The sequence below is a fragment of the Zalophus californianus genome, chromosome 3 (genome assembly GCF_009762305.2).
Source record: "Zalophus californianus isolate mZalCal1 chromosome 3, mZalCal1.pri.v2, whole genome shotgun sequence".
NCBI lineage: Eukaryota > Metazoa > Chordata > Mammalia > Carnivora > Otariidae > Zalophus > Zalophus californianus.
The window spans coordinates 144,977,796-145,049,884 of NC_045597.1; the positions used below are offsets into that span (position 1 = coordinate 144,977,796).

The following is a 72,089-nucleotide window of genomic DNA, read 5'->3' on the forward strand; positions in this document are numbered from 1 at the left end:
TTCAGGGGTACAGGTCTGTGATTCATCAGTCTTACACTATTCACAGTGCTCACCATAGCACATACCCTCCCCAATGTCCATCACCCAGCCAGCCCATCCCTCCCACCCCCCACCACTCCAGCAACCCTCAGTTTGTTTCCTGAGATTAAGAGTCTCTTATTGTTTTGTCTCCCTCCCCGGTTTCGCCTTGTTTCACGTTTCCCTCCCTTTCCCTGTGATCCTCTGTCTTGTTTCTCAAATTCCTCATATCAGTGAGATCATATGATAATTGTCTTTCTCTGATTGACTTATTTCGCTTAGTATAATACCCTCTAATTCCATCCACATTGCAAATGGCAAGATTTCACTTTTTTGATGGCTGCAGACCCAGCAATTGCACTATTGGGTATTTTCCACATAACTTTTTTTAACACTACAAACTGTAGTGTCAAAATAATTGGGTTATAGGGAAATAAGCATAAAAGATAGGTCAGCTACAGCTAAAAGTTGACCTGTTTATTGGAGATGAAATATGAAATTATAATTATCACAGAGATATAAGCAACCACAAAGTCAACTAAATTCAACACATATATCAAATACCAATTCCGTTAGTAGATGCTGTAAGTGATTTTAAGACATCAACTATTTTGTCCTTACAAATTTGATCTGATCTAATAAGCTATTAAAATTTACCCCCCCAAATCAAGCACTTGTGACAGGTGATTATGTTGTTATGAAAAATTATATGAAAATAACACCTTATTTAGCTTAAATCAGTGCTATCAGAAATACTTGAATTACTTGATTGAGGTGTTCCTTGTAGGTTCCAGATCTAGACTGCCCAGGCTGGAATCCAAATTCTACCACTTCCTAACTGTGTAACGTTGTTAAGTATTTAGCTTCAGTTTTTCCATCTGTAAAAATAATATGATAATTGCACTTGACTCACAGAGTGGTTATGACAATTAAATGTGTTAATACAAGTAAAGTGCTTGATAGAGTGCCTGGGACATATAAAGCACATCTAAGTTTTAGTTATTATGATTATCATTATCATTTCGTACTGGCTAGGAAAATAGGAGACATAGGTTATATTCTCATTTCATCCATTTACATTTCAGTGTCTTTCAGCAAGTCACTCATCAACTTTCTTGGGCCTCAGTTTCCTCCTCTATGAATTTAAAGAATGAACTCCATGACCTCAAAGATTTTACCTGGTTCTGAAATTCGAAACTTATTAGGCATTGTCTTTTGAAATTCAGAAACACCCCTATTGCACTCTGATTCTATTCTGAGCGCTTGAGCCCATTGATTCCTTATGGAACATATTGTTTTACCACTCATTTGACATTTATTTTATTATGTTTCTACATGGGAATATGTGTTCTTCATGTTCCTCCCCCCAGGCCAGGTAATAATGACTTTAGGAACAAAGGGCCATTCTTTCCTCTTTGCACATGATAAATATTGATTCTTCACTCCATCATAATGCATGTCCTGAATAGGTGCCAGGCACTGTTCTAGCTAGACACTGAGGAAAAAAGTAAATAAAATCTGATTCCTGATCTCAAAGAATTCATTATAGTAGACCAACCAATGAAACTTAATACTATATGATATAATAAATGCAATAATAAAGGATGAAATGCTCAAATATGCTTGAACGGCTCACAGAAAATTATTTTTCAGAAGAAACATGAGCTGATCTTGGATAAGTAGCAATGCCCCAGAGGGAATAAAAAAAACACAAAATAGTCCTTGTTATAACATATTTCATGCATGATAGAACTATTGTATCAAGTTTTAATTTATTATACTGAGGCTGGTAAGGCTTTGGTTTCCATGAAGCAAGTGGACATCCCTGATGTCAATGATATGAAGTAGAAACGTGTCTCCACGTATCTTTCTCTTCCCCACCATGACCAGTTTATCACCAAATTCTCTCTATATATTACCTCTTACTTTTTTCTTCAATCTATTCATTCCTCTACACTTGCACTAACTCCACCATAGTCCAAGCCATCATCTATCACCTGGGCCACTGCAATGTCTCCTAGCCAGTTTTCCTATACTTACTATTGTCCTCCTAGAATACATCCTTCAAACTGTAGCTAAAATGGTTATTAAAAACAATCATGGCCCTTTCCCACCCTGAATTCAAACCAAAAGCCATCAGGTCAGACAGGCACAATGTCAGCGCCAAAGCAAGGTGAGGAGAGTGTCCATATTGGGTGGGGGTAGTGAGGTGGGGGTGTGAGTTCCTGCATAATGGAGCCCTTTCAGGGTGTCCTGTAGGGAGGGCAGCTGGCACAGGCTGGAACCTGAGTGAAGAAACAGGGCACCTAGAGTGGCCCAATATACTGTGTGGGAACCCAAGCACAATGAGGAGGGCAAATGCACAGGACAGGGGCCAACATCAGCAATGGGGGATTGCTTACGTACAGCAGAAAAATACATATTAAGTACATATATATCAAGGATAATGGGAACCATGTTTCTCATTTTCAGGGAATAGAGTTACTCGCATGAAAAAGAGAAAACTAGAACAACTGGAATGATTCCTGTAACATTGCATTGGCATTGGAGGTATTAGTCTGAACTCATAGTTATATATATATATATATATATATATATATATATATATATATGTAAATGTGAACATGTGTGTGTGTGTATGTACATGTATTCCTTACTTCTGTCCACTAAGAAGGCCTGGGAGTAACAGAATCCCAAAAGCTTGGAACAGATCTAGCACCTAAATCTTCCTATCTAAATATCATTCTTCAGAAGAAACGGAATCATAGAAATGGTTGATATCAGGATTGAGGCAGGAAAAGTACTGAATGAGTCTGGAACATCTTATTGTGCAGTAAAATAAGCACAGTCAAAAAGTGATAGGGCTGGGGTGACTGGGTGGCTCAGTTAAGTGTCTGCCTTCGGCTCAAGTCATGATCCCAGGATCCCGGGATCGAGCCCCGCATCGGGCTCCCTGCTCTGCAGGAAGCCTGCTTCTCCCTCTCCCACTCCCCCTGCTTGTGTTCCCTCTCTAGCTGTCTCTCTCTCTCTCTCTCTCTCTCTCTCTCTGTCAAATAAATAAATAAATAAATCTTTAAAAAAAAAAGTGATGGGGATTGTCAAAAGGACACAGAAGCCAGTATGAAAGTATCAATTCCCCATTATTCATTCTCACAGCACTGAAGTATTTTCCCTTCATAATTATAGATTTGTCTTTATAACTGATTGATGTGGCCCCCCCCCCCCATTATACTGCTTCTTCAGGACAGAGCGATGTCTTTGCTCACCATAATATGCCAGGGATCTGGCCCAGTGGACAATAAACAATTTATTGAATAAATGAACTGTTTAATCCATCCACCTCTGTCTCTGACTCTGTCCCCCTCTCCTTTATCTGTAGCCATTCTCTCCCACCCTCCCTCCCTCCTTCCCTTCTTCCTCCATCTCTCTTTCTCCCTCTCCCCCTCTCTTGGCTTCTAATCAGCATTTAAACATATTCAAGCATTTCCAGGCCTAAAGCATTTCATCTCTTGAAACCACATCCCCCTCAAGTTGTAGTACAATTTCCCTGCTTCTCTTCTCATCCAAACTTTCAAATGAGTCCTATATACTTTCTCTTTCCAGCTCCCCAATTCCCATTTGATCTTCAGTCCACTGCAACTTGACTTCCACCCATACCATCCACCAAATTTGTGCTTTCTGTGGTAGTTATAACCTAACTGCCAGGCCCAGTTAACAAGTTTTAGTGTCTCACCTGAATCACTTTTTTAAAAAATTTTATTATGTTATGGTAGTCACCATACATTACATTAGTTTTTGATGTAGTGTTCCATGATTCGTTGTTTGCGTATAACACCCAGTGCTCCATGCAGTACGTGCCCTCTTTAATACCCATCAGCAGGCTAACCCATCCCCCCACCCCCCTCCCCTCTAGAACCCTCAGTTTGTTTCTCAGAGTCCATAGTCTCTCATGGTTCATCTCCCCCTCCAGTTTACCCCCTTCGTTTTACCCTTCCTACTATCGTCTTTTTTTAAAACATATAATGTATTATTTGTTTCAGAGGTACAGGTCTGTGATTCAACAGTCTTACACAGTTCACAGCGCTCACCATAGCACAAACCCTTCCCAGTGTCTGTCACCCAGTCACCCCATCCCTCCCACCCCCCACCACTCCAGCAACCCTCAGTTTGTTTCCTGAGATTAAGAATTCCTCATATCAGTGAGGTCATATAATACATGTCTTTCTCTGATTGACTTATTTTACTCAGCATAATACCCTCCAGTTCCATCCACGTTGTCGCAAATGGCAAGATTTCATTCCTTTTGATGGCTGCATAATATTCCATTATATTATACCATGCCTTCTTTATCCATTCACCTGTTGATGGACAGCTTGGCTCTTTCCATAGTTTGGCTATTGTGGACATTGCTGCTATAAACATTGAGGTGCACGTACCCCTTCGGATCACTACATTTTTATCTTTGGGGTAAATACCCAGTAGTGCAATTGCTGGATCATAGGGTAGCTCTATTTTCAACTTTTTGAGGTACCTCCATACTGTTTTCCAGAGTGGCTGCAGCAGCTTGCATTCCCACCAACAGTGTAAGAGGGTTCCCCTTTCTCCACATCCCCACCAACATCTGTCATTTCCTGACTTGTTAATTTTAGCCATTCTGACTGGTGTGAGGTGGTATCTCATTGAGGTTTTGATTTGGATTTTCCTGATGCCGAGCGATGTTGAGCACTTCTTCATGTGTCTGTTCATGGCCATTTGGATGTCTTCTTTGGAAAAATGTCTGTTCATGTCTTCTGCCATTTCTTGATTGGATTATTTGTTCTTCGGGTGTTGAGTTTGGTAAGTTCTTTATAGATTTTGGATACTAGCCCTTTATCTGATGTCATTTGCAAGTATCTTCTCCTATTCTGTCTCACCTGAATCACTCGTAATAACTTCCTTGACGTTTAGTTCTTTTTGTACATCGCTGATCAACTCTTTTTTGACTCCTTTATGAGCTCTTCTTTTTCAGTCCAGCTCTCAAATTAATTTGTTTCACTTAAGAAATATTTATTTAGTACCCACCATGTGCCAGGAGCAACTAGGGATACAACAGTAATTCAAACAAACAAAAATTCCTGTCTTCATAGAGCTAACATTCTTTTTTTTAATTTGTAAATTTTTATTAAGGTATAATTGACATTATATTGGTTTCAGATATACAATATAATGATTTGATATTTGTCTATATGGTGAAATGATCACCACAATAATTCTAATTAACATCTCTCCCATAAATAGTTATACAATTTTTTCTTGTGATGAGAAGTTTCAGCATCTACTCTCTTAGTAACTTTCAAATATGCAATACAGTATTATTAACTATAGTCACTGTGCTGTACATTATATCCCCAGCACTCATATATTTTATAACTGGAAAACTGTACCTTTTGGCTTTCTCCATCCATCTCACCCACCCCCCACTTCCAGTCTCTGGCAACCAACAATCTGTCCTCTATAGGTTTGGTGGTGTGATGTGGTGTGTGTGTGTGTGTGTGTGTGTGTGTGTGTGTGTGTGTGTGTGTGTTTTAGATTCTGTATATAAGATCATACAGTATTTGTCTTTTTCTGTATGTCCTTTTTCACTTAGCATAATGCCCTCAAAACCCATCCATGTTGTCACAAATGACAAGATTTCATTCTTTTTTATGGCTGCATAATATTCCATTTTACATATATACCACATTTTCTTCAGCTGTTCATCTGTCATTCAATAGTTAGGTTGTTTCCATATCTTGGCTATTGTGAATAATGCTGTGATAAACATGAGGGTGCATATATCTTTTCTAATTAGTGTTTTCACTTTCTTAGGATAAACACCCAGAAGTAGAATTGCTGGATCATATGGTAGTTCTATTTTTAATTTTTTGAGGAACCTCCATACTGTTTTCCATAGTGGCTGCACCAGTTTGCATTCCCACCAACAGTATGAGGGTTCCCTTTCCCCCACATCCTTGCCAACACTTATTTTTTTGCTTTTTGATATTATGACTAATATCTGACTGGTGTGAGGTGATATCCCATTGTGGTTTTGATTTGCATTTCCTTGATGATTAATGACGCTGAGCACCTTTTCATATGCTTGTTGACCACCTGTATGTCTTCTCTGAAAAAGTGTCTATTCAGATCATCTGCCCATTTTTTAATTGAATTGTTTGGGGTTTTTTTGCTATTGAGTTGTATAAGCTCTTTATATATTTTGGATATTAACCCTTTATTAGATATATGATCTGCAAATATTTTCTCCTATGCCATAGGCTGTCTTTTCATTTTGTTGATGGTTTCCTTTGCCGTGCAACATTCCTGATATTAGAATTCCCCAAGATTTTATCCTTGGCTCACAGCTTTTATTCTGCTACTTTCTCTGGGTAATCTTATTTATACTCATGGCTCCGACTACCACAGATTAGTTGATAATTCCCTTTTTCTTTCTTCAGTCTAGACACTTTCCATGAGTTTTAGGCTAGATGTATTTATTTTGGACATAATGTAGGAATTTTGAAATAGATATATCCAAATGAGAACGCTTTGTTTTTCCCTGAGATTCTCATTTAGGGGATGTACTCAGTTACCTAAACCAGAAGTAACCTTAGATCCTTCCTCTCTTTTATTTCCCATATCCAGCCAATCACCATTTCCTACCAAATTTACTTTCTCTAGCATTCTCCTTAAAGCTCTTCCTTTCTCTTCTGGTTTCCTTTGGATTCACTTTCCAATAGCTTCAAATACAATCTCAGTCCCTTACTTAAAAGCTTTAAGTAGCTTTTTCATCACGAAAAAGATAAAGTCTGTGTTTTCATCATAGCATAAAACCCACTATGATCTGGTCCCTGCTTGATTCTCCAGTTTTGTTTTGCTTTCCACCTTACTCTAACGATTTTGTTTGTCAACTGTTCTATGTTGTTGGGGATCAAAAATGCAGTTTTTGTACCATATCATTTAAATTTAAGGTGAGAGAGAGAGAAGTATGGATAACTCCCTAGTTTCCAGCTTGGACGACTAGGAAACCAGACAATACTGTAGAATGCTCAAATGTTTGTTCTCACACACACACACAAATATTCTTATTTCTCCCAAGTTTCCTCTTCAGCCTGTAATCAGTGTCACTTTGACCAAGTTACCCTTTTTCCACAAAATTTCCCCTCTCTGCCACACCCACCCACCAAGCGGAGAATGCTCCATAACTCTGCCTTCCCTTTAAGAACAGGGCCACACGGAAATTGAACGCCCAAACGTGCCCTCCGGGTTTCCCCGTCACCATAGCAACTGGAGCAGGAAGGGGCGGACTCCCTCGTCCTACGTCTAGCTCGCCGCGTGCGCCAGTCGCTTTAGCGCCGGGGCGCAGGCGTCTAGGGTTGAGCAGGATTCTGAGCTCGGGCTTGGAGCCGGAGCCGGAGCCGGAGCCGGATTCCGCGCGGACGGCCACGTCAACCTAAACCTACACCGCCCTCTCCACCCTGCTGCCGCCGCGCTCGCTGAGCCTGCCGCAGGTCCTCCCAGGCCGCGTCCTCCACGCCTTTCCCACAGTGCCCCGCGCCAGGCCCCGCCCCGGTTCACCGTGGGGACCGGGGCGCGAGGAGCCGACTGGAGCCGCTACGCTCGTTGCTGCCGGTGCGGCTCGACCTCCCCCATCCCGAGCGCGGCGGCCCGGCGGTCGGGGACGGCGTGCTTCGTTCGCGCGCGCACAGCTTGCGCTCGGTCGGGTGGGGTCCGCCGCCCGGAATCGAGGATGGGGGAGTAGCTGCGAGAGGCGACCCAGCTACACTGAGGTGGGCATGGGCCGGGGCCCGGGGCTCTGCTGGAGCCGGCGGCGGCCGGGGCTCTCCAGGAAGGGAGAGAGAAATGCCTGTGCACCTCAATCTCCCCTCCCCTCCGCCCCTGCGGCCGGTTTATTTTGTTCTCGCTCCCCATCTTTTTCCAATTACCTACATCGTCACCCTTCTTCCGACCTCGGTTCTCTGCTTCTGCAAACTCCCAATTTCTCGCTTAAGCCTCAGTTCCTCAGGCTCCTCTCTCCCATGTCCCGCCGGAGACTTCACACACCAACAACGCTTAATAGTCTCTTTCACGCAAGGTCTCCCATCTTTCCCCTCTCTCGCATCCCATTCTGGAGTGATGGCAGCCAGAAAGGCTTCGTACTGGATTTACCTGCAGCTTCCACCTGTCCCCGAAGCTCGGCGCGATCAAGTCAGCCACACCCACGCTGAGAACGACCGCTAGGCAGGGAACACCACTTGTCCCAAAGTGCTGTTTAAGAATATGTTCTCTATTTCTCTCTAATCTTGTTTTCTAGTCTGGAGATCAGTTACTCTCCATTACTATACTTTACAAAGGTATGTTTCAGTTGCATGAAAAGGAGGAGTTAGAAATGAGCCAAAGACCATTCGCAGGTAAGGAGAAAAATTTAGAAATAGACATTTAGAATTAAATGAAGAAAAGAGAAACAGTGCTAAGAAGGTTAAATTTTTCAAAGCAGTTTGAGATCTTTTGTGATCTGATGAAGTGGAGATTATTTACCCTATACAGGTGAGCATGTCAAAATAACTGATTCCTCCTTTTCTCTTTTTTTCCTATTTGTATTGATCTCAAATGTAAACTTTGCAATAAAATTACACTCTTAACTTGCAGTTTTCTGCTATTTATATAAAGTAGTCTTTATATATAGTGTAAGCAACTATTGAGAAAACTCAGGAAAAAATGGCCATACCAAGTATGTTGTCTCTTATAACAATATAAATTCATGCCATTCTTGGAAGAGTTATATGAACAATATCCTTTGAAAGGACCCTGTACTTCCTTCTAGTCCCTCCAAAGGATATTTCCTATAAGTGAAAACTTGATTAAAATGATAACGGTGTAGCCTTAAGTGGCCAAAAAAAAAAAAAAGTCAAAAAGGAAATGGTATTACAAAAGAGCAGTTCTTAAACTAGATAGGAAAGGTAAGGAAACAGCTTTTTCCCAACTTTGTGTTCTGGTGCTGATCAGAGCAAATAGTTGAATTTGTTTGTTTTTAAAGTGTTCCAGCTAGCTACAACTACCTACTACCTTTTACCTTTTATCTCCTGTCTTGAGTGGTTTCACAAATTGGGTATGGAAGCAGTGACGGGGCTCCCAAAGAATAGAGCCTGGGCACTCACCGTGATTTGCCATTGAATGGAGACTGTATTACTGGCCATGTTATTTAATAGTGTTAGTGCTATTTTTTTTTTAATGTATTTTTAACCATCTGGTTTCCTCTCTTTAGATTGACATTTTGGGAGACAATTTCATGATGCTTGATTCACTCTTGGAGTAATGTGAACAGACGTTCTCAAACTTGCATATTATATCAACTGGAACCAGCGGTGTAAATGTTCACTTAAATCAGAACTTGTATAAGAAAAAGAATGGGAGTCTGGTTAAATAAAAATGACTATGTCAGAGACTTGAAAAGGGTCATTCTCTGTTTTCTAGTAGTGTATATGGCCATTTTAGTGGGCACAGATCAGGATTTTTACAGTTTACTTGGAGTATCCAAAACTGCAAGCAGTAGAGAAATAAGACAAGCTTTCAAGAAATTGGCATTGAAGCTACATCCTGATAAAAACCCGGTAGGTAAATTTTTTTTAAATATCTCTAATGTATTTTAGTAAAGTTTTGCTACATATTTAAATTTTAAATAAGTGCTCAGAATGGTTAAGAAAAATCACATGGCAAAAATCACAATTCAGTTTTTGTACTAAGAATCAGCAAAATAGTCTAGTTGAGAACAGTGTGAAGGAATGTTGATACTAAAATTCAATTCCCTCTTAATTTGAAAACTGATTTACAACAAGTTCCATTACAGGTGTTAATTCCAAAGCCGACAATAATGTTGTGGAGTAGTTTAAGTAGTTTTTTTAATAAAGTAAGTTAGATCAGGGACACCTGAGTGGGCTCAGTCAGTTAAGCGTCTGACCTCAGGTCACATCAAGATCCCAGGGTCCTGGAATCGAGTTCCGTATCGGGCTCCTTCCCTCTGGCTGCCGTTCTGCCTGCTTGTGCGCTCTCTCAGTCTAACAAATAAATAAATAAAATCTTAAAAAAAAAAAGTAAGTTAGGATCAACTACTTTGTAACAAAAATTATTTCCTTAGAACTTGGTAAAAATGGCAGTAATAGCTAATAATAGCGTGCTTCAACTTTCACTGTTTTCTCCCATGTACAAATCCCAGACCAGAGTCAGAAATTATTAGAAATTAAAACTTAAGAGCAGCCAAATCCAGTTAATTCCGGTCATAAATATTTGATTATATATTCAATGTAATTTTTCAAAACTAAATGTTTTAATACTATCGTATTTTTAATAATTTATGTAACTTTTTAACGAGAGTTGACTCATCAAGAAGAAAGGTATGGGTTAAAATTTTCTGTTTTCTGTGTAGAATTTTTTAAATAGAGTTATTTATTTGTTGCATAAAGCTCAGCAGTAGAACTCTTATTAGGTGGTTATTTTCCTGGAATCTGCACTCTATTTAGAATTTTTATTTTTCATATTTTTCTTTAAAATTTCAGAGTATGATTTTTTAAGTTTCCATATGAGAGAGATGGTAGTCCTTTTATAGCTAATTATTATCTAGATGAAAGCATTCTTCAAAAACCAGTTCTGTGAAACAGTAACAAATGAGGAACATTTCTAATCCAGTTTTGAGTTTTACTCTGATATTAGTCTCGTTTAATTATCTGATGGATTGGGGCATGTACCTTTTGTTTTTTGTTTTGGGGTTATTGTTTTTAGTTAATATATTGGTTTTGCCTCAAATGGAAAAATAACCTAAAATTTCTTTGTAATTGTTTTAGGGGTAGTATAATATTTACAAAATTAAATGTTTCTAAGGTTTTGTTAGTTTTTCCCAGTTGCATTTCTTAGAAGGAATGACATACTGTAAGCCCATATCTGTCAGCCTTTGGAGGCATCAATTCTCATTTCTATGTTACTTTCCTTATTCCTTTTTTTTTTGGAAGATTATGGTTCTTTAGAAATACTTTATTTTAACCCGTGATAACCCATTTCATTATCGTACTCCTCCTTACTTTGGTATCTATTCTCCCAGAAATCTCAAGATTAAATCTTCATATAGGCTTTGAAGAGACTTGATCATGAACCTAAAACAAATGTTATATCTAATATTTTTAATAGAATAACCCAAACGCACATAGTGATTTTTTAAAAATAAATAGAGCATATGAAGTACTCAAAGATGAAGATCTGCGGAAAAAGTATGACAAATATGGAGAAAAGGGACTTGCAGATAATCAAGAAGGAGGCCAGTATGAAAGCTGGAATTATTATCGTTATGATTTTGGTAAGATGATACGATACTCTATGAAATACTGTTTTTTATTTGAGTAAATTTAGAAAATTAATTTTGTTTCACTACTAAGCTTATGTAGTTAATATGTATCACCTTGACTTTTTTTTTTTAATATAACATTGGAGCAGAATTCAGAAGGGGGGGAGGTAAAATAAACACAGGTATCAAGGCAAGAGGGAGCATTCACTTACCCAGGATTTCTCTTCGTCTTTAGTTACCCTGAAATGCAAGCTAAGAATTGAGGTATGCTTTTGTAGTGACCACATAAAATAACTTTAAATTAATATTGGAGTATTTATTTCTCAAGACTGACTTTTTTTTTTTTCAAAATAGCATTTTCAGTTATATTCACTGCAATGCAATAGCGTGTATCAGGTGTCAGCAATGTATGTTTCACTGGCTAAATCTGGCCTGCCACCTCTTTTTTATAAATAGAGCTTTATTAATCATAGAATTATGAGACCATGATAATTACGAGAGTAAAATTAGGCTCATTTATTTACATATTGTCTTTGGCTTCTTTCACTTCAGGGGCAGAGTTGAATAGTTATGGCAGAAACCATATGTCCCACAAGGCCTATTTAACTGGCCTCTGCAGAAAAAGTTTGCTAACACCTGGTCTATATCCATCAGTAGTAGTATTTTGATATTTTATATAGTAACAAATCTCACATTGGTTTTAATTATGATACAATTTATAATTACTAAATAAGTTGGTCTCTACTTCTGTAAATCTTCTAAGACTTAAAAAAATATTTTAGTGATACAATTTAAAAAACCATTTAAGAAGGAAGTGAGGTCTGTAGTCTAGTTAATAGTAACGTATCAGTGTCAGTTTCCTAGTTTTGATATTTTATTAAAGCTACATAAGTCACCCATTAGGGGAAGCTGAGTGAAGGGTACATAGAAGTCTGCTATTTTTACAACTTCCTGTGAGTCTATAATTAGTGCAAAATAAACAATTAAAAAATAATAGAAGTTTTCTGTGGAGATATGGGAATATTAGGAGCTCCTATACACAACTATGACAGTCCCTATCAGGAAACAGAATTTTTTGTTTTTTATCACTGTTTAGATGCATCACTAGTGGTATTATTTACTCTCGGGTTTTGTTAGTTTGTTGCACATTCTTCAACTTTGAGATTTAGTACATTTCTCTGATTTTTGATGATAAAACAAGAGTAACCTATTTTTATATTTTAATTTGTTTTTATGGTGAACCGTTGATTTATAATTTTTACTTTTAAATTAGGTATTTATGATGATGATCCTGAAATCATAACATTGGATAGAAGAGAATTTGGTAAGTTTATGATGATATGATTTTCTAAAACTAGTCCAAGACCACTCTTTTACCTAAAACTCTTAAGGACAGATGTATTTGGAATTTAGAAATTTTTTTGGATTTTAACATGGTAATGTAGTATTTTTAACTTTTAAAATAAAATAGTTATTTTACCAGCAAAAATGGGTGTATTCAGGAATAGCAGAAAATTGTAATTCAGGACATTCAAGCTATGGTAAAACCACAGGGAAGTCCAGCAAATAAAAGGAACTTTATTTTATGGAGAAGGAAGTTGGGAGGGGTTGTTTTGAATGAGAGTCATTAGAGAAAAGCAAGAATTCAAAGAGGTAACAGTTTCTCATTAGCTGATTTGCAGGGGTAGTGAGTTTCTGGTAGAAGATTCAATGTTCGTCTTTTTCTGTTGGGGCCTGTAATTGATCATTTTTTCCTGTTGATGATTCTTCTGTTAGGGTCTTCATTTGACAGTTCTTCCTGTAATTGACTTTGATTGGTGTGGCTCCCCCTTTCAGCTTCCCCAGTCTAATGAGGTTTTCCTTTATTAATTTTCACATTTCCCCCTTTTGGTCAAGATCTTTTTCTGAAAGCACCTCTGATCAAGAGTCAGGTTTTCCATATTTAATGCTTTTGTTCCTTAATGCCAGGAAGGACCTTTTCTGGTCCTCACATCCTACTTCGAGGAAAATACATACCAGAAACCACTTAGGGCCACATTTGAATAACAAGGAAGGTGAGGCACTTCTCATGTGTAGTTCATATTTGTCAAGGCTGTAAGCATTGGAGATCATCTCCTTACTGCGTACGTGATTTTTACAAAAGTTTGACAGGCAACAAAATACAAAACTTAAAATATATTATGCAAAAACAGAAGAAGTAACCTAACTCCCAAATTTTATGATGGTTCTAAACCAAGACCCTAGATCAGAAAGTAACTAACTGAAAATATTTATTGGTACTCACTCCAACTTAGGGGAGAAAATTCTCCCAACAGAAACAAACCCAGAGTTATGGATGCCTCTTGGAAGTCCCCGTTTAAAGTGGCCATGAAAGCAAAGCAGTGAATATTTCAAGGGCACACTAAATTAACCAAGTGCATTTGGGACCATACAGTGCAAGTATAAACATGAAGCAATAGCCAATGAATTTGTTGCAAAAAATAGCAAATCCTCAAAGATGTATTAAAACAGTATTGTTATGTCAAAAGAACTGTTTTGGAAACAAATGTTATCTAACACTACAGCCTGTCAGGTTGCAAATTCAGAGACCATGAATTTGGATAAGAGTTCAGAGTCAGATAATACATCAGATGAAAGAAAGACTTGTGAATTCTGAACCTTCTAAACCTTCAGAAAAAAACAAGTAAATAATTAATTTGGTCACAGGATCATGATGAGGCTATTTCCAAAAGGCCATAATCAAAAGAAGAGGTTTCCCCCTGTTGCAAATGTTTGGGAAATGCAGACAAAGCCTTCCCTTCTCTCACATACAAAGAGGAAAAAGGGAAGTTGGTTGTCTAAAAGCAAGGGGCTTTATTAGGTTTTTCTTTAAAGTACCAAAAGCTGTGTCTACCCACTCTTTCCAAATAATAGGGTCAGGTTTGTCCTTTTTTAGTAAAGCATATAGAGGTTGAGCTAGAAGAAAGAAGTTTGGAATCCACTCTCAATAGTGTCCGGTCAGTCCAAGAAAACCTTGTAATTAGAGATTAGTTTTAGATTGGGGGGGGGGGGGGCGGGGAGGAGTTTGGGATGCAATGAAGCCTACCTGAATCCAAATGTAGCCCTTGTTCTGAGATCAGTTATAGAACCTGAATTTGCGCAAACTGCAATTTTTCTTTGGAGACTTTACATTCCTCTAAATCCAAAAGTTTTAAGGGGTAGATGTCTTCCTGTGAAGAGGTTCAAGAAGGGCAGCAGAGAAGCAAATAATCTACTGTAACAAAGTAGAGCCTGCAGAAAACTTTTCATCATTCAAATCAGCTTTTAAGGTTTGGAAAAAGTAAGAAGGACTCTCTGTGATACCCTAGAGCATTACTGTTCAGGTGTATTTCTGTCCTTTGAGAGTGAAAGCAAAAATAAATTGGCTGGCCTTATCAACCAGAATATGAAACGTGTACTACATAGATAAGTTATAGTGAAAAATTTGTTTTTGTGGGAATGGAGATCAGTAGCATATGGGGGTTAGGAACAACAGGGTGCCAAGTGGTAACAATGTTATTTATTGCTTGTCGGTCCTGAGCAAACCTCCATCCTCGGTTATTTAGGTTTTCTTACAGGTAAAATAAGTGTGTTATAGGCACTAGTGCAGGGAATAATGAGGCCCTGAAGGGCTTCTTTATTTGTAGGGTATTCATTAATTCTGGGGAGAGCTTTTGAGGGATCTGTTTGAATCTTGATGGGAGATGCACCGTGGATTCTGCCAGTATCAGTTGAAGATCTTGCCCAAAAAGAGGACAGTAGCTGATCCAATAGGGACAAATGATCATCATCCCCAGACTCAGCTATGGTACTGTCAGAGCAAATAAAAGATGTCAAAGGGTCATTTAATTCACCTGGTTGGCTATTTTAATTATCACTGTCAACTTGTAAAATTATTTCCCCCTTTTGGGTGAAAGGAATTCTGGCATATTTTTCTAAGAAATCTCGACCTGGTAAATGAATGGGGTGGCAGAACTAAGGAGAGAAAGGTGCATATTTCTTAAAGGGCCTAGACAAAAGGGAATAGGTCAGAGATAGGGACCTGTTGAAGTTGATTAGAGACCCCCACTATTTGAACTGTTTTAGTACTCTGAGGCAAGTTTACTTTATAGCAGTGAGGTTGAGCACCAAGACTGTAGCTCTGGTGTCAAGGACAGGGAAAAACTCATTTCCAATCTGGAGAGTGGTTTCTCCAAGCTGATTAAGTGGGAAGATTGGGAAGATCCCTGGGAGTTCCTTGCAGCCCCATTACTGGGAATTAGGAGGGCATTGGAAAGGTGGCTAGAAGGCTGAAGACATCTGAAGCACTTAAGAGAGTAACAATCTTTTATTCAATGTCCTGACTCTTTGCAACAACAGCAGAAACTAGGAGGTTTTGGCTTTGCTTAGGGGCTTTCATTTGCTGGAGTTGAAAATTAAGAATTGTAGTGGTTTGTCTTTCAGGTGACTCATCTAGGGTGTGAGCAAGCTGGTTTGCCAGATTTAATCTGGAGTGGACATGGTTTCCCATTTTGTCTTGGTTCTTTTAAGAGAGAGACCCCAGTTCAGCCTGCTAATAAACATAAAGTTAAATGCTACCTGTGTGGATTCAACATGCACAGCAAGATCAGAATTTTCTTTAAAGATAATTTGAAGTTGATTGTAATAATCATGAACAGCTCATCAGGCTTTTGTGTGCAAGCCTGAATTTTGTTCCAGTCAACAGGCTTAGGGAAGGCTACTATAATTGCTCAGTGGAGGTTTCCAGCTGAGTGTTCTAACATCTTGCCAAAAGTTAGGGGTCTGTTTCTCAGAATCACTTTCAGGATGTTCCTCTGGGCTGATTTCATCCAGCATTTGGCCCTCGTGAACAAGCATGTAGACTAAATGATAAATATCTGAGAAACCAGGTTGGCACGTTTGAATCACTCTGCTAAAATCTTCAGCAGACCTATGGGGGTCCTCACTCACTTTAGGAAACTCTTTTAACTATGGCTTGTAATTCAGCCTTAGTCCAGGGAACCTAAGAAATTTGGGGTTTATTTGGATCCTCGGAAGTCTCTAAAGGGGCAGGTTTTAGTAGGTTCAGGAGAGGTGGGAGCAGGGAGAGTTTCTAAGGAACAGAGAAGTTCAGTGAGAAAATTCAAATGAGGAAACCAAGGGCACAGAGGAGGTGGAGCTTGTGCAGAAGGGAAGGAGGATGATGGCAGTGGAGGTGGTGGGGCCTGCGTATGAGGGGCTGCATGCGTCCTGAGGCAAGATCAGGGACGGGGAAAGGAGCCCTTGGAAGCCTTTTTGTCTTTTTTTAATTGTTTGCCTCATTTAGTGAAAAATTGTATTTTGCAGAGGCAAAGTTTAGGTTCCTGGTAGCAGTTGGTTGCTTCAAAATACCAAGCAATATTGGCATCCCATTCAGTTTCGACAACTGTAGAGCCATGTCTGTCCAGTTCAGTTTTGAGGAAAGTAAGTTTGGGGAGATCGAAAGTTCACCATAATAGTCACTGAAGTTCTAAAATTACATTTAGGTAAATGGGTCCATTTAGTTAGAAATATGCATGAGGAAGGACCATAGTTTTTAAACATAAAACTGGCTGAGGTCCTAGAAGTGGAGATGCCCTTAAAGCATTTTGATGACTGGTACCCCATTTCTTAGAGGTTTTTTCCTAAAGCAAAAAGAAAAAAATAGAATAAATAAAAGAATAAGTAAAATATTTTACCAGCAGAAGAATAGATTTATTCAATAATAGCAGGGAATTACAGTTTGGGACATGCAAGCTAGGGCAAAAACATAGGCAAGTTCAAGAAACAGTGGAGAGGAATGTTATTTTAATGGGGAAGGAGGAGGAAATTGGGAAGGATTGTTCTGAATGAAAATCCATTGGAGGAAAGCAAGAGTTCAGGGTGATGACAGTTTCTAATTGATCTGCAGTGTGTAATTGATCATCTTTTCTGTTGATGATTCTGTTGGGGTTTGTAATTGACAGTTCTTACTGTAACTGATGCTGAGAGGTGTATGGCTCCTCGTTCCAGCCTCCAACTCTAGTGAAATTTCCTTTTATTAATTTTAATAGTATACACTGTGGATTAAATAATGTTCTTCGCAGAACGTGGGGCTGTATACTTTTTTCTAAAACATTAATATTTCTGCAGAGAAATGTGTAAGTACACCAAAAAAAAAAAAAAGAGTAAAAATAATATGTAGCCAATAGATCAGTTCAGGACAGGTTTGGATGCCACGGGAGCTTGCTGCAAACTTGCACATAAACTCCCAGTTTTGGAGCTTTTGGATTTCAGAGTTTCAGGTAACTGGTTATTTTGGAAGCAGATTTATTTTGACTTACGTGAAAGTGGATATAAAAATAACAATTCTATTATAATTTTCCATTGCATTTTAGAAAATTTTAACTATTGGATTAGATTCTTATACTTTCAAAGGTTGTACAGGTATAATGGGTTTATTCTTTCTTTTCTATTTCAAATCAATATATTTTACCTCAAATCTCAATTTTATTTTCTATTACAATCTCATTTAATTTAGAAAACAAAAATCGCATACTAGCTGCAAAAAATAATGCATATAGTGTTTCTCACATATTATCATTATCAAAGATGTGTTCTAGTCACTTGATTTTGAACAGTTTCTTCTGACCAAGAATTGCATTTATTCTTGTTTTCTACATCCTGTTGGTGAGCTTAGGCCTACAGAGTCAATATTCGGTGCATCCCTCTATCAGTAGTCTTATACATGAACACTTGAACAACTACTCGTACACAAGCTGGCAGAATCATAACTTCACTGCATGTACTTATATAAACCTATAGCTTTCCTGTATGGCTATTATTATCTCTCATCTGCTAGTCTGCCAGTGAGTGTTTTGGGACCAGCAGGGCAGAGAATTGGAGGAACTGAACAAAACTTGTAAGCTGACAAATTAATGAATTGACCCAAAATGAGAGATTTTCCTGATGGTTATATTGCATATGGGTTCAAACTTTCTCAGATGTGTCACTATGGAACAGTTAAGAACTGCTAGTAGTTCATGTACAATCCCAAAGAGTAGTTAAAAATAAAGCCACAAAACCTGAGAGAGAATTTTTCAGAAATAATAAACTAATACTGATAGGTTTAGTGCATAGTTGCCAGCATGGCATCTGATCTCTGACGATACTCTGTTACTGGGCTGAAACACGCTGATCCTGATGTTTTAATTGAAGAAACTGAGGCAAGATAGTATCAGTCAATTGTTTTAAATATCACATTAGCCTACTTGGTTGTGGGTCTCTTTCTATTACCAGTTCTTTCTGTTGGTTTGGGTGACTTAGTTCTGTTTTTGTATAACTAATTACACATATAATTACAAAGATATTTTAAAGTTATATATGTTCTTTTTCACCAGAGAGGAGTTATGCTTTCTTCTGGCTGGGGTCACTAACAACCTCAGATCAGTTTTATCCAAATAGAGACTGAAATGATTCCAAAGCTGAGCTTTGGACTTTGAGAGGACTGGTCACTTTCCAGTTCATCTTTGTTTAGAGGACCCTTTCTTAAATGTGCCGTATATTCCATTTTTATCCCTTTAGCCTCATGAATATATTGAAAGCTCTGCTCAGTTTCTTGCCAATCAACTACCTTTTCTCGAAAACGCTGGCTCTCTGATTTCCACCTCCTCCCATGCTTTGGCCCCCTAATTCTTCACTGTGTTGTTAATTGTCTGATGCTTTCAACAGAAGACTTATATTTTGTCCAATTTTGGGGTCGTAGTGGGAGAGTTAGTCCAAATTACATAGTTCACTTTTATCAGGAGTGAACTCTAGAAAGTTTATAGTACAGAAGAGAAAATGTGATTAGTAAACTCCACTTAATGTTCTCGTCCTTCTGGTTAAACATGGTGCATACTGTCTTTTTATATGTCACAGGAAAGTATGCTACTGGTCATTATAAGCAAATTCTAGACGGTATCTGCAAAACCGAGGACATCTCTCACTTTCACTAGTCATTCTGAATAGTACCTGCATAATACAGGCATCCTTTTGAAGACAAGCTCAAGAAATTACAAAGGAGCTCACAGCACCTCTGCCTCTTTTTCTTTTCTTTTTTTTAATCTCCATCATCTCTTAACAAAATGAAATCTAGGATTTTGTTCAATTAGACTTTGTCAGGAAACTCTTCTTTGGAGAGTAGTTATTGTTAATTTCAGGGTCTTGTTATTGTGAACCAGACATACTTATCTAGTTAATACAAGACATAAGGACATCTAACAAAACTTCCCATTCAGTGCTGAAATGATGCAAAGCACAGCCCACATAGGGTGAACTTCTGAACATTCTGGGCCATGTTTGCGGGAGTGTGTGCAATAACTGGATCCTTAGTTAAGGTTTAGGGGACTCTCAGGAACATGGGCTATACTGGATTGCTTTCCGTTGATTGAGTTTTTTGAAACCCTTTTCCTTGGGCTAAGAAAGATGAAATTCTACCATTGCGAATAATGACACAAACTTCCTTTAACTAATATCCTAAATTTCCTAATTTTTTTCCATAATATTCACATCAGGGAGTGAATTATTTCTCAATAACTGAAATGAATCAATGAATAAATAAACCTCCTCTTAAAAGGCTTCATTCTGAGGGACAAAAATTGTGGCAGAATTTTTTTTTAATGTGCAATTTCATGGAGCTTTTGTTGATTTCACAACCCTGCTGTCTGCCTGCGAGTCCCGTGCTGCCTCTTTGTGAGTTATTATAACCAAGTTGTCACATAATATGTGGTCATATTATAAGAATGTTTTGTAGGTAAGTGGAAGAGAATAATAAAACATTGCTATAATTTGTGAGCGTAAGTTCCTATTCCAGGCAATTAATATTTATCATATTTAATCTTCACAATAAACATCAGTATTGATATTAGTGTTTTTTTTTCCACAAATTACAAACTGCATTTCAGAAAAAAAAATTACATTCCTAAGTTCAGCTAATAGTATTTGTGGTATATTTTACTATACTCGTCCGCGTTGATTGTTTCTCCTTCATGTGTTTCTCTGTGATGGAGAATTAGACACCCGACTCTGTAGAGCTCAGGCTTGATCTCATGACTTGTTTGGCCAGTGAAATGTGAACAGAAGTAATGTATGTCACTTCTGGGCAAAAACTTTAAGAGCCAACATTTGGTTCACCATTTTGCTCTGTCAGGAGAAATAGCATTGTTGAAAATAGAGAGTGGTGAAGTGATACGGAGGAGAGTTGCAGCCAAATCAGTATAGACATGTAATAGATGGTAGCAGTAAACCTCTTTGACAGCCCATGATATAGTCGGAATCATTTCTTTACTATAGCATAACCTTTCCTGAGCGACACAGTACCAGAGACAGGACATACGCTCAACCCAAGTTCATCTTAAAGCCCATGCTTGTGCTGCTCTTTTTTTCTTAAATAAACCCACTAGCATTAGAGTTATTTATCAATTGTCTTATTGACTGTATACCCTCTACTTGTACATTTAGTTTTCTTTTATTAATTCATGCTCTTAACTCTTCGATCTCTGTTACCTCATGTCTTTGTGACCTCATCCTATTTTTACATTTTTCTAGGCTAACAAGTTATTAGCTGTAGTGGTGTGGATATTAATGGACATTACTGTAATTGTAGAATTTAGAAGCTGAAAGCTACGTTCTGAAATATACTTGTTTTATTCTGCATTGCTGGGTTTTATAAAAACATTGAGCTTCAATAACACAGCATTAGGAATATTTTTAATTTTACTCAACAGCAGTGGGAACTGTGTAAATACGTTAGAAGTGCTGTATGAAAACAAAATACCAAATAGAGATTTTTTTCACTGTGAAGTTTTGTGTCAATTTAAGTGCCATTCAGATTTGTTGTATATCATACTTTTATTTAAGACTTATAATCAGTCCTATTTTGTCTAATCATTGCTTTTATCTTTTTATATGTAAATACCCATCTCATACTTATTTATAGCTAATGAAATAACCCCATTTCTGTTAGTCTTCACTAAATTCATTAAAATTTTACCTAAATTATTACCAGTTAGTGGTTTAAGTCAATGTGGCAATTATTTCAGCCACTTAGAGTGATCTGTTGGTCAGACTTTCTAAACATTGCCAGGGAACAGCTGATAAAATCCTAAATTACACACTTTACCAGTAATGTACAGATTAACTTTTTTCCACAGATCTGTGTGTCTTGTAGTTGAAAGTGGATATTGAGTCTTGTACATGTTTCTATTTAACGTGAATTAGTTATACATATTTAAAATAGTATGTTTGGTTTAATATCTTACAATAAATTACTTACATAATTTATGAAACTTTTATTTATAAATTCCTATTAACTGATTTTGATATGGAATTATACAGAAACATTTCAACCAAAAGCAAATTATCTTCACTTTTTTGTCTTAGATGTTAGAGTGCATCCTGACAGAGTTAAAAAAAAAACTTTTTTTTTTTGTTTTTTTGAGTATAGTTGACACAAAATGTTACATTAGTTTTAGGTGTACAGCTTAGTGATTCAATAGCCCTGTAGGTATGCTGTGCTCATCCCAGGTGTAGCTGCCATCTGTCACCATGCAGTGCTGTTACAATACCATAGACTGTATTGTCTATACTATATCTTTTATTCCCATGACTTATTTATTCCATAACTGGGAGCTGGTAACTCCCACTTCCCTTCCCATTTACCCTTTACACACACATTCCTCCCCACTGGGAACCATCATTTTGTACTTACATGCCTGATTCTACTTTTTGTTCATTCATCTGTTCTGTTTTTTAGATATCACATATAAGTGAAATCATATGGTGTTTTTCTCTGATTTATTTCACTTAGCAAAATACCTTGTAGGTCCATCTGTATTGTCACAAATGGCAGGATCTCTTCCTTTTTATGGCTAATATTCCATTGTATATATACCACATTTTTAATCTGTTAATCTATCAGTGGACACTTGGGCTGCTTCCATATCTTGGCTATTATAAATAATGCTGCAGTGAACAAAAAGGTGCATGTTATCTTTCAAATTAGTATTTTTGTTTTCTCTAGGTAAATACCCAGTGAAATTATTGTATCATATGGTATTTCTATTTTCAGTTTTTTGAGGAGCCTCCCCATAACAATTTACATTCTCATCCACAGTGCACAAAGTGTTCCTTTTTCTTCACATCCTTGCCAACACTTGTTATTTCTTCTTGATTCTAGCTGTTCTGACAGATGTAAAGTGATATCTCATAGTGGTTACAATTTGCTTTTCTCTGCTGATGAGTGATGTTAAGCATCTTTTCATATGTCTAATGGCCATCTGTATATCTTCTTTGGAAAAATATTCAGATCCCCTGCACATTTTTAATCAGATTATGTGTTTTTTTTGGTGTTGGGTTGCATAAACTTATGTATTTTGGATATTAACCCCTTATCAGATATCATTTGTAAATACCTCCTCCGATTTAGGAGGTTGCTTTCTTTGTTGATGGTTTTCTTTGTGCAAAAGCTTTTTATTCTGATGTAGTCCCAATAGTTTATTTTTGCTTTTGTTTCCCTTGCCTTAGGAGACAGATCTAAAACAATGTTGCTACAGCCAGGGTCAGAGAAATTACTGCCTATGTTCTCTTCTTAGAGTTTACATCAAGTCATTTTATAGATTATAATGCATAATAGGTTATTGGCTGGATATCATGTGGTATTCAGATCATTATATTAGCAAATATGTATTTGTGTTTTAAACTGTTAAAAACCTTGATCTAATGTTTTTCTAATAATAGAGTTTTCCAAGGTAAATGACTTATTTAAGGGCAAAGATTAAATATAATCTCCACAGTCCTTACTATATTGTGTAGTTCTCTTATTTCATTCTTTCAGAATTTGAAGTAGCTGTCAGAACTGATTGACCCAGGTATTTAACCTGTGCCTCAGATAGTAGATGAACTTAAATTTCCATCTCTCTCACTGTTTCTTTTCTTCATTTCTCTTATCCACCAAACTCCTGTATGAGGTTTGGCTGCTGATTCCTTGTGCCACTTCTCACAGCTTCATGGTGACAAGTGTCTTGCAGCTCAGGGTTGCTCTTTATTCAAGTATGTGCCCAGAGGAATTTTTTTAAAGATATTTTTAGTTTGACAGTTGATACACAGTTAACCCTTGAACAATGCATGGGTTAGGGGCACTGACCCCTGCACGTAGTTGAAAATCCAAATATAACTTTTGACTCTCCCAAATATAACTAATAGCCTTCTGTTGACTAGAAGCCTTGCAGTAATGTAACAGTTGATTAACACATATTTTATATATATGTTATATACTGTTATTCTTACAGTAAAATAAACTGGAGAAAAATTATTAAAATCACAAGAGAAAATACATTACTGTATAAAAAAAAAAAATCCAAGCCCATGTTGTTCAAGGGTCAACTGTAGTATGTTCTCTTTTTATAGAAAAACCTGTACAGAAAATGACAAAGGTAGCATGAAAGATATATGACTACAACAAAATTTTAACTAAAATATGCACAAACCTTTAGTAAATAATTCTAAGTTGTTTCGGTTTTATATGCTTTAGATGCTGCTGTTAATTCTGGAGAACTGTGGTTTGTGAACTTTTACTCCCCAGGATGTTCACACTGCCATGATTTAGCTCCCACAGTATGTATTTTTTACATTCTGATTGCTAAAGTTTTATTCTAATCTTTTTTTAATGTATTAGGATTTTTTCCTATTAATAGTAATGATAACTATCAATTATCAAATACTTTCATATATGTATGGTTTTATTTGATAAAAATATCCTCCTTTAAGAATGTATAGCTTGAAGAGTGTTCAAGGGAAGAAAAATTATCTTATCAGGGAAATACCTGTGCTTTTTTCCTCATAGTGGAGAGACTTTGCTAAAGAAGTGGATGGATTACTTCGAATTGGTGCTGTTAACTGCGGTGATGATAGAATGCTTTGCCGAATGAAAGGAGTCAACAGTTATCCCAGCCTCTTCATTTTTAGGTCTGGAATGGTAAGGGGTAAAGTTGGCATTTTTTTAATTTGGAACTTTATGGCAAGGAAGATACTAGAGAAAACACAATATGTGATTTTGTAGATTGTTTTGATTTTTAAATCTGATTTTAGGCGCCATCTGACTAGAGCCTAGTCTTATACTTTAAATGCCATTACTTTGACCTTTCTTTATTTCCAAATTAAATGTTTACTATTGGTTTCTGTCTTAACTGAACCATTATGCATATTTTACTTTATAGTTCACAAAATATTTTACCTGCATTGTCTCATTGAATATAAAGTTCTCATAGCCCCTTTTTTTTCTAGTGATAAAACTGAAACTAGAAAACTATTATAAATAGTGTTATTAAAATGTCTTTTGTGGAATCTGTACAATTGAGATCTTCATATCATTTGGAAATACACTGTACTATTGAGAGATAAATCTTATTATATTCAAAATAATGTAAAATTAAAAGTATCTGGTATTATTTTTACTGACTTTTTAGAAGAATAATAAAAGATATTTCTCTTTTTATAAAAAAATAATAGGCTGCAGTGAAATATCATGGTGACAGATCAAAGGAAAGTTTAGTGAGTTTCGCCATGCAGCATGTTAGAAGCACTGTGACAGAATTATGGACAGGTAATTTTATTTTCTTCATTTGTTTGATTTTCAAGGATACTTTGAATTTGGTATTTTAATTTTTTTTTCAGTAATAGTGTTAATATAGTGGTCATAATATTGAAATTTTTAAAGTATCTTTTTAGAAGGGAATTTTGTCATTTTTTCTGACCTCTGCTAAATAGTTGGTATTTATAACAAATGAATCATATTTGCATAGAAACTAAAACAGTTAAGATGTGGGAAATGAATACAATGTGATGCTAGGTGTAATGGCAGCTTTCAAAGTGCGATTGAATATTTAGTTAACCAAGTGTTTTATTGCTTTCATAACTGTACTGTATGGCAGTCAATTCCTGCCTATCTAGTGTAATTTTGAAGTTTAAAAACTCTTTCCTCTAATCTTAGACTTCTGATTGATCAAATGACTTTAGGTTATACTCTGATACTGTGATACCCATGAAATGATAGTATTCACATCTAGTAAGATGTTCTCATCATTCACTGAATATAAGTTATGTCTGTGAAACTGTGTTAAATGTTAGGGCTGCAGTAATAAAATATATAATCCCTTTTTCAAGGGCCTCATTATTTTAGCAAGGAAGGCATTAGTAAACCATTAATGCAGTGTAGTAACTATTATGATAGAGGCAATCTTAGGGAAATATGAAGAATATAAAAGAACTCAGATGGGGAAAAGTGGAAGGATTAGAAAATACTTCTTGAATGAAGTCAGACCCAATCTGTCATGAAAATGAAGAGGAAGCCTTCAAAGATCACTGTGATGTGATGTGTAAACTAGCAGTACTTCGCCATGAATCTAACAAAAAGATGGGCAGTGGGGTACAGTGGTATGGGGGAAAAACATGGCTAACTGAATGAGTAGACAAAGCTCAGATCACAGGGGCCTTAGTTACCAAATTTAGTCACCAATTTCTTTCTTAATGAAATAATTGATTTTAGATGATGAAAACAATGGAAAATCAATGTAGGAATTTGATATACTTCAAGAGGATTTTTATGAATTCCTGAATTCCAATAATAGATAATCAGAAATTTGCTTTATTTTCTTTTAAGGAAATTTTGTTAACTCCATACAAACTGCTTTTGCTGCTGGTGTTGGCTGGCTGATCACTTTTTGTTCCAAAGGAGGAGGTAATTTTGTTATGATGAACAAACCAAGATATTTAAATTTTAGGTGCCAGTCTTTTTATTTTTTTTTTGAGATATTTTCTTATTGAAATAACATTATGTAACTTCAGGGTATACAACCTGTTGGGGATACACTTACATATTGCAAAATGATTACCTCCATAGCATCAGCTAACACCTCCATCCTGTCACATAAATACCTTTTCTTTTTCATGGTGAGAACATTTAAAATCTACTCTCTCAGCAGTTTTCAAGTGTATGATCTAGTATTATTGGTTATTATCACCATGCTGTACATCACATTCCAAGAACTTGTTAAGCTTATAACAGGAAGTTTGTACCCCTTGACTAGCTGTTAGTCTTAAGTATGCCACTATAATTGATCATTCAGTACTTCATGCTACAATTTGTATCCAATTATAATTTTTTATTTAATGAATACTTACATTTTTATTAATTTACACATAATTTATAAAGTTATTAATTTGTTAAAAATTCATTTATGACTTTGTTTGGCGGACAAGTTTTTCACTGTAATTATTTTCATTATAATTAATACCTTCAGGTAACCACAGACAAGATATATTTGGCAGTTTGCAAAAATAGTTGTTGACATGTAACCCTCCCAAAATAATAATTTTTTTGGTATTATGGACTTTGTCTCATACTTAACATATCAAAAATGTATACATGTTGCCTTTTAAAATATTTGAAGATGACAATTTTTCCATTTCTAGGAACCTTTCCACCAGTAAATTAATTTGAAAATTCAATACTCTGTGGGACCAAACCACAAACTATTAAACTCTGTTCAAACAATGAGATTAGTTAAAAATCAGCCCCCTTATTACAGAATACCCCCAATTCATTAACACATTTCATATGTTTAATCCCAACATGGGTCTTTAACCCAGACTTTACCTATCAACTTCATGCTGCTGAATTGAGAACGAATTGCCTTACAGCTAAAATCGACCACTCACCCTATCCCATAAGGCCCATCTTAGGAAAGTATTGCCTTCAAGCAAAAATAACCGTTAAATTAGTCTATCGTTAAGGGATTTTGTTTCATTTTGGCCTAATGCACAGATTTCTGTTCATTCCACACATTAAGAAAAACTTTTTAACTTTCTGACATTCTTTTACCTTTCACCCCAGGTAGATTGATTTTTACCTCTCTTTATAGGCTCTGTGGTACTACAGTTCCCTTGCTTGTAAATCTGTCTCATTGTATCCTAGCATTCCTATTTAAGGATTTTCACGAAAATGGTGAAGAAGTTATTTTAAGATTGTATTGTATCTTGGGAAGGAAGGCTTCCATATTCATTCTATGAGGACAGCATTATCCTGATACCAAAACCAGAAGACACCACAAAAAAAAAGAGAACTATAGGCCAATATCTGATGAATATAGATGCATAGATGCAAAAATCTTCAACAATACATTAAAAAAATCATTCACCATGATCAAGTGGGATTTAATTCTGGGATGCAAGGGTGATTCAACATTAGCAAATCAATCAATGTGATACTTTATATCAGCAAAAGAAAAGATAAAAACCGTATGATCATTTCAGTAGATGCAGAAAAAGCATTTGACAAAGTACAACATTCATTCATGAACAAAAATAGGTTTAGAAGGAACATACCTCAACATAATAAAGGCCATCTACTAACCTACAGCTAACATCATACTCAATGGTGACAAATTAAGGGCTTTTCTCCTAAGATCAGGGCCAAGACAAGAATGTCCACTCTTACCACTTTTATTCAATGTAGTACTAGAAGTCCTAGCCACAGCAGTCAGACAGGAAAAAGAAACAAAAGGCATCCAGATCAATAAGAAAGAAGTAAAACTTTCAGTATTTGCAAATGACATGATACTTAATAAAGAAAACCCTGAAGACTCTACCAAAAACTACTAGCACTGATAAATGAATTCAGTAAAGTTGCAGGATACAAAATCAATATACAGAAACCTGTTGCATGTCTATACCCTAATAATGAAGCAGCAGAAAGAGAAATTAAGAAAATAATCCCATTTAGAATTACACCAAGAGTAGTGAAATACTTAAGAATAAACTTAACCAAAGAGGTGAAAGACCTGTACTCTGAAAACCATAAAACATGAAAGAAACAAGACGATACAAATGGAAAGATATTCCATGCTCATGGATTGGAAGAACAAATATTGTTAAAATCTCCATGCTATCCAAATCAATCTATAGATTTACTACAATCCCTATCAAAATACCAATAGCATTTTTCACAGAAATAGAACAAATAATCCTAAAATTTGTACAGAACCACAAAAACCCCAAATAGCCAAAGCAACCTTGAAAAAGAACAAAATTGGAGGTATTACAATCCCAGATTTCAAGATATACTACAAAGCTGTAGTAAAACAGTATGGTACTGGCACAAAAATAGACACACAGATCAATAGAACAGGTTAGAGAGCCCATAAATAAAGTCATGCCTATATGGTCAATTAATCTACAACAAAGGAGGAAGAATATGCAGTGGGAAAAAGACAGTCCCTTCAACAAATAGTGTTGGGGAAACTGGACCACTTTCTCACACCATACACAAAAATGAAGTAAGGATCTAAAAGTGAGACCTGAAACAAGAGAGCACAGGCAGTAATTTCTCTGACAACAGCCATAGCAGCATTTTTCTAGATATGTCTCCTGAGGCAAGGAAAACAAAAGCAAAAGTAAACTATTGGGACTACATCAAAATAAAACTGCACAGCAAAGGAAACAACAAAACTAAAAGACAACGTATGGAATGGGAAATATATAAAGAACTTACACAACTCAACACACAAAAAACGATCCAATTTGCAAATGGGGAGGAGACATGAATAGACATCTCACCAAAGAAGACACACAGATGACCAACACACATGAAGATGATGAGTTATGTTGAGCATCTCACACCTGACACCTATCAGAATGACTAAAATCAAAAACACAAGAAACAACTGTGGGTGAGGATGTGGAGAAAAAGGAACCCTCATACACTGTTGGTGGGAATGCAAACTGGTGAAGCCACTGTGGCAATATGGAGGTTCCTCAAAAAGTTGAAAATAGAATTACCATATAATCCAGTAATTCCTCTACTGGGTAATTACCCAAAGAATATGAAAACACTAGTTCAAAAAGATCTGTATCCGTCTGTGTTTATTGCAGCATTATTTATAATATCCAGATTATGGAAGCAGCCCAAATATCCATCAATAGATGAATGGATAAAGAAGTGGCATATACGTATATAATGGAATATTCAGCCATAAAAAAAGAATGAAATCTTGCCGTTGGCAACAATATGAATGGATCTAAAAACTATAATCCTGAGTGAAATAAGTCAGAAAAAGACATACCATATGATTTCACACATGGAATTTAAGAAATAGGAAAAAAGAGACAAACCAAGACATAGACTCTTAAATAGAGAGAACACACTAATGGTTACCAGAGTGGTGGGTGGGGGATGGGTGAAAAAAGTAATGGAGATTAAAGAGTACACTTGCCATGATGAGCACTATAATGTATAGAATTATTGAATCCCTGTATTGTACACCTGAAACTAACACTGTATGTTAACTACTGGAGTTAAAATTAAGTAAAAGACTTGTATTTTAAAGATTCTTTATATACTTTTATCAAATAGAGCCATTCCATTTTATTTCTCCAAAATCATGAGGTCTCTTGGATCAAGGGGATTGTTGATAGGAGCAGAGATTTGAGAGGAAGATCCTAAAGAGATTCCCTTTAGCTAGAAATCCTGGGAAACTAGCGAGAAAATGGTAAAATGTGTGCATGCATGCGTGCGTACGTGTGTGTTTGCGTGTGTGGAATGAGACTTTGGCCTCAGTATCTACCTAGTGTATGTGTCACTATTTACCAGTGCAGTCCAGTCAGTTACCTTAGAGTCAACATGGTAGTTTGCGGGGGAAGGCAAACGAAAGTACAAACTTAAGCTAAAGTTATGTCATAATTTTTTTTCCCCTCTAGATTGTTTGACTTCACAGACACGACTCAGGCTCAGTGGCATGTTGGTAAGCATCAATTATTTTGTAAAACCATATGGCCATGTTAAGAAAGACATTTAAGAATTGATTCTAAATATTTCTTTGTAGTTCCTTAACTCACTTATTTGTAAGGTTTTTTTTGATAATGTATTCATAGCTATAAAACTTTTCTTCCTAACTAATTAGAGTTTTGAGATGTGCTTTCATTGTTCACTTCTAAATATCCTGTAATATAATTATGAATTCTTCTTTAATCAAAGAGGTACATATTAGTGTTGGTGTCACCTCCAAACTTTATTTCTTACTTTTTTTGTTTTGTTGTTATTTTGTTGTATATTTAGCTCTCATCATACTAAGGTTGGGGAATATAATCTGTATGTTGTTGATACTTTAATACTCATTGGAGCTCCCTTTGCTGCCTGGGAGTTTATCAGTTATGAAAATCGTGAAAAATCTATGTGTGCTCAAAAATATGTTTTCTGCATATGTTAGGTAGAATTTTTGTATCAGACCAATTTTATCTGCATCATTTGTTTTTTGTGTAAACTTTTTAAAAAACATTTTAAATTTACAGTAGAAAAGTTGGGGGTTTTTAAATCTAAATTCCTTTAACTTTCTCTTTTACTCAACACGTGACCTGTTTTTTTGTTTCTTTCCACTGTAGGATGGTCTTGTTAAGGTAGGATGGATGGACTGTGCCACCCAGGACAACCTTTGTAAAAGTTTGGATATTACAACAAGTACAACTGCCTATTTTCCTCCTGGAGCCACCTTAAGTAACAAAGAGAAAAGCAGTGTTTTGGTATGAGTTACTAATTTCTTTATATATATGTGAATACATGCATTCAAACATAAGACATCATTTTATAAACAGTGAACAAGGAAATGAATCCATTTACAATAAACATTTCATTATTTAGAATAAGTAATTTCTGGGATTCTGTTTAATGTTAAGATCTGCTATAAGGATTATTTTATAATGGTAGAAACCATTACTCTTTACAACCCAGAAGTATGGGAAACAGTCTTAGGTTATATGAATTTTTATTGGTTTCCATTTATGTGTATATTTTCTAATGCTAAAAAGTAGATCATTAGTACATTTGGCTGGGACTCAGTATTTGTTTTTTTAAACCACCCTGTTAGATTCTGGTTATAAACTCAGTTTGGAAATCTGTATGGTTCATCTCCCTAATTTTGTGAATGAGAAGACTGAGGTTCAAGCTAGTTATCAAGGAGCTAAGATAAATAATGGGATATTGAATAGGTTCCTAGGAAACCTCAAAAGAAAATAATAAAAGAGAAACTTTAATTAGTTTTTATTTCTGTATTTTAATTCTGCTTTCTTGATGTTGACAAAGATAACACATACTCATTACAGAAATTCATGTATGGGTATAGAAATGTATAAAGACAGTTGCAAAATTCTTGTAAATCCAAATCACCCACAGATAAGCACCATCAAACCTTGATAAATACTCTTCCAGATCTCTGCTTACATATATGTGCAATTATAACTTCATGCTGACAACTCTCCACTTCTGTCTGTGGCCCAGACCTCTGACCTCCACTCCAGACATACGTATTCTACTGCCTATTCAACATCTCCCCTGGGATGTTAACTGATTTTTCAAACTTAGATATCCGTAACTATACCACTGATATTCTCCCATAAATCTGCTCTGCCCACAGTTTTCTCTATCTCAGTTGATAAAAAAATCCATCCTTTATCATTCAGGTCAGATACCTTAGAGTCATTGTTGACTCTTCTTTTTCTTATATTCTGTAACTTACATTGGGAGAATCTGTGGCTCTGTCATTAAAATCTTTCTAAAATCCACTTCCACTGCAACTAGAGCATTTATCACCTTATAATATACACTAATATATTAGCTTTGTATTTTTATTTTTCTCCCACAATACATTTTTAAGTTTGAATTTTTTTTTACTGTTATATCTCAAATCCCTAGAAGATTATCTGGCACACAAGTGGACACTATATATAGTGCCTATGTATGTTACATACTATCTGCTAGAGCTAAACATACACATAAATAGGTAAATCAACAATCCCTAAGTAACAATCCATTCGCTAAATGTGACATGCTTAGTTACTTAATTTAATCAGTCCTCTCGATATTTAACTCACCTACTTTTTCATGGTTATAAGTAATGTTGTAATGAACAATGTTGTTTGTTCATCTTTGTGTACTTCTTTAGTTACCTGTTTAGATGAAATAGCCATGGCAGTTTTAATTTCATTTTGCTTTGCCAGATTGCCCCTATAGAAAATTTCTGTTTATATTGTCCCACAGTTCATGAGCATTCCTAGTCCCTTAATAGAAGTTTTTCAGTACTACAGTCTCATATTTTAGTGAGATCTTTCTGCTTTTTGATATAAAACTGCAAACTCAGATGCAATCTTAGGAGACATAAATGAGTAATACTGGAAGTGTAACTACAGGGAGTGATGAATTAAATGGTCCTTGTCACTTCTAAAAGCATTCAAGTTTTTAGAAAAGTAAGACATCTGTTGGTCTCCTCAAACTGAATTGGGTGAGAAAAAGTACGGTCTAATATAAACATCTTGGTTATCTCTCAAAGTCAGTTCCATTTTTGCTGTTGGCAAATCTTGCCTTGTTTATTCCAGTGACAGTTTTTTCTGCTTAATGGTTTGTTTTGTTGGAATGTGAGTTCATTTATTTGTATGTCATATGTAGTTTATGTCTTCCTTAAACGCTCTCTTTCCCACATAAATTCCAGTTGTAATACTTGACATCCATTTGAGAAGATCCATCTCTTCCCTCTTTCCTAGTCAGTATATTCAGCAAACATTTATTTACCAAGCCCTTACTGTGGACAGAATTGTACTGGGTAATTGGGAAGAAAAATAGATAAAAGTCCACATAGTGTAGTGAATCATTACAGTGTGGCCTCGTTGTTTTGGGATGTATTATTTACAACAGCATTTTACACCATTCATATCCTAATGTTATTCTAAAACCCAGTATACTATCGAGGGTAATTTTGTGGTTATCTGCCCCCCCCCAAAAAAAAGTACCCAGTGTTTTTTTTTTTTTGCATTCCACCGATAAGGAAAAAAATTTCAATCTGTAATAAACTGATTTATTGTGAAGTGACTGTAATATAGTGAAGTTATATTAAATTGTTAAAACTCTGTCTCCCCAAACACATATTGGGAAGTAATCTCCAAAAAAGGTATGTAACTTTGCATTAGGTATAAAGAAAACTCTGGGTGCTATAATTAGGTTATTTTGAGGCAGAGAGTTATTGTCCCAACTGATTTAGTATGTTCTGTAATTGAGAAATGTTCACCACATTACACCTTTTAAAAGTGATTTACATGTACGTTTTATAGAGGACATGTCTGTATATAATGAATAAAAGGAAGGGAGGGAGGAAGGGAGAAATTCAGAGGTTATACAGTATCCTTTGTAAGTGTAACTACCAAGTTTTACTATATGACAAACAGGTTTATAATGAGGTTCTAGTGGAATAATCAGGAGTATTTAATAAAATCTTTCTAATAAATGTGACCGATGTCAATGACCTGTAGTACTATGGCATGTAGTACTTTGGGCCTTTTAAGCCCTTTGGTAACAGAAAATATTTCATATAGATCTTTAACAGTATGCTAAAGATTTAAGAAAAAAGAACAAAAACAAGTTTTAAGAATAGAAACTTAGGAAAAACCGTTTTCTATTCCTACGTTACACCCATTGTTTCTCTCCATATGGTTATTCTCATGTTGGGCACAGTTAAGCTCTGGAATACCATGGAAGTTGCTATTAAGTTTTTAATGGAGTTTCAGGCCTTTCAAGTAATACTGAATGATCAGGCAGAGGTGGTTCATAATTAAACTCTGTTTTGTCAACCCCCAAATACATTTTCCTGATGTGACCATTGTTGTTAACAGCTGCTTCTTTAAGAATTACATGAGCAGGGAGAGTGTTGAGAAAAATATGCTAAGGATAAAATATGGACAGAAATAAAGGAAATTTGTTAGAAAGGAGATGGGCCTTTTTCACTTCTTTGTATTTTAAACCTTTAAGATAAGGTCTTTATCAGGATGTTTAACTCTGCCAAACCCCTAGGTGGTTAGGTTTTTCGACTTTATTTCTGAAAACCTCTATAATAAAGAGTATTCCAATTTTCCAGTTATAAGTTCTGAATTCCTACTAGTTATTGGTTAGGGTATGCAGTGTCTTGGGTCATCAAATAGTCTAGTGTTTTAATTAATAATTCTTTTAAAAGTTTGTAAAGCTTTGGCATTCTGCAAAACATGATGAGCATTAAAATTGCTCTGAACGTAATACAGTTTTTTCCCCAATAATTCAGAGGTTACTCCAGGTTATTGTGAGGATTATTATAGAATGCACACCACAATTAAAAGAAAATTCCAGATAATGGAATTTTAATTTTACATCAGTATTTTTAAGAAACAGCCCAGTTACACAATTTTTTATTAATTGCCAAAATATACTTTTTAAAAAACATTTAGAATAAATAGCTCAAAAACTGTTTTTAACTTTTGTGATTTTTTTTTTCTTAAGAGAGTTCTGTGGAAAAAAGACACTAAAATAAATGGATGTTGATTAAAAGATTACAATATGATTCTCTTATTTTAGTTCCTTAATTCATTGGATGCTAAAGAAATATATTTGGAAATAATGCATAATCTTCCAGATTTTGAACTACTTTCGGCAAACACACTAGAGGTAATATTTCTGTTAATAATAATAAATGGTAGTAAATGTTGGTAACATTTCAAGTCTTAACATTTTAAAATCAGCATTTGTTTTATTCATCACTAGAAAGCAGTTTCAAGGATTTTATATATTAATGTATATATGTTAGCTATTCTAGGTTAAACTCTAATTGCTGGAGTTGCAACTTTAGGGTGGGTCTGGAGTTCAATACAACATAACCAGTTCTGAATGGGGGCCTCAGTGGGAGTGTCAAAAAAGCCAAGATTTTGATCACAAAGCAGCTTTCGATCTGATGTGGAATTTTATATGTTCTTGCTTACAGAACTATTTATATTGTTCACTGAGAACTAAGAAGCAGCTTTAGAAATACTCAGTTTGTAGTAAAAGCGTTTTTTTCCTACTCAGTGACCCCAGAGCTAAGTCTGTATCCCTACCCAACTCTGCTAAACCTGAAAAAGCTTACTTCTCTACCCCCAACTTTTTAGCTATGTATCATTAATACTATGTATTTTTTTTTGGCACAGTTGTCTGCTTTTAGATTTTATAATTTAGTGATTTTTAGCCTTTAATATAGAATTGATTTACATAGCATTATTCCAGAGAAATACAAAGTATAAGCATAAATGGGTCTGAATTTTAGACAGTATTTTGAAGTAATGGGTATGGTGCCTAAAATTAACTTTAAGTCAAAGAAATAAAAAACAGAACCCTTAGAATTTCTTGATTCTGACATTTTTATCACTTCTAAGGATCGGTTGGCTCATCATCGGTGGCTCATATTTTTTAATTTTGGAAAACATGAAAATTCAAATGATCCTGAGTTGAAGAAACTAAAAACTCTACTTAAAAATGAACATATTCAAGTAAGAAAAATGCATTCTGCCTAGTCTTCTGCTAGTGTGCTTTCTTATTAATTTAGTATATATAAAATTATATTTTAGGTAACATAAAAATGCTTATTTGAAATTCTAGGTTAAGAAAACCCTAAGTGCTTTTGTTCTTCTGTTGTGATTTTGTTTTTCTATTAAAAATCTACAGTGATATCTGAAAACAGTTAACTTTCATTTCTCTTTAGTAGCTGCCATTTGATATATCTGTATCAGACAGTTCTCTGGAATGACATACCATAGAAAAATATCTTTCCCTTCTTAAAATTCTTATTTATGTAAATAATTTGTACTCATAGTTTAAAAATTAGGATAATATAAATAAGCACAAAAACGAATTAAAATATTTAATATTTTCACCACTGTTAATAGCCCTACTATAAACTTACTGTGTAATTTTCAAACTTTTTCTGCATATGTTTTAGTATGTGGGCATAAGGATATGTGTGTACATAAATGTATATTATAATGGCTATTATAACAGACATACCTGTAACTTTATTTATGAACTTTTTTAATAAAAATGGATTCACTGTAGGGGCACCTGGGTGGTGCAATTGGTTAAGTGTCCGACTTGGTTTCGGCTCAGGTCTTGATTTCAGGGTCATGAGATTGAGCCCTACGTCTGGCTCTGCCCTTAGTGTAAAGTCTGAGTTGCTCTTGCCCTTTCCCTCTGCCCCTCTCCCCTCTCTTCCACGCTCTCTCTCTCTATCTCTCTCTCTCTCTCCCCCTAAAATAAATCAGTCTTTAAAAACAAAAAGAAAAACCCCAAAAAATGGATTCACTATACAGTAGTCCCTCTTTTCTGCAGGGGATATGTTCCAAGGCCTCCAGTGGATGCCTGAAACCACAGATAGTACCAAACCCTATATATACTTGTTTTTTTCCTATACATACATATCCATAATAGAGTTTAATTCATAAATTAGGCCCAGTAAAAGATTAACAATAATAATAAAATGGACAATTGCAATAATATACTATAACGAAAGTTATGTGAGAATGGTCTCTTACTGTACTGCACTGTACTCACCCTTGTAAACTGATATGAGATGATAAAATGCCTGCATGATGAGATGAAGTGAGGTGAATGATGTAGGCACTGTGACGTGGTGTTTAGCTACTACTGACCTGAGAATACCTGAGAAAGAGAATCATATACTTCTGGATTACAGTTGGACCAGTGGGAACCAAAACTGTGGAAAGTGAAACCACTGATAAGGGGGGAACTGCTATATTCTCTTGTGTAGAATTATCCATTTGACAATGTTGTATATTTTCTTATATGCTAGTTTGTGTATGTATATATATGTGTGTTTGTATATGAATATGTATATATGTAGATGTATATATATGTGTATGAAGCACTACCTGATCTTCAGAGATGATAAATATATACATATGTATAAATATATTAAATACACTACTAAACACATATGTAGATATTTATCATCCTAGAGAGACCATCCTCCCTAAAGTCTAGGTAGTATTTCACTATATGGTTACACCATAGTTGTTTAACAAATCCTCTTTTACTAACATCATTTCCATTATTTTTTTATATTAAGAATACATACTCTAAAAATGCAGTATGAAGAATTTTTTTAACCAAGGTTGTTTTTTCTTAAATTGTCCTCATTACCAGTTGTCCTCCAGAATGTTTATATCATTTTATATTCTTATAACATGTCAGTAACCATTTCTCCACACCTGTGCCAGCCATGGTATTATCATTTTTTTAATAACCATTCTGATAAGCCAAAAGTGATATGTTAATAATATTCATTTTCACTTATTTGCTTCCTAGTGGGGTTGAAAAAGTTTTTTTGTGATTATTAACAAATCATGATTTTTCTGTTTTCTGTCTCTGGCCCATTTTCTTTCTTCTGATAGGATATTTATCTTTTACTTCTTAGTGGATCCTCTGAAATCCTCAGATATTTTTTCTTGGTTTATCATTTCCCTCTTAGTATTCTTTATGCTGTTTCCCTTACAGTGTATGAAATTGTCAGGCTTTGCTTTATTATTTCTGCTTTTAGGGTATGAAAACGTTTTCTCTCTCCCCCATTCCAAGCTTATATAAATACTCCCTATATTTCCAGAAGAGTGGATTTCTTGAACTTTTTTTTTAAGATTTTATTTATTTGTTTGAGAGAGACCACAGCAGGGGGAGCAGCAGTCCCCCTGTGGAGCAGGGAGCCCAATGAGGGGCTTGATCCCAAGACCTTGGAATCATGACCTGAGCTGAAGGCAGACGCTTAACTGAGCCACCTAGGCGCCCGAAAGGGTGGATTTCTTAAACAACTTCCTATTTTCTGGAAAATTTTCTCAGGCTTTTGAACTCTAAAAGGCTTTTTTTTTTTCCCTTAACTAAAATTGAGTTTCAGTGTTAAATGTGAATTATTTCTATCTTTTATTTTCATGGCCAGTTAATTTCTGTTTAGAAACTATTGTTAGAGCAATGTCATTCCTTTATGAATATTTAAAAAAAATGAATGCGTATGATTTTGTTTTCATCAATTTAAATTTTCTACTTTAGGTTGGTAAGTTTGACTGTTCCTCTGCCCCAGACATCTGTAGTAATCTGTATGTGTTTCAGCCATGTTTAGCAGTATTTAAAGGACAAGGAACCAAAGAATATGAAATCCATCATGGTAAGAAGGGAGAAAATGATAAAAATGTATATTTATTTTCAAATAGCAATTTTTTAATTGTACTTTTTACCTTGTTTTTTTAAAATTCTTTAATTGACATGTAGTTGACACACTGTGTTATATTAGTTTCAGGTGTAAAGCAGTGATTCCCCAACTCTGTACGTTATGCTGTGCTCATACAGGTGTAGTTAGCATCAATCACAGTACCATTTACTATATTCCTATGCTCTACCTTTCATCTCTATGCCTTATTCATTCCATAGCCGGAAGCCTGTAACTCCCATGCCATTTCATCCATTTTGCCCATCCTGCCATCGCTCTCCCCTGAGTAACCATCAGTTCTCTGTATTTATGAGTCTGTTTCTACTTTGTTTTGTTTTTTGGATTCCACATGTAAGTGAAATCATATATTTGTCTTCTCAGACTTATTTCACTTAGCATATATTCTAGGTCTATCCATATTGTCGCAAATGGCAAGATCTTACTCTGTTTCATGGCTAACAATACTCCATCTGTGTGTATGTGTATGTCTGTGTACATACACACATCTTCTTTATCCATCTGTCAGTGGACACTTGTGTTGCTTCCATATCTTGGCTGTTGTAAATTAATGCTGAAATAAACACAGGGGTGCATATATCTTTTCAAATTAGTGTTTTTGTTTTCTTTGGGTACATACTCAATAGTGGAATTACTGGATTGTATGGCATTTTTAATTTTTTGAGGAACCTCTCTACTGTTTTCCACAGTGGCTGCACCAATTTGTATTCCCATCAACAGTACATGAGGGTTCTTTTTTTCTACATCGTTGCCAACTCTGGCTATTTGTCTTTTTGTTATTAGGTGTTCTGATGGGTATAAGGTGATATCTCATTGTCGTTTCGATTTGCTTTTCCCTGATGATATTAGATATATCATTTGAGGGGTACCTGCGTGTCTCAGTAACTTAAGTGTCCGACTCTTAATTTCAACTCCGATCGTGATCTCAGGGTTGTGAAATCAAGCCCCGGGTTGGGCTCTGCGCTGAGCGTGGAGCCTGCTTAAAATTCTCTCTCCCTCTTGGGGCACCTAGGTGGCTCAGTTGGTTGGGCGTCTGACTCCTGGTTTTGGCTTAGGTCATGATCTCATAGGTTGTGAGATTGAGTCCCTCGTTGGGCTCCTTGGTCAGCGGGGAGTCTGCTTGAAGATTTTCTCCCTCTGCCCCTCCCCCTGCTTGCTCAGCGCTCACACACTCTCTCCGTCTCTCTCTAAAATAAATAAATCTGGGACTCCTGGGTGGCTCAGTTGGTTGAGTGTCTGCCTTCGGCTCAGGTCATGATCCCAGAGTCCTGGGATCAAGTTCCGCATCAGGCTCCTTGATCGACAGGTAGCCTGTTTCTCCCTCTGCCTGCCCCTCTCCCCTGCTTGAGCACTCTCTCTCTCTCTGACAAATAAATAAATAAAAATCTTTAAAATAAATAAAATCTAAAAAAAAAAAAAAAAAAGATACTCTTTCCCTCAGCCCCTAACCCCCCATCTCGAGTGCACTCTCTCTATCCCTATATATAAAGTTAAAAAAAATAATGTATCATTTGAAAATCACTTCTCCCATTCAGTAGGTTGCCTTTTCCTTTTGTTGATTGTTTCCTTCACTGTGCAAAATTTTTTTATTTTGATGTAGTCCTGATAGTTTATTTTTGCTTTTGTTTCCCTTGCCTGAGGAGACAGGTCTAGAAAAATTGTTACTAACGCCAATGTCAGAGATTACTGCCTATATTTTCTTACAGGACTTCTTTGGTTTCAGGTTTCACGTTTAGGTCTTTGATACCTTTTGAGTCTATTTTTGTGTATGGTGTAAGAAAGTGGTTGAATTTCATTCTTTTGCATGTAGCTGACTGGTTTTCCTAGTGCCATTTACTGAGACTCTTTTCCGCATTGTATAATCTTGCCTCCTTTGTCAAAGATTAATTGACTATGTAAGCATGGGTTTATTTCTGGGGTCTCTGTTCTATAGTCCCGTTGACCTAAGTGTCTGTTTTTATGCCATACCATGCTGTCGTGTTTACTATAGCTTTGTCCTATATCTTGAAGTCAGGGAGCATGCTATCTAGATTTGTTCTTTTTCAAGAGCACTTTGGCTATTTGGGGTCTTTTGTGGTTCTTTTTACTTTGTTTTATATAAATATACTTACTGTAAATAACTTTGCTTTTATTAGTAAATAGGTTTCTTTTGGAGAAAGATTTTTTGAATTATATTTAGTTATTTTATTCTCTTTTCTTTTTAAGATAACTTTTTTCTGCTATTTTGATTAGTGTTTCAGCAAGAATGCTGGTGACATGTCAGGTTAGTGCAAAATTTAGGGGTCTTATTCATAAAAGTAAGCAACATCTATAGTTTCCATTTCCAGTGTACCAAAGTAGCATCTCAGCCATGGGCATTTTCCAGATTTTTCCTCCACTAGACTAAATTTTTTTTTAACATTTTATTTATTTATTTGACAAAGACACAGCTAGAGAGGGAACACAAGCAGGGGGAGTGGGAGAGGGAAGAATCAGGCTTCCCGCCTGGCAGGTAGCCCGATGTGGGGCTCAATCCCAGGACCTTGGGATCATGACCTGAGCCAAAGGCAGACACTTAATGACTGAGCCACCCAGGTGCCCCTAGACTATTAAATATTTCTATGGCTACTTTTATCTCTCCTGAATTTATAATTACATTTTTACATTTCAGCTTATAATGGGACTTCAGCTCTGCATTCATGTAAGTACAGTTGCAATTATGAGGATTTGGGATACCTCATAGTCCCTGTCCTGAAAAAGGTCAAATGTAGCAAAAGAAACACACAAACTACTAACTATAACACAGCTAAGTGAATAACAGATATTGACTGATGTTATGTGCTTAGGAATGCAAAGTTCTCTCAAGACATTTAAAATATCAGGGTGCCTGGGTGGCTCAGTTGGTTAAGTGTCTGCCTTCAGCTCGGGTCGTGATCCCGGGATCCTGGGATCAAGTCCCTCATCGGGCTCCCTGCTCAGCGGGGAGTCTGCTTCTCCCTCTGCCTCTCTCTCTCAGTCTCTCATGAATAAATAAATAAAATCTTTAAAAAAATTTTTTTAAATATCATCTGGTGGGGTTGATAGAAGGAGATCATAAGACAATATGAAAAACATTGTAATGGCCAGTATGTATAAATTATAAGATCAAATAAAGAGACTTATGTGTAGTATAGATCCAGAGATGATGTTTGAATTAGGTAACATTTGAATGCTCAGTTTCTCAAAGCAAATAGAGAAAAGCAAGAAGGGAGGCTAAGCTGAAGGAACTATGTGAGCAAAGTCTTGGCAAGATGAACCTAACAGTAACTCCTGTTTATTTAGTACTTTCTACAAGTCAGATGTTTTTCTAAAGGCTTCACGTACGTTTCCCTTTATGTTTTTATCTTCACAACAGCCCACCAAGGGAGAAAACAGTGGCTCGGGATAATTATTTGCCTATGATCAACACCTAGTAACTAGTCAAGGTGGATTTTGTATCCAAATAGGTCTGACTCCAAAGCCTAGGATTACAACAGCACTAAACTGTACTGTCTCCTGAAAGTGCTAAAAATTACCACGTTTTAATAATGGAGTTCTGTTCTTTTTTATCTCTGAAATAATTCTGATTCCCCTCCCTTCTGTGTTTGCTGCTTTATTTCTAGTTCATCATCTCCTTCATTTACTCTATTATCATCCTGTGGTAAAATTGACAGTCTCGTGTCACTTTTCTGCCTTGACTTTCCTATTTTTAAATTTTTTTTCATTGAAGTATAATTGGAATACAGTATTAGTTTCGGGTGTATTATATAATAATTCCCTTTTATATATACACTACAGAATGATCACCATGATGTTTAGTTACCATCTGTCATCATATCAAGTTGTTACATCATTACATACATTACATCATTAGTAACTCCATTCCCTGTGCTCTACTTTACACCCCTGTGACCTGTTTATTTGTTACTGGAAGTTTGTACCTCTTAATCCCCTTAACTGTTTGACCCTTCCTCCCACCTCCCTCTCCTCTGGCAATCACCAGTTTGTTCTCTATATTTATGAGTCTGTTCTGTTTTGTTTTGCTTCTTCATTCATTTTGTTTTTTAGATATTGGTAAGACAGATGTCCAAGAGTTTTCTGCCTGTGTTTTCTTTTAGGAGTCATGGTTTCAGGTCTTATATTTAGGTCTGTAATATATTTTAAATTGATGTTTGTATATGGTTAAGAAAGTGGTCCAGTTTCATTCTTTTGCATGTAGCTCTAGTTTTCCCAGTACCATTTATTGAAGAGCCTGTCTTTTCCCCATTGTATGTTCTTACCTCCTTTGTCACAGATTGACCATATAAGTATGGGTTTATTTCTCTCTATTCTGTTCCATTGATCTGTGTGTCTCTTTTTGTGCCAATACCATATGTTTTGATTATTATGGCTTTATAGTGTATCTTGAAATCAGGGAGCACGATACCTCTGGCTTTGTTCTCTTTTTTCATGATTGCTTTGATTCTTCATGGTCTTTTGTGGTTCCATACAAATTTTAAGATAATTTGTTCTAACTCTGTAAAAAATGCCATTGATGTTTTGATAGGGATTGCATTGAATATGTAGATTTTTAGAGATCATATAGACATTTTAATAACAATCCTTCCAATCTATGAAGACTGTATATCTTTCTATTTATTTGTGTCCTCTTCAATTTCTTCAACAATGTAGTTTTTGGAGTACAGGTCTTTTATCTCCTTGGTTACATTTATTCCTAAGTATTTTATCCTTTTGGATGCAATTCTAAATGGGATTGTTTTCATAATTTCTCTGATAGTTTGATATTATAGAAATAGCACAGATTGAGGAACCTGGGTGACTCAGTCAGTTTAGTGTCCAGCTCTTGGGGTGCCTGGGTGGCTCAGTCGGTTAAGCATCGGACTTCTGATTTCAGCTCAGGTCATGATCTCAGGGTCGTGAGATTGAGCCCCACATCGCGCTCAACGCTGGGTGTGGAGCCTGCTTAAGATTCTCCCTCTCCCTTTTCCTCTGTCCCTCCCTGCCCTCAAAAAAAAAAAAAAAAAAAATTTCGGTATATTAATTTTGTATCCTGTTACTTTACTGAGTTGATTTGTTAGTTTTTGAGTAGAGGGTCATTTATTTCTGCTTTTATTTTTTCCTTCTATTAACTTGGGACTTTATTTCTTCTTTTTCTAGTTCCTTTAAGATGTAAGGTTAGATTGAGATTTTTCTTGTTTCCTGAGGTAGGCCTGTATCTCTATAAACTTGCCTCTTTTTTTTTTTTTTAAGATTTTATTTATTTATTTATTTATTTGAGAGAGGGAGCAAGAGAAAGAGAACACGAGTGGGGTCAGAGGCAGAGTGAGAAGCAGACTCCCCGCTGAGCAGGGAGCCAGATGCTGAACTCCATTCAAGACCCTGGGGTGATGACCTGAGCTGAAGGCAGACACTTAACCCACTGAGCCACCCAGGCGCCCCTAAACTTGACTCTTAAAACTGCTTTTGGTGGGTCCCATAGATTTTGGAACATTGTGTTTGATTTTTATTTGTCATAAGGCATTGTTTTTGTTTTCTTCTTTCATTTCTTCATCAACTCGGTTGTTAGGAACATGTTTAGCTTCTATGTGTTTGTGTTTTTTTCCAGTTTTGTTTGTTTCTAGTTTTATACCCTTGGGTCAGAAAAAATGCTTGGTATGATTTCAGTCTTCTTAAATTTATTGAGACCTGTTTTGTGGCCTAACATGATTATCTTGGAGAGTGTTCCATGTGCCCCTGAAAAGAACATGTATTCTGTTTTTGAAAAGAATGTTCTGTATATATCTATTAAGTCAAACTGGTCTAATATGTCCTTGAAGGTTACTGTTTTCTTGTTGATTTTCTGTCTGGATGACCTGTCGTTCATTGATGTATGTGAGGTGTTATTGTATTACTGTCACTTTCTCCCATTACGTCAGTTAATATTTGCTCTACGTATTAGGTGCTCCTGTGTTGACATTTATAAATTTTTATAATTATTTCCTCTTGTTGAATTGATCCCTTTATCATTATGTAATGTCCTTCTTTGTCTCTTATTACAGTCTTTCTTGTAACGTCTGTTTGAGTATTGCTAGTCTATTTTTCCTTTTGTTTCCATTTGCATGAGATATCTTTTGTCATCCCTTCACTTTCAGTCAGTGTGTGTCCTTACATCTGAAGTGATACAGGTAGCCTAGAGAGGGGGTTTTGTTTTGTTGGCTTTTGTTATCCTTTCAGCTACCCTGTGTCTTTTGTTTGGAACAGTTGGTCCATTTACACTTAAAGTACTTACTGATGGTAGGTATGTATTGCCATTTTCTTGTAGTTCCTCTCTGTTTCTTTCTTCTCTTGTGATTTGACGACTTTGTTTAGTATTATATTTGGATTTCTTCATTTTTTGTGCATCTGTTACAGGTTTTTGGTTATCATTAGGTTCATATATAACAACTTATGTTAGTGTCACTTAGGTTTGAATGCATCTTAAAAAGCACTGTGTTTTACTCTCCTGCTGACTTTTTTTGGCTTCCTATTTTATATCTTTTTGTGTATCCCATAACTAATTATTGTAGATACAGATTTTACTACTTTTCTCTTTAACCTTCATACTAGCCTTATAAGTGATTGATCCACTACATTTTCTACATGTTTACCAATGTTTGCCATTACCAGTGATTTTTTTTTTCTTTCATAACTTTCTTCTAACTATGGCCTTTTCTGCTTAAAGAAGTCTGTGTAACATTTCTTTTAAGGCTGGTTTAGTGGTGATGAACTCCTTTAACTTTTGTTTGCCTGGGAAACCATCTCTCCTTCAATTCTGAATGAGAACTGTGTTGGGTGGGGTATTCTTGGTTGTAGACTTTTTCCTTTCAGCACTTTGAATATATCCTGCCACCCTCTTCTGGCCTGCTACGTTTCTGCTGAAAAACCAGCTTATAATCGTATGGGGGTACCCTTGTGTGTAACTAGTTGGCACAGCTCTTGCTTTTTCAGATTTTCTCTTTTCTCTTTAATTCTGACATTTTAAAAATGTGTCTGGGTGTGAATTTACTTGAGTTCTTATTTGGTCTTCTCTGTGCTTCCTAAATCTGTGTGTCTGCTTCCTTCCCCTGGTAGGGAAGGTTTTCACCTCTGATTTCCTCAAAGAAGTTCTCTGTCTTTTATTCTCTTTCTTCTCCTTCTGAACCCTCTGTAATGTCAATATTAGGACACTTGATGCTGTCCTAGAGGCCCTTTAACCTAACCTATGCTCATTTTTTATTCTCTTTTCTTTTTGCTGTTCCGCCTGGGGGATTTCCTCAACTCTGGCTTCCAGATCCATCTGGTCCATTATGCTGCTTATAATCTGCTGTTGATTCCCTCTAATGTGTTTTTAGTGTCAGTTATTGTATTCTTTGGCTCTGACTCATTTTTTAGATATTTTATTTCTTTATTCCTTAATTCTTTAAGTTCTCACTATGTTCATCCACCTAGTGGGTGACTATGCCATTGCCAAGATAGGGAAGGTGAGAAAAGCAAGTTCAGGGGGAAATAGCTCAACTTCAATTTTAATATATTTGAAATGTTTGTATGACATCCATGTGAGTATTTTCACTGGGCAGTTGGTAATACAGGTTTTGAATTCATAAGGGAAGTCAAGTTTGAAGAAATAGATTTAGTAGTTCCGCAGTAGTAGTTCAAGTATAAAGAACACAAATACTGCAAAAAAGTGGTTACTCTGCCTCTGAGGATGAAGGAGCATTGCAAAGAAAGGTGCTCCTGGCAAAGCAAACCTATTTATGTATAGTATACAGAACACTAGACCCTCACCAAAATCAGTGTGTTCAATAAGTTTATCTTCATTTCTTTAATATATGAAGTATAAAAACTTTGAAATGTTTCTATGGATAGAAAGGCAGAATGTGGATTTTAATTTTTCTTTTATTCAATTTCAAAGGAAGGAAGATTCTATATGATATACTTGCCTTTGCCAAAGAAAGTGTGAATTCTCATGTTACCACACTTGGACCTCAAAATTTTCCTGCCAATGACAAGGAACCGTGGCTTGTTGATTTTTTTGCCCCAGTAAGTTGTTTTTATCTGTCAAATTTCAGTGTTGTCACATTTTCTCTTATCATAGCAAAAAGACATTTTCTAGATAGTCTTGATCCATGAGTACCAAAATTGTGTTACTGAGTTTTGGCCCCTATCACATATTCCTTCTAGGAGAGCAGGGATGTACTTGCCCCTCCAAGAATTAAATAGACACACACACACACGCATAAGATTTGTCACTAAGTATGGTTTAATCTTACTTAGTATATGTTGCTTGTTGCAGAAATGGTGGGGTTTTTTTGTTTCATTTAGTTCAGTGCTTGTGAATATTTTTTCTTTCATAGTGGTGCCCACCGTGTCGAGCTTTATTGCCAGAGTTACGAAAAGCATCAAAACATCTTTACGGTCAGCTTAAGTTTGGTACACTAGATTGTACAGTTCACGAGGGACTATGTAACATGGTATGTATAAAATACTTGTTCTAATTAACACTTCTGTAAAATAGTTTTTAAGTTACACTGCCAAAGGTCTCTATTTCAGATGCTCGTCTGCGTTTAGAGTAGTAAATTATTTAATCAAATAATTTCAACAAATATTTCAAAAAATGATATAAAATTATGATTGGATTAAAACATGAATAGACAACATAAATAGTTGAATGTAGACATGGTCTTATTTATCAAACTGGGGAAAATATTTTGTTTACTTGATAAAATACATGATTTTTCCATTATTTAAAATCTTCATAATTTTTGACTCAGTATTGGCTTTTGGCAGTCTGTAGTTTGATTCTCAGGATTTCCTCATAATTGTCTTCCAAGTATAGTTAGTAGATGGAAATTTTAAAAATGAACAAGTTTTTTTCAACCTTTGTTTACATAAAAATATTAGGGTAATTCATAAAATATTCATTCTTCAGTTCCAGGAATAACTAGAAATTCTATGTCTTGTCATGAAAGTATATAATACCACCTATAAAATATTCTTGGAACAAGTCTCTGAAACCTAAATCAGATATCACACCTTGAGATCTGTCCGTATGTAGGGAATCAGAGGAACATGTTAAGTGACACCATGGGCATGAAATCTGCAAGTCCCAGTATATAGAGGATCTTACAAGACAAATACCTAATTTATTGGTATTCAGATACACTGAAAGGTGGGAAAAGAGATGAAAGAGACTCAAAAGACACATTCAAATGCAATGTTTAGGTCTTGTTTGGATGCCAAACCAACTGCAAAAAAGTGAGCAAGCGATAATTGACATTTGAATACTGACAGGGTATCTGATAATTATCAGGAATTGTTCATTTTTAAGTGTAAAAATGACAGTGTAGTTACACTTGGGGGAAAATCCTTGAATTTTAAAAATACAGAAATATGGGTGAAATGATAAATCGTCTGGAATTTGCTTTAAAATAATTTTGGTGTAGGAGTAGAGTTAGGAGGTAGTATAAATGAAGTAAGTGTGCCCATGAGTGGATGATTATTACAGCTACGAGAGTACATGCAAGTTTATTGCTGTCTGCTTTTGTGTGTATTTTAAATATTTTATAAAAGCAAACATTTTTAAAAAGAAAAAGAAAAATGGGGGAGAAGAAAAAGAAAATGATAGGTTTTAAAAACAAGTAAATGTAGAGTGAAATCTTTATGGCATCTGTGTGAGGAAGAATTTCTCAGTCCACACACACAAGGTAAAAATTAATGTGAATGATTTTGACTATATTAAATGATAAAACTATTGCCAAAGAAAAAGACACTGTGAAGTTAAGACAACAGACTATTTACAGCACATGTAACTGACAGAAAACCTTACTGCCAGAATATTTGACTACAGGTCAGTTTTTTTGTATAGATAAAATGAGAAAGTTGAAACTTTTTTTTTAGAAAAAGAAATCCAACAAACAAAAACTAGCTAGCCATCAAGAAAGTACAAATTACAACAATCTATCAAATTAATCCATCATCAAATGAACAAAAATTTAGAAATCTGACAATAGCAAGTATGGATAGATTATCCAGTCACATAATGGAATACCATAGAGCATTTAAAATTAGATCTATCTTTACCAGCATGGGTAAGTCTCAAAAATACATTGTAAGATGACAAAAGCAAGCTGCAGAATAGCTTACAGAGTATGATAGAATTACAGAAAATTTTTTAATGCTCCAACATTTCATTCTACTGCCCAGGGATGTATATGCATGTCACAAAAGTATAAAGACATTAGTGGATTAGATATATACTTATTTGAGGATATTAATTGCTCCTACTTTCAGGGAGGAAAGGAAATGGGATCAAGAAAAAGAACTTAAGCAGTCTGCCAATGTGACAAAAGAAGTTAAACTTCCTTAAATATCGAGAAGGGATATGTGGGTATTTGTTAGATGATTTCTCTCTTCATTCTGTTTGAAATTTCATTTAACTAAAAACTGAAATAAAATCTTTGGTTTTGAATGTCTTGTATGTGACATTGAAGCTAAGCAAGATACAAACAATGTGAAACAGTGATTATCTTAATTTGAATTCTTCTAGTTTTTCTGCTTTTTAATCTAAACTATTAAATATCCTTTAGATAATTGAGTAAAATATAAGGATTTAAAACTGGTGTCCACTTCACCTGGAATAGAGGCCAGGAGTCATTACTCACTAATTGGTGGACCTTGACCAAGTCACATAGCCTCTCAATACCTCGTTTTCTCATCTGTAAAGTTGACATGGTAATTTTAGCTTCTGAATAGAGTTGTTGTAGAGATTAGATTAGAAACTACATGTTTAAGGGGCTCCTGGGTGGCTCAGTCGATTAAGTGTCAAGATTCTTGGTTTCCACACAGGTGATCTCATGGTCATGGGATTGAGCCCAATGTCAGGCTCTGCGCTTGGCATGGAATCTGCTTCAGATTCTCTCTCCTTCTCTCTCAAATAAATAAAATCTTTAGGAAAAGAAACTACATGTTTAAGTGCTAAAAAGATGCCCAACACATGCTAAACACTAAGTAGATTAACAAAACAACAGTCATACCTAATGAGTTATTTGGATTTACACTCATTTTACAAAAGTTTGATAAAGATTTCCATTGTTTTTGCAAAAATTATTTTTGAATCCTAATCAAAGATTCTGATTTGCTGTTGAGTGCTTGTCAACTTTAAGGATGCAAAGATCAGCTACAGTAAATTCACATAGATATAACTTTTAGAAAAATAAAAATTAAAACTTCAAAGAAATGCTTCCTGGGCCAATGTTCATGTTAATTCTGAGGAGGAAATTACAGTATTTGTACCATAAACGCTATCTTGAATGAAGAATAAAAGGCGACCATATTCTTAGGACATGAGTCATAATTCCTTAAGTTAAAATATGATTGTATACACATTATTAATTTATTTCTTTATTCTTGCTATTTTGTTTCCTTTTTCTTCTACTGCTAGACAAATTGGAGCATTATTGTGGTTTCAAAAAGATTCAAGCCAAGAGATTAGCCTGCTCTTTACAGCCTTATCCGTCTTGTTTCAGCAGAGTCAAAAGGGCCCATGCTCATTATTAGCCATATTGTGGTTATGCACACTTCTCAGTGTTTCATTGCCCATGGATTTTATGGCTAATGGACTAGCTATAAAAAAAGGTCATTTATCAGTGCAACTGTGAATCTATTTTCTTTGCCAAATTTGGCCAGGCTAAAATTTTTCAGTCACCAGCAGTTTAGCAGTGGGTTTTTTAAGTGTTATTGTTGTTACTTAAAAGCAAGCTGGTTATAAATTTGAAACCAATAGGTAAAATGCATAAAATCTTTAATTTGTATTCTCATTCCTAACAGTATAACATTCAGGCTTATCCAACAACAGTGGTTTTCAACCAGTCCAATGTTCACGAATATGAAGGACATCACTCTGCTGAACAGATCTTGGAATTCATAGAGGTATTTTAAATTAATTTATAGTATTGTAAATTACAGAGGTAAATTATTTTTAAATGGTTTTTGGTTTTATCTTATTTTTTATTATTTCCCCAGTGAAATTTTTTGTTAGTATTACCCTGTCATGGTAGACTGAAGCTTTATTAAAACAGCATTTGGAGCAAGTGAGCTTTTAGGGAGGTTGAGCAGTATCTCCAATCAGACTGTCAGGAAAATAGAATAATAGGCTTTCCATTAATAATTAAAGGATCATTTCCAAACCAATCATTGATTCTGGAACAGAACTATATGGCCTGTGTAGACATCTGGACACCTCTTAGAACTTTTTGTCCCATCTACTGTCACCTTAAATAAAGTTGCTTCTGTTCCCTACCTAAGATGATTTTAATGATACATAGATTTAAAAGAATATACCTTGATTTAAGAAGGTTGATGGGCAAAGCCCAAATTAACAAGGAATAATTTCTTCCTTTTTAAAGTAATTCACTACAGATTATCTTTTAAACATCCATAAGTATCTTTTGATTATTCAGAAATAGGAACTTTTCTAAGCGACAACAATTTGCCCAGACTATAGGAACAACTTCTTATACCTGTTATAATGAAAGTTATATTCTCTTTAGGATCTTATGAATCCTTCAGTGATCTCCCTGACACCCACCACTTTCAATGAACTAGTTAAACAGAGAAAACATCACGAAGTCTGGATGGTTGATTTCTATTCTCCGTGGTGTCATCCATGTCAAGTCCTAATGCCAGAATGGAAAAAAATGGCCCGGGTATAGTAGTTTCTTTTAAATCTTAAAATGTAGCATGATTGTGTTTAACAGAACTATTTTGAAACTGAGATGAACCCACCTCTAGATTATCACTTATAACAGTTCTCATTATACCAGTTAGATTTCAACTCTGTTTCTGTCTGGTTGGGTGAATGGTATAGATAATCTCCTTTTTTTTTTTTCCTGTGTCACTTGCTTGGTACATATCTGACCAAATTTCTGCCCAAGTCAACCCAAAAATCCCTTTATTTTCTATACAAATAGTGTTATAAATTATGAAAGATTGGAAAAAAGTTACGTAGAGAATGGAAAATGAAATCACTGTTTTATATTTCTAAGAAAAAGTGAACAAACCAAAGAGTTAAAAGTGATTTCTAGTACCTTAACATTTAAGATAATGCAATTTTGTGTCCTTTTCAGTAAAATTTTAAAATTTAGGCATGATTCAATGTGCTGCACTGCAGGTCTTTATTTGAAAAATAACTTTGAAATACCATTGCAGAGACCTTCATTAGTTCCTTGTTTCTAACACTAAATTTTAGAGATAACCTAATTTTCCCCCCACATAGAACATGAATGAAAGCTGTTGTTCAATCTGTAATAATTGTAGTAAGGTCTTAACTCCAACTACAATTTCAGTTCATTACTATAAGTGTTCTATTATGTTTTAAACCCTTAATTTGGTGAAAATCACTGATAAAAAGCATCTCACAGTGATAATTTCTCTATTGTAAACATAAATAGTTATGGAGGTAATTTTATTCTAATCACTTTGATCTATTTATCTCCTCTTTTTCTCTTTTATAGACATTAACTGGACTGATCAATGTGGGCAGTATAGACTGCCAACAGTATCATTCTTTTTGTGCCCAAGAAAATGTTCGGAGATACCCTGAGATAAGATTTTTCCCCCCAAAATCAAATAAAGCTTACCAGTATCAGTAAGTGTTGCCTGAAATTTAAAGACATTTATTATAACCATTTATTTAAACAGTTAAAATTTAAAAGTTATCTTAGGGGTTCCTGGCTGGTTCAGTCAGAAGAGCATGTGACTCTTGATCTTAGGGTCATGAGTGTGAGCCCCACGTTGGCTGTAGAGATTACTTAAATAAATACATAAGCTTGTCTTAAAAAGTTATCTTAACTAAATAAAAACCCAACAAATATTTTTTGGGAGCCCACCATGTTTTAAGATCATGTGCTAATGAGAACCTCTGAAGATGAAAAAAGAATGATCCCAATATTCATGAAGCTGGCATGCTAGTATAGAAGAGAAACAGAGGAAGTACATTTAGTAAGTCAGTATTTGGTTTCAGGTACTCTACTAGATCCTTTGCTCATGTTATTTGCACTAGTCCTCACATACACCCTGAGAAATAAGAATTATTGCCCTTCCTCCTATACAGATAAGTAAACTGATTAACAGACCTTACGTCACACAGCTGCTAAGGTTTGTAATTGAGGATTCAGCCCAGTCTGTGTCACTGCCCATCCTGTTTCTGTAACACCACACGGCATTTGAGGTAATAAACTCAAGTGCAAGGCAGAATATAAGGAATATTATTTAAAAGATAAAACTGAGCCATGGATTGCAAAGGAGGAAAGGATTACAGCTATGAGAGGAAATCATGAAAGACTGCGTTTATGAGGTGGCTTTTGAAATGCGTCTTAAAAAGTACTTAGGAATTTGACGGACATAATGACCAGAGTAAAGGTTCTGAAACTGAAGTCTTAGACATTTGGATTGTTACCATTCCCATGCGTCTATAGGAGATGTCCAGCGGGCAGCTAGACATTCAGGGCTGTCTTGAGCGCACACAAAAAAAACATCGAGACTAGAGAAAAATATATTTGGGAAGCCATATAAGCAGCATTTATAGCTAGGTGTATCTGAGAAGGGAAATGGTATGTAGTCAATAAGTTAAACTTTCAATTGCTGTAGAGAGATGGTTTTCTGAACATATCCAATAATAGAAAATAGTACTTAAAACTTACTTATTTTTTTCTTATTTCAGTAGTTACAATGGTTGGAATAGAGATGCTTATTCCCTGAGAATTTGGGGTCTAGGGTGAGTAATCAAAATATGCATCATTGTATAAAATAGATTCAGTGCTATTTACCTTCCTCTTATGTCTGTAGTTACAGACTATAGCATTTTAAATTACTTAGTAAAGAATTACAATTTACCAAGATAACTCTGAATTCAGTCATTTTTAACCTAGAAACTTCAATATTATATTTTAGATGTTTGCTTTGGTTTCATATAATGAAAAATAATTTTGATTCCTTGCCACAGATTTTTACCTCAAGCATCCATAGATCTAACACCTCAGACTTTCAATGAAAAAGTTGTACAAGGGAAGAATCATTGGGTGGTTGATTTCTATGCTCCTTGGTGTGGACCTTGCCAAAATTTTGCTCCAGAGTTTGAGCTCTTGGCTAGGGTAAGTCTTGTCTGTCTACTTAGATAAGTTGTAGTCATATGCATGTTTTAATAATTAGATAAAATAACAGTTATTTAGGGCACCTGGGTGGCTCAGTCAATTGAGCATCTGCCTTTGGCTCAGGTCATGATTCCTGGGTCCTAGGATTGAGCCCCATGTCCGGTTCTCTGCTCAATGGGAAACCTGCTTCTCCCTCTCCCTCTGCCTGCCACCCCCCCTGCTTGTACTCTCTCTCTGTGTCAAAGAAAGAAATAAAATCTTTAAAAAAATAAGTTATTTCAAAATTAGATAAAATGATTAGATATAATTATATTTTAAATATAATTCTCTTAAAAGTTTTCTGTGAATTTTTTAAAACTCCATTTCATTTCTATGACTATAGTCCTTGCACATTTCTTCCTTCTTTATTAATGCTGTTAGCTGAAATCTCTGTCTTGATTGAGGACTCATCTACCTAACCAGAACAGCCAGACACCTCACTTCTTCTGCTTGTTCCTTTTTTCTTTCCTTTACTCTTCTGATGGCCTGGCAAGCGGCAATCCTATCAGTTCTGTCTCCTACATGCCTTTCCAGTCTGTCATCTCCTCTCCATCTGCTCTGCTAGCCTCTCTGTTCAAGCCCTCATCATCTCATCTAGACATGTGTGCCTTTGAACTAGTCTCATGTTGCCAGTCTGCCTTCTTCAGTTCTGCCCTGATCATCTTTCTGAAATACTCCTTTCTCAGGCTTCCTGTGAACAAGTTTCTGGACTTGCATCCTTGGTTGCAGGTCTGGGATGGGACCCTTCATACCTCTTCAGCTTTCTCTCTGTCCCCACCCCACACCTTACCATTCAGGCACGACAAAGTACTCCAGGTTTGTTGAACAAGTATGTGCTGTTCCCTCTCTCTAAAATGCCGTTTCCTTACCTTGGGCATCTGGATCTTTTTCTCTTTATCCTACAAAACCCAGCTTCAGTTGGCACTTCTGTGTTCACTGTCCTTCTCATTCAGTTCACTTTGATATCTTGTACTCCATTGGTGTACTTATACGATGGATGTTAAATATTTATTTAGTTACCTGTCTCCTTCATAAGACTGAACTTCTTGAGGGCAAGTTTTACAGGTCTTGTCCAACTCAGTAAATGCTTATAAAACTTAACTGAATGCATAAACTGAATGCAATCTGAGTTTTTGTTGTTTCTGTCACCATCATCCTGCTCATTAGCTAATCCAGATTGTTAGCTTCCCTTGCTTCAAGGAGCTTTGCCATGGGCTATAAAACACTCATTAGAATGAGAAAGCTCCAGTTTCACCAGCCTAAAACAAAAGCTAAAATCCCAAGCCATCGAGATTTCTTTAGCAAAGGGATTTCAGAGCTCCCTGGAGTCATAAAAGATTATTTTAATTACTGGATTGTCCTTCAAGTAAAAGGTTATTCATTTTCCACTTACTAGATCTTCTTCTCTTATGCTTCCTTCTTCTCTAGTAATTCTAACAAAATGTTTTTACTCCCTTTGTATTTAGCTTATTTTGTAATGCAGCCATATCTTGAATATAGCAGAAAGTTACTCAATATCAAAAAGATCATACCCTGAAGAGCAAGTCCGGGGTCTGATAGAGAGGGACTGGAGGCTATAGGTGTAGTTGTCAGCCTTCCACAAAACGAAGAAGAATGGTTGCTACCTCAGCCTGTGAGCCAGAGAAAGGAAGAAGGTGGGTGAGGACAGAATCTGAGGTGTTTGTGGTGTGAGAGACAAGGTGTGGGTACCAAGAAGGAGTTTTTTTTGATAAGATGAAGAGTTTATTTGCTCTTGGAGAGGTGGTTCTGCGTAAATAGGTGTTATAAAGAGCCAGTAAAAAGTTGGAAGCGATCTTATTAGGATGGAAAAGATGAAAGCTTAAGTCTTTAAAATTATAAAGATTTGAAAATATTTGTATCGTGTTGCTTTGTGGTTGCCAAAATAGTTTATGCCACAGAGAATGGCAAACCATATTTCTTTCTTTTCAGATGATTAAAGGAAAAGTGAAAGCTGGAAAAGTAGACTGTCAGGCTTATGCTCAAACATGCCAGAAAGCTGGTATCAGAGCCTACCCAACTGTTAAATTTTTTCCCTACGAAAGAGCAAAGGTATGTACAAGGCCTTCCTATGTGTGACTTTCCTTTAGCAGACCAAGTTGAAAAGGTTATTAGTCTGAATGTTTTTATTAGCTTTTTCTCCCTTTGTCATTTTTTATTTTATTTCTGTATGTAAAAACTTCAATAATATGCATCAAGTGATTTTAAAGGGTTTTTCTCTCTCAGAGTTTATATGATCCACTGCCTTAAAATTTTTATACTCCTGAATTACAGAAACTACTGAAGGAGACATACCAGAATATTAGTAGTTTTCTGTGAGTGGAGAATTTAAGGTAATTATTTTCTATGAAGTTCTGTATTTCCTACTTTTAGAAAAATAACTTATATTACCTTTTTAATTTTTTCCAGGAAAGAAAAAAATTAAAATACTATCGTAATAGTTTTGAAATAGACCAGTACCAGAACATTTATCTTGAGAAATATTTATTAGTAATTTAGACTACAAAATGAAAGGGTTCCTTGGTTTGGTTATAACTCCCTTCTCTAGGCCACTGTGTTTTTTTCCCCCCCAAAAGAAAACTAGACATCTACTGATGGGTTTTAAAATTCAGGTGATAACCCCTATGGTCATTTATATAAATGCGTGTATCTTTCAACCAATATAATTGCTAACTGAAAGTACTCATGACTTCTGCTATCTTCCTGAGTAAAAGCATGACATTGTTGACAATAGAACTAATTAAATAAGGATTTGCCATGTATTCATGTTTTCTGGTAAACATTTGAAATAAGTCATTTCAAATATTTTTATACTTTTTGAGAAAGAACATCAGCTTAAGATCTCGTTATTTATTAGAAATTATATTTTGGAGTTAAATAATGAAATTGGATGATGAATTTCAGAAGTCTAGTATTGTCATCTAGATTTTTCAGTGAAGGATTTTGATTTGTCAAAGAGGTTAATTCTGTCTTAAGAACAGCCTGGGGTAAGCAGAACTCAGAGTAAAAGGAGCTTATATACCAGTACCTGAATCTTCATTCCTTTGGAATCATTGACTCTACTTTGATTCTTAGAACAGCTGAGAAATGGGTGACATAGATAGGGGTCTTCACTCAGAATGATGTTAGGTAAGTATCAGTATAATGAGCAGTCACAGAATTAATCAGGCCATAAAAGGAGCTGTTTGAAAAGATGATGTTACCATGTGTTTAGAGAAGCCCAGAAGACATTAGGACTCCAAATATCCCTGCCCAAACCAAGAGACAGGGGTAGAAGACCAGGCCAGATTTGAAAACCAAAGCAGAACAATGATTGTGGTAAACAGCAGTACAAGTACAAATCAGGTGGGCAGTAACACACAAAAACAAGATCCTAACATATAGTGTGGAGTTCCCACCAGGAAGAAGGAAATAAATGACTCGCGATCCAAGATAAACAAGCCTGATATATTGACCTGCCCCCTTCCCTGCTTTTCAACCACCTTCCTGCTGTGAGCAGATGAGAACCAGGAGACATACGTTACTTTCCAGTGTTGTTGTTGATCAAGATTTCAACTGTGCCTGTGATTTGTATTAGATTAGAACAACTTGGGTCCTTTTCATTACAATTTAGTTATTTTAAGGCAACTGGAGTTAGCAATACATTTTTTCCAAGGAATTGTTTTACATGTTCCCATAACAATATTGTATTTAAGTAAATTATGAGTTCACTGCTTTTGCTATTTCCTTGAAAAAATTTGAGTTTCAAACATTTAGAACTTTTAAGGAATAATCAAATTTCTTATATAGAAATGTCATGTTTTGATTAGATACCTAAAGATTATAAGAGGATTGTTTTTAATTTTAGAGAAGTATTTGGGGAGAGCAAATAGATGCCAGAGATGCAAAAGAGATTGCTACCTTAATATATGAAAAATTGAAAAATCTCCAAAATCATGGAAAGAGAGAGAAGGTAAGGACTAAATCTAGAGCTGACTTTGGCTCTAGATTTATATTTATATTATCTATTCTTACCGTACATTATATCTGTCAATAAACAGGTACAATGGAAGCTCCAAAGAATAGCAAAGTTGAAGTTTCTTAATTTGGAAAATAGGACAATCCGAGTGTAGCCTGTATACACTGATAAGCTTAGATATTTGGACAAGTAAAACCATTTAGCTCAAAATTGTAAACTATGGCCATAAATTATTTAAATTTTGTTCAAGTATAAATAAAGCATTGACTTGTTGGGAACAAATATACTGGAGCCTCATAAAATATTTTGTATAGCAAATTCTCTTCTGGTAGAGTCAGGATATATTGGAACCATATTCATCCTTGCCCCTCCTTGAATTTTCATTTCTCAAGAGGCAGTGCAACCCCTTTGCTATTCTGTGAAAGAACTGTTTTTTTCCCCCTTTTTTAAATCATTGTCATTCTAGGACTTACCAACAGACCAAAGAGTACTGGAGTGCTTTCTGAGTGGAATTTAATAAAACCACATATGAGGTTTTTTGGATTCTTTCCCTATAACGAAAGAAGGGCAAAAAAAGAACACAGTTTCTGGAAAGCGCTAGAGCTGTCTGGCTTTATAGAACCATATTAGAACTGCAGACTCCAATATAGAATCCTTACATCCTGTAGTGAGAGTTATAAATCTCTATTTTCTTGGGTTTACAAAAATATTTTTTCTGATGTTTTGACTATGTTAGCTTCCTCAAGAGGTTTTAAAGTGTGTCTCTTACCTCAAGTTAAACATTTGAGGTAGAAAATGTTATTAGTCATAAACCAGAATATCATAATTGAAATTAAGTTAAAAAACATACCAATGTGACTAAATGTAATTAGTAGTATCTGCATGGACAGGTAAGAACTAAAAGATAGCCTTTTCCTTTCCATTGTTACAGTTAGGCAAGGTATATTTCATATTAATGGTGATCCATTAATTACTTTTTAAAAGGTAAAATACTGTAATCAACATTTTAATAAAAATTCATACTTTTTCAATCACTTTTACATTATTGTAGGATGAACTTTAATGATGGTTGAAGATGGAGAAAAGGAATTCTAACAAATGACATCAGAAGACATCTTTTTAGGATGTTACTACGTTCTTGGTGGGAGTAAATGAACATTATCTTGGACTTGTAATTGCACTGTCTGAATTCTGTACAACACTGGTATAAATGAAGGGTCTGCAAGCTTTTTCTGTAAAAGGCCAGATCGTAAAGATTTTAGGCTTTGTAGACCATAAACAGTTGTCACATATTCTGTTTTTGTTTTGTTTACAACCCTTTAAAAAATGCAGAAACCATTCTTAGCTCAGGGCCATACACAAACAGGCCACAAGCCACATTCAATTCCTGGGCCATAGATTACTGACCCCTGGAAATGATCTTGTTAAGACTGGCTGGCTCAAACATGATCCTGCTCTATTAGGTACATACATGTCTAAGTTGTACAAAACTGGACTCTATTCCTTAAAGTTTTGTGGCTGGCCTGAAAAGAAATAACTTGGTTTTAGTCACCTGTTCGAAATATTGGATGAAATGGATTCTGTTTCATTTAAAAAACACACTCAAGTTGTGGCAAACATACCCTATCTTCATGCTGTATTATAGTGAAGCGATTTTTCATTTTCTTTCTAAAGGTTGAACTGATTTTAATTTTTCACAATTGAGAAAAATTTTTGTAACAATAAATAAACCCAGTAGATTTCTACAGCATCTAGAAATACCTGAGGAAAACAATATTTGTAGCTATTAACTGGGCACTGTAGAGTATCCCAAATATATCAAGTATTTAGAGTTCTGTATTTTAAACATATGTGTTCATTTATTTTCTGAATTGCTTTTTTTAAAGTTTTACCCTGTGATCGTAATTGACTTTTGAAGTACTGTTCTAATATTTATGGTTTTGCCTTCTGGACTTTGTTTTGATACAGATCCTTTATTTACATTTGCCTTCTCCCTTCCCCCCCACCCCCCACCCCCCATAGCTGTGGTTTTTCACTAGTCTGATTTCTTCATTATTCAAATAGGAAAAGTAACTTTGCAGTTTTGTTTCACTATAGCTCATAATGACACTGCAGTTATTCCATTAGTTTGCTGTTGAATTCCATTTTCAGACAAATACTGGCATAACTGAACTTTTTATAAGAAAATCAAGTATATAAATCTAAGGATGGGATCTTTTCATTTCTAAGTTGTTCAGACTAAAAGAATCCAAAATTTTCCTTGCATCTAAACATGTCAACGTGCAGTTGTTTAGTTACAGTTCAGAGTGTATGGAATGGTTAAAAACTCCAATTGATCAAAAGAGGTCAGCAAATTAAAAAGAAAAGTTTTCCCAAAAACTTACTAGGATTATGCTTTATTATACTGGAAGTTTTATTTTTTTAATGTAACTTTATGTCCTTCCCAATATTTACTCATTTTATCACTGCAGTATCTACAAAGACAAATTTTATTTTCAAGTCTAACCTTAATTCATATTCTCCCATTTTGCTTCAGTTGAATCCTTTCAGTCCTACTACCCTTGGATTCCAGTTCACTTATGTGGGCGGTTACAGACCAATTGCCATTTCTAACTTTAATACCACCTTTTTGAAATACGATTAGTAATGGCAAGTGCCTTTCATGTGTTAAATTTTCACGGCCTAGAAATCTCAAAATTGGCTTTCCACAATAATTCCAAGATGGAAGATCTAAAGAAGTCTTGGTAACTGTTTATTGAATTAATGTACCAATTATGCAAATACCACTGTGCTGGACACTGAAGCATATGTAGAAGGAATCCAAGGAATGGTTCCTGTCTCCCAAGTGTCTGTAATTCACAGTTCTGACACTGAACCCATAAATATGTTTATAGGTACCTGCCTGTACTACTACCTAGAAATACAATTCCAAACCTATTGAGAAACACTTAAGGCAGTAAAAAAAAAAAAGAGTAAACATTATATATCCCGTAACTTGGTCTAAGTATGTGCCTGTGGAATTGGCTCTAAAGCCAGGGCTAGTGGGAGTTCTATTAAATAATATATTTATCCTGCAGTACCCAGCCGGAGGCTATTTTCTGCAAAAATGACAGTGTCATTGAGTATCTCAAGAGCAGCGGGCAGAATTAAAGGGTTTAACAGCCATGTAAGTGCAGTAGAGCACCTCTGAAGAGTGCCAGGTAAAACGTGCCATTTCTCTCAGCAACACCATTTTTGTATGCAACTGCCCTTGGGGAACAGAGCACCATTTCTAGCAGACCAGAGAGTATTCTATCAGGCAACTGTATTTGAAAATTAGATATTTAAATATGTGGCTATATAAAACAATTTGGAGTTTGTGTTTTTGATATTAATGATGCTTACCCTATTCCATTTTCCCAAATTTTATTTAAGATTTTTTATATCTTTTTTACTTAAGGTATATGATTAAGATAAAGAATAATGAAATTATTTTTATATTGTAAAAGTTTTCTTTAAATTTGTGCTTTGTTTTCTAACAGTATTCAAAGCAGGAATTTTCTTAAGTACAGTTATCAGAATTGCTGTGTTGTTGCCTATGGGACACATTTACAAAGATACTTAGAATATGAAAAGCTTTAATGAGGCAATATTTTTCAGCCCTTTAAGACAGATTTTTTTGTATAATTAGGCCATAGGTCTACCAAACTCAGATAAATGTCTTAAATTAGACATATTCAGTCCACTGTGACTATTAAATAGTACAAAGTTAAGTTAACAAAATGTATTTTAAATTTCCTGAAATGATTCGTATAATTGATCCTGAGGATGAGAAGAAAATAATCTTTCTAGTAGTATGCTACTTTACACATAAACTAAAACTTTTAAATACACCTAAATTCCTCTGATGAATAGCTTATTGTCAGTAAGAGTAATGACAATTTAGGTTAGCCACCAGGCTAAGTAGAAATGTATTACTGGCTGTACAGCCAAGTTTAGTGACTCACCACTTGAGTCTTTTTTATATTTAATACTAAATTTGCACTTAGATTCTTATACTGTCACCCAATCCCCTTGTTAGCAGTTGGATCTATTTTGTGAGAGGTGACTAACCCAAATTATGGCTGCAGGCTAATGCCAGACTAACCAATATGATATCTTGATCAATTGGTTACACTGGTCACTTGAATGCATTCCTTAGTACCTGCTGTCCTGTTAAAAAAGATGCAGGTCAAAACCTATTCAAAAAGATCTGTGCTAAGGTGCACAAAAAAGTGTTCCATACTAATTACTGATAGAGAACTCTTTATTAAATAACTGCTATTCTAAACATTTTAATATTTTACATCCTCAAATTAAAAAAAAGGAATTGGTTCCAGTAGAAGATGGTGAGAAAAGAGGCTCCTGAACTTAGCTCCTCCCATGGACACACTGAATCCACAGCTGTGTACAAAACAATTCTTTCTAAAAGAAATCCAGACACTAGCCAAGTGACTCCTAGCCATCAGGTTAATGAGAGAAAAACCCACATTAGAGTGGGCAGAAGCTATGACACGATCTCCTCATACACCCCATCCCCCAGCACAATGCCACAACGAGGGAACTCACAACTGCCAGCCAAGAATATGCAGCAAAATTGTCCTTCAGAATTAAAAAGATTAGCAAAAGCTAAAGGAATTTATCACCACTAGACAAGACTTAACAAGGGATTTTAAAGGGACTTCTTCAAGCTGAAATGAAAGGGCATTAATTAGTAAATACAAAAATATGAAAGTATCAATCTCACTGGCCAAAGTAAATATATACTTAAATGTGATGCTGGTGGGTCCATCATTTATAAATCTATACTAAAGATTTAAATGTCATATCAGATACACAAAAGGAGAGTAAAGCGGTGAAGGTTTTATAGGAGAGTAAAGTTAAATTGTTAGCATAAATCGACTGATAGATTTAAAGATGTTCTATGTAAGACTCATGGTAACCACACAGCAAAACTTATAGTAGATGCACAAAAGTTAAAGAGAGTTGGGGCGCCTGGGTGGCTCAGTTAAGCATCTACCTTCAGCTCGGGTTGTGAGCAGATTTCTAAAAGTTCCAATTTTGTGCTCAGCTGCTCTAACACTTGCCAGAAGCAGCAAAGGAACTACCCAGAAGAATGGCCCAAACCCCTCCGAACACTACAATTCCTGACCCAGAAGTTTTCTGAGGCCTTGGATTGAGTGGTTGGTGGTGACAGGTCTCGTTTCATGAACAGACGAGCACACCTAGTTAAAATGCACGACATTCAGGCCAAGGACCAAACACCACCTGTGACAGGCAAAGAGAGCCTCTGCAGATGACTGACCTGAAGGATAAAGTGGCCAGGGAACAACAGCAAAGCACATAGAGCATACCCTGGAGATAATCCCAAAAGCAGAACCTGGAGAACAAAGGACACTACACTGCATGACACTACAGGACCTATTCTTCATAAAGACATTATCCTCAAGAACAGGAGACATGGCTGACTTACATTACACAGATAAACAGGCACAGAGACTTAGACAAAATGAGAACACACAGGAATTTTTCCCAAATGAAAGAACAGCCTGGAGATCTAAATGAAACAGATACAAGTAATGTACCTGATGGAAAATTTAAAGCAATGATCATAAAGATAATATCCAGATTTGGTAAAAGAGTGGAGAACATGAGTGAGACCATTAACACACAAGAGATAAGGAATAATAGAACAGAGATAAAGGGCTCAATAAACAAAATGAGACATATGTTTAGTGGAAAGAACAGGCTGGAAGAAGCAGAAGAATGAATTAATGACCTAGAAGACAAAGTAATGGAAAGTAATTAAGCTGAACCAGAGAGGAAAATTATGCAAAACAAGAATATACAGAGGGAACTCTGACTCCATCAAATGTAGGGTTGTAGGAATTCCAGAAGGAGAGAAAAGGGGGCAGATAATTTATTTGAAGAAATAATAGCTGAAAACTTACCTAATCTGTGGAAGGAAATAGATATCCAGATCCAAGAGGCACAGAGAACCCCCAACAAAATAAACAAAAGTAGAGCCACACCAAGACATATTGTAATTAAAATGGCAAAATATAGTGATAAAAATACTGAAGTCAGCAAGACAAAGGGAGACCGTTACATACAAAGGAAACCCCATAAGGCTATCACCAGATTTTTCAGCAGAAACTTTGCAAGCCAGAAGGGAGTGGCATGGTATATTCAAAGTGCTGATTGAGGAAAACCTGCAGCCAAGAATACTTATTCCAGCAAGGCTATTGTTAAGAGATTCCCAAACAAAAAGGAGTTTGTGGCCACTAAACCAGTCCTGGAATATTAAAGGGAACTCTTTGAGTGGAAAGAGCAGACCAAAAATCACAGCATGAAGGTAGGAAACACAAAAGAGTAAAAATATTTCTGTAAAAAATCAGTCAAGGAACTCAAAAGGATGTAAAATACACCATATACCTAAACCATGGGGAGAAGAGTAAAGAATGGGTTCCAATTTAAACAACCATCAACTTAATACAGACTGCTCTATGCAGAAGAGGTTTTATATAAACCTTTGGTAACTATATATCAAAAACCATTAAGTAGATGGGCAGAGCAAGAGGGCAGAGGAGTAGGAGACCTGGATTTCATCTGGTCCCAGGAATTCAGCTGGATAGGGATCAAACTATTCTGAACACCTACAAACTCAACAGGAGATCGAAGAAAAGAATAGCAACAACTCTGAACACAAAAGTGACCACTTTCTGGAAGGTAGGGCGTGCGGAGAAGTGAATCCAAGGCAATATTTGGGAGGATAGACGGCAGAGGAGGCCTCCGTTGGCCGCTTCTGGCAAGTGTTAGAGCAGCTCAGCACAAAATCGGAACTTTTAGAAGTCTGCTCTGCTGAGGGATGGTGCTCCAGTGGCTAAGTGGGGCGGTGGAACCCTCGCTGGGACAGTGTGGTCTCAGGACCCTCGGGGTCACAGAAAGACTGGGGGTGCCTGAGTGCACAGAGCTCCCAGGGATCAGAGCAGGGAAGCCGGCTGCAGAGATGGAGCCGAGGCGCGGGCTCTCAGCTCACGGTTGCCATAAACTGTGATCCGCGGCACAGGCCACTGCTCTTCCAGCAGGGACCCAACAAGTGGCAGATCCGGGAAGACTCCCCTTCCTCCCCCAGGAGGAGCGGCCGCAGGGATCTGCTGGGTTTGGAGACTCCACACCGAGTCGGGTGCCAGAGATAGAAACGCTCGTTCACAGGCTGGGTGAGTACGGAGTGCGGCCAGAGACCAGGGAGATGGGAGTGACTGACTGCTTTTCTTTGGGGGCGCACTGAGGAGCAGGGCCCCGAGTTCTCGGCTCCTCCAGGACGGAGATTGGGAGGCCACCATTTTCACTCTCGTCCTCCAAAGCTGTACAGAAAGCTTGCAGGGAACAAAAGCTCCCGAGAGCAAACCCAAACAGATTACTTAACCCGGACCCGGCAAGGGCCGGGCAATTCCACCTCGGGCAAAGACATTTGGGAACCACGGCAACAGGCCCCTCCCCCAGAAGATCAACAAGAACAGCCAGCCAAGACCAAGTTTACTGCTCAATGACAACGGCAGAACTCCAGCGAGAGAGGAATACTGCACATAGAATTCATGGCTTCTTTACCATGATTCTTTAGTCTTTCAAAGTTAATTTTTTTTAACTTTTTTTTTTAATTTTTCTTTTTCCCTTTTTCAACCAACATCTTAATCCCTTTTTTAAAAAATCTTTTTTTTTTTATTTTTAGAGTCATAGTCTATCCCTTCATAGTAGCTACCCTTATTTTTGGGGTGTGTGTGTGTGTGTGTGTGTGTGTGTGTGTGTGTGTGTGTAAGTTCTCTCTAAAATTTTGAGATACAGTTTCTTCTAACACATCAAAATATACCCTAAATCTCTAGTGTATGGCTTTTTCTAGTCTCCTGCCTGATCACATTCTCTCCCTTCTTTTTTTCAATCCTCTTGTTTCTTCTTTCAGCCAACTTATCAATTCCTTTTATAAAATCTTTTATACTTTTCATCTTTACAGCCATATTCCATCCCTTCATTGTATTAACCCTTATTTCTGTACATACATGTTTTTCGTTCCTTAAAATTTTGGGAGACACTTTAACAGACCAAAATATGCGCAAAATCTAGTGTGTGCCACTGATCTATGCACCATCCTGATCATATTTGATCATATTCTGGTTTTTTTGCTTTGTTTTTTTATCTTCTTTTTCTTTTTTTTTTTTCTTTCTTCTTTCTTTCCCTTTCTTTCCCCCCAGTTTCAGGTCTTTTCTGATTTGTTTAGTGTATATTTTCTGGGGGTGTTAGCATTTTGTTCTCTCATTCATATATTCTCCTCTGGACAAAATGACAAGACGGAAGAAATCACCTCAACAAAAAGAACAAGAGGCAGTACCAACTGCCAGGGACCTAATCGATATGGACATTAGTACGATCTTGGAACTAGAGTTCAGGATGATGATTTTAAACATACTAGCTGGGCTTGAAAAAAGTATGGAAATTATTAGAGAAACCCTTTCTGGAGAAATAAAAGAACTAAAATCTAACCAAGTCGAAATCAAAAAGACTATTAATGAGATGCAATTAAAAATGGAGGCTCTAACTGCTAGGATAAATGAGGCAGAAGAGAGAATTAGTGATATAGAAGACCAAATGATGGAAAATAAAGAAGCTGAGAAAAAGAGAGATAAACAACTACTGGATCACGAGGGCAGAATTCGAGAGATAAGTGATACCATAAGACGAAATAACATTAGAATAATTGGGATCCCAGAAGAGGAAGAAAAAGAGAGGGGCAGAAGGTATATTGGAGCAAATTATAGCAGAGAACTTCCCTAACTTGGGGAAGGAAACAGGCATCAAAATCCAGGAGGCACAGAGAACCCCTCTCAAAATCAATAAAAATAGGTCAACACCCCGACATCTAATAGTAAAACTTACGAGTCTCAGAAACAAAGAGAAAATCCTGAAAGCAGCTCGGGAGAAGAGATCTGTAACCTACAATGGTAGAAACATTAGATTGGCAACAGACCTATCCACAGAGACCTGGCAGGCCAGAAAGGACTGGCATGATATATATTCAGAGCACTAAATGAGAAAAATATGCAGCCAAGAATACTATATCCAGCTAGGCTGTCATTGAAAATAGAAGGAGAGATAAAAAGCTTCCAGGACAAACAAAAACTAAAGGAATTTGCAAACACAAAACCAGCCCTACAAGAAATACTGAAAGGGGTCCTCTAAGCAAAGAGAGAGCCTAAAAGCAACATAGACCAGAAAGGAACACAGACAACATAGAGTAACAGTCACCTTACAGGTAATACAACAGCACAAAATTCATATCTTTCAATAGTTACCCTGAATGTAAATGGGCTAAATGCCCCAATCAAAAGACACAGGCTATCAGATTGGATTAGAAAACAAGACCCATCGATATGCTGTCTGCAAGAGACTCATTTTAGACCCAAAGACACCCCCAGATTGAAAGTGAGAAGAGAAATAATAAAGGTCAGAGCAGAAATCAATGAAATAGAAACCAAAACAACAGTTGAACGGATCAGTGAAACCTGGAGCTGGTTCTTTGAAAGAATTAACAAGATTGATAAACCCCTGGCCAGACTTACCAAAAAGACAAATGACCCAAATAAGCAAAATCATGAATGAAAGAGGAGAGGTCACAACCAACACCAAAGAAATACAAACAACTATAAGAACACATTATGAGCAACTCTATGCCAGCAAATTAGATAATCTGGAAGAAATGGAGGCATTCCTAGAGATGTATAAACTACCAAAACTGAACTAGGAAGAAATAGAAAACCTGAACAGACCTATAATCACTAAGGAAATTGAAGCAGTCATCAAAAATCTCCCAACAAACAAGGTCCAGGGCCAGATGGCTTCCCAGGGAAATTCTACCAACATTTAAAGAAGAATTAATACCTATTCTTCTAAAACTGGTCCAAAAAATAGAAATGGAAGGATAACTTCCAAACTCGTTTTATGAGACCACCATTACCTTGATCCCCAAACCAGACAAAGACCCCATCAAAAAGGAGAATTACAGACCAATATCCTTGATGAACATGGATGCAAAAATTCTCACCAAAATACTAGCCAATAGGATCCAACAGTACATTAAAAGGATTATTCACCATGACCAAGTGGGATTTGTCCCTGGGCTGCAAGGTTGGTTCAGCATCTGCAAATCAATCAATGTGATACAATACATTAATAAAAGAAAGAACAAGAACCATATGATCCTCTCATATGGATGCAGAAAAAGCATTTGACAAAGTACAACATCCTTTCTTGATCAAAACTCTTCAGAGCATAGGGATAGAGGGTACATAGCTCAATATCATAAAAGCCATCTATGAAAAACCCACAGTGAATATCATTCTCAATGTGGAAAAACTGAGAGCTTTCCCCCTAAGGTCAGGAACATGGCAGGGATGTCCACTATCACCACTGCTATTCAACATAGTATTAGAAGTCCTAGCCACAGCAATCAGACAACAAAAAAAATGAAAGACATCCAAATCAGCAAAGAAGAAGTCAAACTCATTCTCTCACTCTTTGCAGATGATCTGATACTTTATGTGGAAAACCCAAAAGACTCCACCCCAAAACTGCTAGAACTCATACAGGAATTCAGGAAAGTGGCAGGATATAAAATCAATGCACAGAAATCAGTGGCATTCCTATACACTAACAAGACAGAAGAAAGGGAAATTAAAGAGTCGATCCCATTTACAACTGCACACAAAACCATAAGATACCTAGGAATAAATCTAACCAAAGAGGCAAAGTATCTGCATTCAGAAAACTATAAAAGTCATGAAAGAAATTGAGGAAGACACAAAGAAATGGAAAAACATTCCATGCTCATGGATTGGAAGAACAAATATTGTGAAGATGTCAATGCTACCTAGAGCAATCTACACATTCAATGCAATCCCCCATCAAAATACCATCCACTTTTTTCAAAGAAATGGAACAAATAATCCTAAAATTTGTATGGAACCAGAAAAGACCCCGAATAGCCAGAGGAATGTTGAAAAAGAAAAGCAAAGCTGGTGGCATCACAATTCCTGATTTCAAGCTCTATTACAAAGCTGTCATCATCAAGACAGTATGGTACTGGCACAAAAACAGACACATAGATCAATGGAACAGAATAGAGAGCCCAGAAATGGACCCTCAACTCTATGGTCAACTAATCTTCGACAAAGCAGGAAAGAATGTCCAATGGAAAAAAGTCTCTTCAACAAATGGTGTTGGGAAAATTGGACAGCCACATGCAGAAGAATGAAACTGGACCATTTCCTTACACCACACACAAAAATAGACTCAAAATTGTTGAAAGACCTAAACGTGAGACAGGAGTCCATCAAAGTCCTAAAGGAGAACACAGGCAGCAACCTCTTTGACCTCAGCCACAGCAACTTTTTCCTAGAAACATCGCCAAAGGCAAGGGAAGCAAGGGCAAAAATGAACTATTGGGATCTCATTAAGATAAAAAGCTTTTGCACAGCAAAAGAAACAGTCCACAAAACCAAAAGACAACCGACAGAATGGGAGAAGATATTTGCAAATGACATATCAGATAAAGGGCTAGTATCCAAAATCTATAAAGAACTTTTTTTTTAAAGATTTTATTTATTTATTTATTTATTTGAGAGAGCGAAAATGAGAGACGGAGAGAAAGCACATGAGAGGGGGGAGGGTCAGAGGGAGAAGCAGACTCCCTGCTGAGCAGGGAGCCCGATGCGGGACTCGATCCCGGGACTCCAGGATCATGACCTGAGCCGAAGGCAGTCGCTTAACCGACTGAGCCACCCAGGCGCCCCTATAAAGAACTTCTTAAACTTAACATCCAAAGAACAAATGATCCAATCAAGAAATGGGCAGAAGACATGAACAGACTTTTTTCCAAAGACATCCAAATGGCCAACAGACACATGAAAAAGTGCTCAACATTGCTTGGCATCAGGGAAATCCAAGTCAAAGCCTCAATGAGATATCACCTCACACCAGTCAGGATGGCTAAAATTAACAAGTCAGGAAACAACAGATGTTGGTGGGGTTGCAGAGAAAGGGGAACCCTCGTACACTGTTGTTGGGAATGCAAGCTGGTGCAGCCACTCTGGAAAACAGTATGGAGGTTCTTCAAAAAGTTGATAATCGAGCTACCATACGATCCAGCAATTGCACTACTGGGTATTTACCCCAAAGATAAAAATGTAGGGATCCAAAGGGGTACATGCACCCTGATGTTTATAGCAGCAATGTCCACAATAGCCAAACTGTGGAAAGAGCCAAGATGTCCATCGACAGATGAATGGATAAAGATGTGGTATATATATACAATGGAATATCATTCAGCCATCAAAAGGAATGAAATCTTGCCATTTGCAACAATGTGGATGGAACTGGAGAATGTTATGCTGAGCAAAATAAGTCAATCAGAGAAAGACGTGTATCATATGACCTCACTGATAGGAGGAATTCTTAATCTCAGGAAACAAACAGAGTTGCTGGACTGGTGGGGGGGGTGGGAGGGATGGGGTGGCTGGGTAATGGACATTGGGGAGGGTATGTGCTATGGTGAGCACTGTGAATTGTGTAAGACTGTTGAATCACAGATCTGTACCTCTGAATCAAATAATACATTATATGTTAAAAAAGAAGAAGAAGAAGATAGCAGGAGGGGAAGAATGAAGGGGGTGGGAATCAGAGGGGGAGATGAACCATGAGAGACGATGGACTCTGAGAAACAAACTGAGGGTTCTAGAGGGGAGGGGGTGGGAGGATGGGTTAGCCTGGTGTTGGGTATTATAAAGGGCACGTTCCGCATGGAGCACTGGGTGTTATACGCAAATAATGAATAATGGAACACTACATCAAAAACGAATGATGTAATGTATGGTGATTAACATATAATAATAAAAAAAACCATTAAGTATGCAAAGAATAAAGTGAAAGAAATCCAAACATTAAAGAAAACCAGCAAACCATAAAAAACAAGAAAGGATCAGAGAAACTCTTCAGAAACAACCACAAAACAAGTAATAAAATGTCAATAAATACATATCTATCAATAATTACTTTGAATATAAATGGACTAAATGCTATAATCAAAAGACAGAGTGACAGAATGGATTTAAAACAACAAAAAAAGATCCATCTGTATGCTGCCTACAAGAGACTCGTTTTAGACCTAAAGACACCTGCAGATTGAGGGGATGGAGAAATACCTATCATGCAAATGGATGTCAAAAGAAAGCCAGAGTAGCAAATCTTAGACAAAATAGACTTTAGAACAAAGAAGGACATTATAATAAAGGGGACAGTCCAACAAGACATAACAATTGTAAATATTTATGCACCCAAAAAGGGAGCACCCAAATATATCAGTTAATAACAAACATAAGGGAACTAATCAATAATAATACACTAGTAGGAGACTTTAACACCCCACTTACATCAATTGCCAGATCCATCTAAACAGAAAAATCAGTAAGGAAACAATGGCTTTGAATGACACACTGGACCAGATGGATCTAACAGATATATTCAGAACATTCTATCCTATGGGTGCCTGGGTGGCTTAGTTGGTTAAGCATCTGACTCTTGGTTTCAGCTCAGGTCTTGATCTCAGGGTTGTGAGTGCAAGCCCCGCATTGGGCTCCATGCTGGACGTGGAGCCTACCTTAAAAAAAAAAAAAAAAATTGCATTTATTATGGTTAATACAGATTGAAAATGCCATCTTAAAACAGCAGAATACACATTATTTTCAAGTGCACATGGAACATTCTCCAGAATAGATCACATATTGGGCCACAAAAACAAGCCTCAACAAATTCTGAAAGATCAAAGTCCTACCATGCATCTTTTCTGACCATAACACTACCACAAGAAAAAATCTGGAAAGATCACAAACACATGGAGGTTAAAGTGCTACAAAATAATGAATGTGTCAACCAGGAAATCAAAGAAGAAATAAAAAATACATGGAAACAAATAAAAAAGAAAACAATGGTTCAAAACCTTTAAGACAGCAGAAGCAGTTCTAAGAGGAAATTTTAAAGCAATATAGGTCTACCTTGAAAAGCAAGAAAAATCTCAAACAACCTAACCCTAATGCCTAAAGAAGTTAGAAAAAGAACAACAAATAAAACCTAAAACCAGCAGAAGGAAGTAAATAATAAGGAACAGAGCAGAAATAAATGCTATAGAAACTAAAAAACCAATAGAACAGATCAATGAAACCAGGAGATAGTTCTCGGGGCAGGGGGGGATGGGGAGGAAAAATCAGTAAAATTGAAAAACCTCTAGCCAGACTTATCAAGGAAAAAAAAAAAGCCCAAATAAAATCACGAATGAGAGAGGAGAGAACACCACAGAAATACAAACAATA

At 36.1% G+C, this 72,089-nt stretch overlaps 1 protein-coding gene across 6 annotated transcripts; it reads left to right on the forward strand.

Annotated features, from left to right (window-relative positions):
* Window positions 1-7,395: 7,395 nt before the first annotated feature.
* Window positions 7,396-59,609, forward strand: DNAJC10 (DnaJ heat shock protein family (Hsp40) member C10). 6 transcript variants are annotated; one of them, XR_003519159.2, is made up of 24 exons: window positions 7,396-7,823; window positions 9,299-9,644; window positions 11,212-11,377; window positions 12,639-12,689; window positions 23,931-24,013; window positions 24,243-24,374; window positions 24,908-25,001; window positions 26,058-26,135; window positions 30,152-30,195; window positions 30,833-30,970; window positions 34,818-34,907; window positions 35,648-35,761; window positions 38,325-38,439; window positions 46,406-46,533; window positions 46,848-46,964; window positions 50,320-50,421; window positions 51,042-51,197; window positions 52,005-52,138; window positions 53,213-53,266; window positions 53,495-53,642; window positions 55,632-55,751; window positions 55,974-56,032; window positions 57,547-57,651; window positions 58,709-59,609. XR_003519159.2 is itself a non-coding variant. In XM_027589844.1 (23 exons), exons 2-23 carry the CDS (start codon window positions 9,441-9,443, stop codon window positions 58,718-58,720), a joined length of 2,385 nt encoding a protein of 794 aa, XP_027445645.1. In that variant the 5' UTR covers window positions 7,398-7,823; window positions 9,299-9,440; the 3' UTR covers window positions 58,721-59,609. The 6 variants fall into 6 exon arrangements, 5 of the variants coding, with proteins under 5 accessions (XP_027445645.1, XP_027445648.1, XP_027445650.1 ...); XM_027589844.1 differs by lacking the exon at window positions 55,974-56,032 and having other exon boundaries at window positions 7,398-7,823; XM_027589847.1 differs by lacking the exon at window positions 55,974-56,032 and having other exon boundaries at window positions 7,398-7,823; window positions 38,385-38,439.
* Window positions 59,610-72,089: the final 12,480 nt, after the last annotated feature.

Coding starts and splice junctions, on each gene's coding strand:
- DNAJC10 (XM_027589844.1), top strand. CDS start 9,441: ATGGGAGTCTGGTTAAATAAAAATGACTATGTCAGAGACTTGAAAAGG. Junction 46,965..50,319: donor ACGAGGGACTATGTAACATG/GTATGTATAAAA, acceptor CATTCCTAACAG/TATAACATTCAGGCTTATCC. Junction 53,643..55,631: donor AGTTTGAGCTCTTGGCTAGG/GTAAGTCTTGTC, acceptor CTTTCTTTTCAG/ATGATTAAAGGAAAAGTGAA.